Below are 71,493 nucleotides of genomic sequence, written 5' to 3' on the forward strand. Positions count from 1 at the left end.
GGATGGTTGTGCACCTGTCACTGTTCCGGGGATGGTTGTGCCCCTGTCACTGGTCCGGGGATGGTTGCAAATCTGGAGGGATGGGCTTTGCGGTCAAAAACGCTCACAATCTGCTTCCTCCTGGCTAATGTGCCAAATTGACCTATTGGATGAGTGAGGCGTGCTCTTTCACTCGTTTGTGTGTGAGTACGTGAAAAGGGAGGTAAGGTTTGGGGGTATACCTAAATGCACTCCCCTTCCCCACTCCCAGCCCTATGCATGCTGGCTTGGGAATATCACTACTGTAGTGTCAGCTTTTAAGAGAGCTTCACATGCAGAGCCGTTACTAGGGATTTTTGGCACACAAGGCAAGGAACAGAGGCAGCATGTCTGGCTCTTCCCTATTGGAGGGAAGGATCCACCAACGAATTTCTGCAAAAGAGCCGTATGCACCGCCCCTCTCCATTGAAGACGACCAGCGACACTTCGGCAACGAGTACCACAGTCCCTCTCAGAGGGAAGGACTTGCTGCCGAATTGCCGCTGAAGGAGAGACTTTCTGAGCCCCTCACTTTCCGTGCCCGAGGCAAGTGCCTCACTCTCCTTGCCCTCGTTACGGCAATAGTCACATGCACCACTTCTAGTATTACAGTAAGTTAAAACAAGCTACAGTACATTGGGACATTAATGCTCTATTACAGTGTTTGCAGTAGCATATTAAAAGCTATAACACTGAACAGACTAGTTAGGGCCGGCTTTAGGAAGTTTGGGGCCCACCCAATTCAAACATTTTCTGCGGGGCCCCAGCAGGGACGACTTTGAAAAAAAGGTGGGGAAAAAAAGCCTTTCCTTTCTTAGCAACCGGTTCCCTATAAAAAGTTCTGATTTAAGGGATGTGCCAGAATATGTATTTCTGGTACCAATAGGGTTACTATATTTCCAGATTTAAAAATTCCAAAAAGTCTGACATGTCCGGGGAAATATGGCTGTATGTTAACACTACCTACAGTTCTTTTTTAAAAAGATGGGACTGAACTAGAAATGAACTCCGCTTCACATGTGTGGGTCCCCACCACTCCCTGGGAGTGTGCTAGGGTGACCAGATGTCCCGATTTTATAGAGACAGTCCCAATCTTGGGGTCTTTTTCTTATATAGGATCCTATTAACCTCCACCCCATCCTGATTTTTCACACTTGATGTCTGGTCACCCTAGCACAACCATCCCTGAATCAGTGACATGTGCATAGGGAGCCAAGTCATTGGAAATAATCAAGGAGGAAGCCAGTGGAAAAAATGAATGGGGCCACTCTGGTTACCACCTTGGGCTCAGGGGCATCCTCTGTACCCCCAAACCTTACCTCCCTTTTCACTTATTCACACTGTGACGAGGCAGTTCTGGCGGTACCAAAGTGAGAGTGCCAGTTCAAGACAAATTGCTCAAACAGGGCAGTTATAGCCCTCTGCTTGGGGTTTTCCACCTCTAAGGCAACCCAAACCAGCCAGACAAAAAGGACTTTGGTTTCACCGTGTAGCAATAAATGAAGCCAAGTCAGTCAGTCTGTTCCAGTGGAGCGCCCCAAGCGGGGGTTTTCCACGTCCTTTTATTATAATGGTTACATAAATCATTCTATTATGCGCATGTGCAACCTCAATCCAACTACTTCGCCCCCTCCCCTGATTGGTGCTCTATGCACTGCGTGTTCCAGTGGTAAACACCTGGTCAGCGCTTTATCTGTGTGTCTCCTGATCGAGTGTGGGGGGGTGGAAACCACTTCAGCCGCTCTAAATCCGGGTGCGGTTTTCCAATCCCCTTAGTGCTTGAGAAGTGTAACGTTCCTACATCCCCTCCTTTTCTGTTTTGTCGACCCGTGCCTGGTCCGCATGTTTCATGATTTTATATGCATACATGACGGCTTGGGGTGTAGGCAGGGGTTTGCGCCGACAGGGTGCAAAACACATCCTAATTATATTAGGAATACACTGAGCAAAGCAAAAAAAACAATCAAGCAGGCGATAACAATCAAAGCATATTGCAAAACAGTTTGGACCCATTCCATGGATGGCAGCCAGAAAGATGTACTCAGCCCGAGTAAAAGGGCTGACATTGGCATTACATCCTGATCTCATGGGGATTGAGCTTCGCCGGCATCGGGTGCGGGTCTCATTAATTTGGGAGCCAGTCAACATTGACCTTGTGGGGAGTATCAATGTGAGCCTACTTAGGCAACATTGAGCTTTTGAAATATTGGCCGGGATATAATTAAAGGTCCACTGACCACACGTAAAACCAACCCTCTGGTTGTGTCCAACCAACCCGTAATTGCTGGACACATTTTGAAAGCACATACAATTCCATTTTGGAGTACCCACCCGCAAACATCCTTTTGGGGGTCTGTGACGTGTGCAATTAACCATCCGTGCACAGGTCAAATTGGCGTGATTGGCTACCCGTGGGGTAAAGAGGTACAAGGCACTTGCGGGTTTCACATAAGTGGCCTGGCCCCATAGGCTCATAAAAGAATATTGAATCTCGGTGGCATTTATAAAATTAGACATCCCCGTTGCACGTGCAGCACTGCCCGGCGCCTTACATACTGGGACCAGGCAGGTGCCCAACAGGCCATGCATCTAAGGCCTGGTCTACACTAGGACTTTAATTCGAATTTAGCAGCGTTAATTCGAACTAACCACTCAACCGTCCACACCAGGAAGCCATTTAATTCGAACTAGAGGGCTCGTTAGTTCGAATTTGGTACTCCACCCCGACAGGTGGAGTAACGCTAAATTCGACATGGCTAGCTCGAATTAGGCTAGGTGTGGATGCAAATCGAACTTAGTAGCTCCGGGAGCTATCCCACAGTGCACCACTCTGTTGACGCTCTGGACAGCAGTCCGAGCTTGGATTCTCTGACCAGCCACACAGGAAATGACCCGGGAAAATTTGAATTCATTTTCCTGTCTGGGCACTTTGAATCTGACGTCCTGGCTGGACATCGGGGTGAGCTCCGCAGCACCTGCAACGATGCAGAGCTCTCTAGCAGAGGAGTTCATGTTATCTGTGAATAGAAAGAGGGACCCAGCATAGACTGACTGGGAACTCTTCGATCTGATCGGTGTGTGGGGCGAGGAGTCTGTGCTTTCGGAGCTGCGCTCCAAAACAGGGAATGCGAAGACCTACGAGAAGGTCTCCAAAGCCATGAGAGACAGAGGATACAGGCGGGATGCAACGCAGCGCCGTGTGAAAATCAAGGACCCCAGACAAGGCTACCAAAAAATCAAAGCGGCAAACGGACGCTACGGAGCCTGCCACCACTGCCCCACCAGTGACCGTGGACTCTGACGATGGGACAGTGTCGACGGCCAGTTCCTCGGTGATGTTCGCGGACGGGGAAGATGAGGAAGGGTTTGTGGAGGACGAGGCAGGCGAGAGCGCTTACAACGATGGTTTCCCCGACAGCCAGGATCTATTCATCACCGTCACGGAGATCCCCCAACAACCCTCCCCGGCCATTAACCCGGACCCTGAATCAGGGGAAGGAGCAGTCGGTAAGTGCTGTAACCATGTTAACTTTTTTTCTTAATATAACAGGAATCTGAAGTGTGTGAGAAGGAGGTCTCTCTCTATATGGTGATAGAACAGAAATCCTCCTGGGAGATCTCCACGAAGCTCTCCTTCCGTTAATCGATAAGCATCAGCAGGAGGTTCCTGAGGAGAGCTGCCTTATTGGGTGCTCCGTGATAGCACCCTTTTCCGCGCGAGGCTTTCATGCGGTATTCAGGGAGTATTGCCTCCCCTTGCACGGCTGCATTGGGCCCTGGTTCGTGCTAGCTTTCATGCAGCATGCGCTCTCTATCTCCTTCAGTGACCCTCCTCAGGGTGATCTCGCTCGGAGACTCCTGCATCTAATTAGGTTAATTACTGTAATTTTACGCCTGGTCCAAAGTATTTTTAAAAAATCTAAGGACAGACGGCATAGCACAGACTCAGCACGCAGCTGCGTGACGACCGTAACGGAAAGCCAAAGAATATAATGGACGCTCATGGAGGGAGGGGGGAATGAGGACGCAAGGTATCCCACAGTTCCTGCTGTCTCCGAAAAGTATTTGCATTCTTGCATGAGCTCCAAATGCTTCTAGGGTCAAACACAGTGTCTGCGGTGGGTCAGGGCATAGTTCGGCAATTTGCGCACACACCCCACCCACCACCAGAAGTGAAAACAATCCTCTGTTGACTCTTTTACATGTCACCCTATCTTTACTGAATGCTGCAGATAGACGCGATGGTGCAGCACTCAACACCAACATCCTTGCTCCCCCCACGCTATGGATGGCTGATGGTACAATAAGATGGAAATCCATCCTCATCATCAGCCTATTGGCACATGGGGCAGTGCAAAGGGCTGGTAACCATGCCGACTAGTATCAGTAAGGTCGATCAAGGGCGCCTGTCCCTAATTTTTGATGGCTGATGGTACAATATGGCTGGTAACCGTCCTCATCATTGCAACAGGGGGCTGAGCTCCATCAGCCCCCACCCTTCATTGTAAATAAAAGATTCAATTGCCCCTGGACTAGCAGAGGGATGATGGGCTCCTTCATCCACACTCCTTAATGTCCTGCCTGGACTATCATTGCAGCTGGAGGCTTCCTTCCACTCATTTCTCACAAACAAGTCACTGTGTCTTATTCCTGCATTCTTTATTACTTCATCACACAAGTGGGGGGACAATGGTATGGTAGCCCAGGAAGGCTGGGGTAAGAACGGAATGAACAGGTGGTGTTGTTGCAGGAGCACCCCCTGTGAATAGCATACAGCTCATAATTTATGCAGGATCGGACACAGAGCAGCTGTGCTCTCTGGTTCTATGATACAGTGGTTCTCTAGTACACTTGCCCATAATCTAGGCAGGACTGATTCTATTTTTAGGTACCAAAAAGGAGGGATTGACTCAGGGAGTCATTCCCAATTTTGGCTTTTGCGCCCCTGGCTAAGAGCAGCCAGGGGCACTTATGACAGCAGCAAATGGTACAAAAGGACTGGTAGCCATGATCATCTTACTTCCAATTTATGGAAGGGTTTGGATGGTGCAATATGGCTGGTAACCATCTCTGCTGTCATGCAAAAGCAAAAGCATGTAGCGCTGCTGGCCCGCCTCTGTCAGCGGCATCTAGTACACATACGGTGACATACACAAAAGGCAAAACAGTGTCCATGGTTGCCACGCTATGGCGTATGCCAGGGCAATTCTGGGAAAACGGGCTTGAAATGATTGTCTGCCGTTGCTTTCCCGGAGGAAGGAATGACTGGCGGCATTTACCCAGAATCCACCGCGAAAATGATTTCTGCCCCAGCAGGCACAGGGGTCTCAACCCAGAATTCACAGAGACAGCCTAGACTCAGTTAATTGTTCGCAAAAATGTATCTTTGCAAGGAATTCACTCCCTGTTTCCCATCTCACAGCTTCCACTGTCTCCAGACCTGCCACAGCATCCCCCTCGCAGAGGCTGGTGAAGATTAGGCGGCGAAAGAAAAAGACAAGGGACAAGATGTTCGAGGAACGTATGGGCTGCTACCTAGCAGAGGCGGACCAGCAGAGCCAGTGGAGGGAGACCGTCTCTCTGTGCCAGCGCTCACACAGCGAACGGGAGGAGAGGTGGCGTGAGGAAGACAAGCAGGCGACTGAAACAATGCTTGGACTAGTGAGGGAGCAAACGGACACGCTCAGGCGCCTTGTGGATGTTCTGCAGGACCGCAGGAGGACAGAGACACCCTGCAGTGTATCTGCAACCGCACTCCCCCGCCACAAAGTCCCATACCCCCCTCACCGAAAATAATCAGGAGGAGGGGCGGCTGGGGACGTGAATACTGTCACTGCACCACAGCACAGTGCTCAAGTACCCAAAAGCTCTCATACCCTACATTTGCCGAAGTCCTTCACTTCCAGACTCACAGTAGTCCCAATCCCAGTCCCATCCCCTAACTGTCTACTTAATTAATAAAAATGCTTTGCTGTTAATTACTGTTTCCGTTATGTTTTTTCAAAGAAGACTGTGTTTGAATGGGGGGCGTGGGGAAGGGGGTGGTTAATTGCATAGGACAGTCACCTTTCCCAGGGTACAGACACGGGGGCAGGATCAGCAGCGGGTCACACACACGGTGCAGTCAGTAGGCACCCTGGTCGGTTTTTGGAGGTGGTTTCCAGGATCTGTGTGGGCGGGGGAGATGTGACTTTGCAGCGGGGGAGGGCGGTTACAGATCTTATACAGCGGTCCTTGTCCTGGACCGCTGAGTCACGCAGCTGAGGAATCTGTATCCGTCCTCCTCCACCACAAGGTCACATATCCGCCCGCACACAGAATTCCATAAAGAGGGATGGCAGGCTCCCTTGAAAGAAGCCTTCCGGCACTGCGGACCGCTCTAGGAGCAGGAGCCTGTCATTCCTTGAGTTTAGAGGCGGTCTTTACATCACCGCACACCCTACCCAGCACAGCCTGCGTCCCAGTTTCAACCCTTTCACGAAAAGTCATGAATAAAGAAACCTTTGTTAAGTAATAATGGGACATGTATTGTATTTTTACACGTGTGCTGGAAGTGGGGGTAATGGGGTGAACGGGGTATGTAACCGAAGAGGAGAGTCAACAGTCAGTGGGTAAAGAAACAGGGGCAGGTTCAGCTTCTCTGTAAAGAAAATGAACAGTCACAGGTCACGCTGCTCGCTGCTCGCTGGTATTTGAAGAGTTCCTTGTCGCTGTCCCAGGCGCCTGTATAGGGCTTCATGAGCAAGTGCATTAGCGGGCATGCTGGGTCCCCGAGGATGACTATAGGCATCTGCACATCCACAACAGTTATTTCGTGGTCCGGGAAGAAACTACCGTCCTGAAGGCGTCTGAGCAGCCCACAGTTCCTGAAAACACATGCATCATGAACCTTGCCCGGCCACCCGACGTTGATGTTTGTAAAACGTCCCCTATGGTCCCCCAGTGCTTGCAGCACCATTGAAAAGTAGCCCAATTTCTCAGCAGCTGACTGTGGAAGAGGTGGACGATAAAGTGCGAGGAGGAGAAAACGGCGATGATCGCAGCAGGCTCCGTGCTTGCAGTGCTGTGGCGTCCGCGCTGTCACTGACCAGAAAAGTGCACGAACAGATTGCCCGCAGGCGCTTTCCCGGAGGGAGGGAGGGAGGTTGTGATTGACGGTTCAATGACGACACTTACCCAAAACCACCCTCGACACATTTTTTCCCCCAGCAGGCATTGGGGGCTCTACCCAGCATTCCAATGGGCAGCGGGGAGTGCAGGAACTGTGGGATAGCTTCCCACAGTGCACCGCTTCCAAAGTCGACGCTGGCCCCGTGAATGTGGACTCAGAAATTCGAATTAGTGTATTTAGTATGGATACACAAATTCGACTTCATAAGGTCGAATCCACAAATTCGAACTAAGTTGATTCGAAATAGTCTTGTAGTGTAGACAAGGCCTTAGGGGCCTGCTGTAAACAAAAGGAGGATTGATTGGCAAGGATCGCAAGTCGAGCCCATATATTATAACGCATACGGCTATGCAATTCGGATTCGGCCCTAGCCGGTAACACACAAAAACAACACAACAATATGGTAAAAGAATTAGCAATCAAACAAGCAAAGATAGCAGCAGTAAAATTTTTGGGGGTAGGCTCGGCCTTGTTATTCTCCAGCGTTTGCTGAGCCTGCTGCGCCAGCTGCTTCACCTGCCCCCAGGTAACCTTTGGTGCCATCTTTGTGGCTCGGCACGCTGGAAAGGTCTCGGTTAGGTTCAGATTGAAATTGGGTATCGGGTTCTTGAGGCTTTGATGCCACGTCATTGTGCCACGGTCGCACGTTCTTGGCAGGGATCCACAACGGACCTGTGGGAGTAAGCACAGCGGCATGCCCCCGTCCCCAGGTTCTCAATGGAACGGGGCCATACCAATTAGGGTCTGGGCTCTGCCTATATTTGACAGATGGGCGTGGGAGCGGGGTTTCCGTCTTAAAATGTCGTTCAGTGGCTGTAAAATTCTGAAAGGCATTTAAAGTATTTAGGGTAAATAGTACTATCTCTAATTAATTTTGCTTGGCGCTCAGGTTTGGCCCATCATCCCCCACTGTTTTGTTTTGCTTTTTTTTGGTACTCTTTAAGTGTACGATTGGTTCGTTCCACAATGGCTTGACCAGTGGAATTCTACGGAATACCAAAGACGTGGTTAATTTGCCACTGCGTGCAAAAATCTGCAAACCTGTGAGAAATGTAGGCGGGGCCATTATTGGTTTTTATCTGTCGGGGGCGGCCCATAACGGCCACCGCAGCAAGAACATGATTAATCACGTGTTTGGCCTGTTCGCCCCATTGGGGGGTGGCCCAAATATAATGAGAGTAGGTATCAATGGTAACATGTAAATATTTCCAAGGAAAAAAAGGGGGATAAAGCGTGACATCCATTTGCCAAATTTGGTTGGATTAAAGGCCGTGGGGGTTAACACCCAGTTCGGGATAATAAAGACTTGCACAATGATTACATATTTGAACAATACGTTGGGCCTGAATCAGGGGAATCATAAAATGCTTCGCCAAGGATTTAGCATTTTGATGAAAAAATGCATGACTATCAATGGGATCCAAAAAGAACAGAATGAGTTAACTGAAAAAAGCTACAAAGAAAGCACTGGCCACAGTCAAGGACACGGCGCACAGCTAAAACATGGCGGACAGCCAAGAAAAGCTGCTATGAAAACGGCAGGACTCGGCCAGGCAATAACAAAATGTGTTAGCCAAAAGGGGAATGATCATCATCTGGGCCCAGGAGTCCCCTTGGTGCAACTGTTTTGGCATATGAGCCCAGATTTGAACATAAATACTTCCCATATAATCACTATCTATTACCCCGGGGACTATCTAAATGCCATATTTCCCGGCATGGAGACAAGGGAGGATTAACCCCATCGTGCCCGGGTGCAGGGGTCCAAAAATTGGATAAAAACCACCACCACCTCCCCGGGGAAAATAAGCTCCCTATCTTTGAAACAAGGAAAAATTATTAAAAAAACAATCTTTAAAACCTATTATCAGAAGCCAATAATCATATGGGATAAAACTGGGATTTGGGGTTCCACATTGCAGGGGTCCCATGGATTGAATGCAGGCATTAATCGCTCTAAAATCATGGAGCATTTGCCATTTAACAGATTTTTACTTGATAACAAAAACTGGCGAATTCCAGGGGCTAGTGGATTTTGCCACATGGCCCGCCTGGTATTGTTCCTCACATAAGTGATACAATGCAAAAAGCTTTTCCTGGGGCAGTGGCCACTATTCCACCCACACAGGGGTACTGGTTAGCCATACAAGGGGAAGGGCAGTAAACTCAGTCATGAATGGAAAAAGGGAACAAAATGAATTAACTGAAAAAGGCTGAAAATAAAACACTGGCCTCAATCAAAAACACCACTAGCTGCTAAAACTTGGCGAACAGCCAAGAAAAAGGGAGGCCTAACTATACCCAAGCAAAAGCGGCAAAACTTGGCCAGGCACTAACAGCACTGGCCTCAGTCATAAATGGTAAGATGTGATCCAAATTTGCTTATCAAGTCTCTTCCCCATAGGGATACAGCAATATTCATAATATAGGGCTTAAGGAGAATTTCCTTTCCCCCTTTTCGCGGAGTTATAGCAATCCATCGGGTGCTTTGTTGAGCAGCCTGCAATTTGCCCACTCCCCAAATGGCTGGCACTTCGGATTTGTCCCAGGTGGACGGCCACTGCGAAGCGGAGATGACTGTAACGTCAGCTCCAGTAGCCACCAGGCCCTCAAGGGGGATACCGATAAGCGAGTTTCCTCATTAATTCCCACTGGGCTTCAGGATTATTTACCTGCCTCTGAATAGCCTCCTGTAATCTGTTAATAAATTCCACATACGACTCTTGAGGGCCCTGGCGGGTGACAGTAAAGGACCGGGAGGGTTTCCCCATCACTGGTACTTTAAACAGGGCTCTTAAAACACAATGCCCCACAACTTGGAGCGTCACAAGAGGGGTATTCGCAGCCTGCTCTCGTATGCTGGCAAACTGTCCTGCTCCATACAGCTGCTCGGGAGTATAGGCCCCCCCCCGATGCCCGCCCCTGTTGTAATGCTTCCTGTTGAAATTCACTATCCCAAATAACATACTGCACGGGGCTTAAAATCATCCTACAAAAATCCTTCCAATCTTGGGGGAGCATGCTATATCCATTTGCAATCCCTTCTAACATGACTCGGGTAAAGGTGGATTTCAATCCAGACTCAGTAACCGCTCGTCTCGCCTCTCCGAAAACGGAATAGGGGAGGGCTGTGATCTCCACTTCAACCTCCCCCTCTGCGTTGCCAGGGCGACGTGTCACTGGGAACGCAGCCAACAGCTCTCTTATCTCTTCACTGTTCAATCCTCCCTCCTCCTTTTCCCACTGGTTCATTGCCTGAAAAGGGGACAGCCGAGAAGTCGGCTGTGAAGAGCCATCCGTACCCGGACATGCATTATGGCATTCGGGTACCGCCTCAGGCGGCTTAGGGGGCAAGATCCGAGGGTAAGGAGGGGGGGCCCAAGGCGCGGGGGTGAGAAGGATAGCCCTGGATAACGCTCCAACCCTGATTATCTCCAGAGCCTCCGTACATCGCTGCCAAAGCAGGAGCCACTGCACCGCGGCTCGAGGCTCCACGTGCAGCGTCGCCCCTATCTTTATCCAATCATCTACCGACAGTGACCCGTGATCTAGGTACCAGGGACATTGGCGATCGATTTCAACAATTAGCTGTTCTAACTGACCCAGGGAGGGTCATGATAGCCTGCAGCTCTTTCGCATGAACTTTCTGCTGAGCTGACTGTTTCCCCCCCATACTCACGGAATGAAGCTTTTTCAGCGAGATTCGGTGCACCGAGGGCTATTCCAGCCGGTGAGCAGGGGGAATCACGTCGGGGTCACCAGATGTAGCAATAAATGAAGCCAAGTCCGTCAGTCTGTTCCAGTGGAGCGCCCCAAGCGGGGGTTTTCCACGTCCTTTTATTATAATGGTTACATAAATCATTCTATTATGCGCATGTGAAACCTCAATCCAACTACTTCGCCCTCTCCCCTGATTGGTGCTCTATGCACTGCGTGTTCCAGTGGTAAACACCTGGTCAGCGCTTTATCTGTGTGTCTCCTGATCGAGTGTGGGGGGGTGAAAACCACTTCAGCCGCTCTAAATCCGGGTGCGGTTTTCCAACCCCCTTAGTGCTTGAGAAGTGTAACGTTCCTACATCACCGCACTGGGTAACACAAGTCACACAAACAATGTCCTTAGACACTCCAGTCTCCCAGTATCACCACCAGACCCACTCATACTGGGGATGAATGGTTATGAAAACCAACACTCCAATAAAAGAAAACGGTTCTCTTGATCCCAAAGGACCAAGCCCCAGCCCCAGGTCAATATACACATCTGATCTTACCCACAAATCACGCTGTTGCCAATCCTTTAGAATATAAAATCTAAAGGTTTATTCATAAAGGGAAAAAGGTAGAGATGAGAGCTAGAATTGGTTAAATGGAATCAATTACATAGAGTAATGACAAAGTTCTTACTTCAGGCTTGTAACAGTGATGGAGTAAACTGCAGGTTCAAATCAAGTCTCTGGAGAACAACCCCTGCTGGGATGGGTCACTAGTCCCTTGTGTAGAGCTTCATTTCCTAGCAAAATCTCTCCAGAGGTAAGAAGCAGGACTGAAGACAAGATGGAGATGAGGCATTAGCCTTATATAGGCTTTTCCAGGTGTAAGAACCTCTTTGTCCTTACTGTGGAACATTATAGCAAAATGCAGTCTAGAGTCACATGGGCAAGTCCCTGCATACTTTGCTCAGTTACAAGGCGTATCTGCCTTCTCTCCATGGGTCAATTGTGTAGCTGATGGTCCTTAATAGGCCATCAAGCAAACTTATCAGAGCTAACACCAACTTGTCTGCGGTGTCACCCAGAAGCAGAGCACAAATACAAAATACAGACAGTACAGAGCCAATACTTATAACTTCAACTACAAAATGATACAGACAGCATAATCATAACCACCAACCCATAACCTGGTCTTAGCCACCGTATATGACCACCTTTACCTAAGATTTGGTGCCACTACAGGACCTTGGTTGCAAACCATGTTCTACATGGTCCCAGTTTATATCAATAATGTCACACACACACACAAACGAGTGAAAGAGTGTGCCTCACTCATACAATAGGTCAATTTGGCACATTAGCCGGGAGGAAGCAAATTGTGAGCGTTTTCGACCACAAACCCCATCCCTCCAGATTTGCAACCATCCCTGGACCAGTGACAGGGGCATAGGCAGCCAAGTCATTGGAAATAATCAAGGAGGAAGCCAGTGGAGAAAATGAATGGGGCCACTCTGGTTACCACCTTGGGGTCAGGGGAGTGCTCTGTACCCCCAAACCTTACCTCCCCTTTTCACGTATTCACACACAAAAAAGTGAAAGTGCACGCCTCACTCATCCAATAGGTCAATTTGGCACATTAGCCAGGAGGAAGCAAATCGTGAGCGTTTTCGACCACAAACCCCATCCCTCCAGATTTGCAACCATCCCTGGACCAGTGACAGGGGCACAGCCAACCCCGGACCAGTGACAGGTGCGTAGGCAGCCAAGTCATTGGAAATAATCAAGGAGGAAGCCATTGAAAAAAATGAATGGGGCCACTCTGGTTATTACCTTGGGGTTAGGGGACTGCTCTGTAGCCCCAAACCTTACCTCCCTTTTCATATATTCACACCCAAAAAAGTGAAAGAGCATGCCTCAAGCATCCAAAAGATCAGGGTTCGGCAACCTTTCAGAAGAGCTGTGCCAAGTCTTCATTTTGTCTCTCTGATTTAAGGTTTCGCACGCCAGTAATACATTTTAATATTTTTAGAAGGTCTCTTTTTATGGCTATAATATATAACTAAACTATTGTTGTATATAAAGAAAATAAGGTTTTTAAAATGCTTAAGAAGCTTCATTTAAAATTAAATGAAAACGCAGAACCCCCCAGACCCCTGTAATAGGTCAATTTGGCACATTAGCCAGGAGGAAGCAGATCGTGAGCGTTTTCGACCACAAACCCCATCCCTCCAGATTTGCAACAATCCCTGGACCAGTGACAGGTGCACAACCATCCCTGGACCAGTGACACATGCATAACCATCCCTGGACCAGTGACAGGTGCATAGGCAGCCAAGTCACTGGAAATAATCAAGGAGGAAGCCAGTGGAAAAAATGAATGGGGCCACTCTGGTTATCACCTTGGGGTCAGGGGAGTGCTCTGTACCCACAAACCTTACCTCCCCTTTTCACGTATTCACACACAAATGAGTGGAAGCGCGCACCTCAATCATCCAATAGGTCAATTTTGCACATTAGCCAGGAGGAAGCAAATCGTGAGCGTTTTCGACCACAAACACCTTCCCTCCAGATTTGCAACCATCCCTGGACCAGTGACAGGGACATAGGCAGCCAAGTCATTGAAAATAATCAAGGAGGAAGCCAGTGGAGAAAATGAATGGGGCCACTCTGGTTACCACCTTGGGGTCAGGGGAGTGCTCTGTACCCACAAACCTTACCTCCCTATTCACGTATTCACACATAAAAAAGTGAAAGAGCATGCCTCAAGCATCCAAAAGATCAGGGTTCAGCAACCTTTCAGAAGAGCTGTGCCAAGTCTTCATTTTGTCTCTCTGATTTAAGGTTTCGCATGCCAGTAATACATTTTAATATTTGTAGAAGGTCTCTTTTTATGGCTATAATATATAACTAAACTATTGTTGTATATAAAGTATATAAGTTTTTTAACATGCTTAAAACGCTTCATTTAAAATTAAATTAAAATGCAGCAACCCCCAGAACCCTGCAATAGGGCAATTTGGCACATTAGCCAGGAGGAAGCAGAATGTGAGTGTTTTTGACCACAAACCCTGTCCCTCCTGATTTGCAACCCCATGGATCAGGCGGCAGCAAGTCCTGAGCAGGAGCCCAGACGGTTACGTTGTGCAGCAGAAACTGCAACTGGTTGCAAAACGGGAGGGTTTCGAAATGTGGGCTGGACCTCCCGCAGGCATGACTACGGCAGCTCAACCGGAGCCGCCGGTTTCTGTCGTTACACCGGACCAGCGAACTGCCCGACCAGCGGACCCTCCGCAGTCATGCCCGCGGGAGGTCCGCTGCTCCCGCGGCTCAAGGGCGCCTCCCGGGCATGAGTGCTTGGGGCGGCCAAATTTGTAGAGCCGCCCCTGTCTCCCCCCCCCCCTCAGTGTTTTGTCAGGACTCTGTACGGGGGGCGATCGCCCTTTCCATCAGTGCAACGCAAAACTTGGCTGCTGCACCAGGGCAGAGTGTGACCTGCCCCCCTATTGCCCTGCAGAATTAAGCTCCAAGGAGAGCTGTGAACAACCCGAGTCCGGCTTGCCAGTGCGGGGTATTTGGGACGCTCCACTCCCCCGTCAGGGGAGGGCGGGACGGTTTACGTCAGGTGGAAACAAAGGGTGGGGCAGGAGGAAGCGACATTATCCCGTGTGTACAGGCGTCTGTCCCGGCTGTGCTGAGGAGCTGGGATTCAAGGTTCTTGGCAGCTGCTTCTGCTTCTACAAAGGTGGAAGAAGCAGCCCGGACTTCTCTGTTTTGCAGTCGGCTGATCGCTGCTGTTGAGCACATGACAGGAAAGCACGGAGGCTGCGGGGAGAAAGGGCAGAGCAAGTGAAGCAGAGCAGCCGGTAAGCAGCAAGCAAATGGTGCTGGGTGGAGAAGAGTTTTATTAAATACAGCCCTTATTTTACCGAATGGAAAGGGTGAGCCTAGGAGAACCTGCCTATTGGTACCGACGCGGCAGATAAACAAACTGGGCCGGCCGCCAGGGTGCTTACCCTGGCGAGCCGGGAGCTGCAGGTTGCCGACCCCTGGGCTAGTGGTTGCACCAGCCCTGGCTCCTAGTCAAATTGTGTGAAATGAGATACTCTCTGGGCAGTTCTTCCCCTGCCCATATTGACAGGATGTGCTGTGTCCAGCAGTCTCAGCAATCTGGTCTCATGGATATTTTCAAACAAAAATGAAAGAAAACATTCAGCTGCTTTTAACCACCTCATGTGAAGGAAGTTTTAATTAACTTTATGCCCCCAAGCTTGGAAATTCTGGACTGTATAGTTAATAATATTAACTGTCATGTGGGTGAAAAATATGGAGGTTGTTTCTCTGTGTCCTATCTGCTTAGTTAGCTTCAGGAATAAAAGCCCTTTTAGAGTGTGGTGCAGTTCTGTTCATAAGTTGACCGTGCAATTCTATTCAAAAGATGATCCTGCAAGCTCTTTCTCATGCAAGTAGTCCCGTTTACTAGAATAAGGTTTTGTAGAATTATGCCCTTTGGTGTCTGATATTCCAAACTGCAAGCAAAACAACATTGTTGGGATTCCCTCCAAGACCTTTTCCACTTGACTTATCCAGAACACTTCAGTTCTGCGAGAACACTTTTATTCTGTTCTCTGGAATCCAAAAACTCAGTTCAAATCCAGGCTTGTCACTGAGGTTTCTTTATTGGCATTTCAGAAAGCAGCACCTGAGGTGATCAGGTCAGGTGCAGTGGAGTAGATTAGGGTGCACAACTCCAAAGTACATAGTTTTAAATGAGATTATACACAAATTCTAAAAGAGACTAACACCTACACATTACATTCTACATATCACAGGCATTATGACTGGCTTGCTAATTTGGTGAACCAGGCCCTGTATAGATCATCATGAGCTATCCATGTGTTACGAATTGTGCTAGTAAGAAAAGCTGCAGAAAATCTTATCACACATCTTCCATTTCTTTATCTACTAGCTACATATTATTTACAAGGCCCCTTGTGAATGTATGCTTTGTCCATTTGTCCTGTGTTCTCACTTCTAATTTTCATTGTCCTACAAGGCTTGCAAACACGCACACCTGTGATGCTGCATACGTAATTAAAACACCTCACAGAACAGAGAATTGTAAGAAGCAGGGCTGTCTTTTCTTTAAGCTTTGAAAAGTTGTATTTATTTTTTCATAATATGACTTAATACAGAAAAAGATTTTTAAAAGTTCTGATTATAACAAAGTACATATTTGTGTGTATCAAAGGTCTGTTAATGTAAACATATAGAGAATAATGTTTACTGATTTTCTTTTTTTCTAGACAAAATTAAGTGTGTGTACACATGAACCTTAGAGATAGGGCTCAATTTTCATTTACGTTTAGGCCACATTATTCTGCTCTAACAGTTCAAGGCTCTTTCATACTTCCAGGCAGTGTAAAGTGGCCTTAGTGTAACTGAGAAGGAGGCCCATAGTGGCTGGTTTGTTGCAGCTTTAATCTGTACCCTGTAAACTGGGTGTGTATGTTTGACTCCTAAAGACTCTTAGGGTATGATTATGCTGCATTTTAAAACTAGTGCCAGTGAGTCTGAGAACCCAAAGCTCATGCTAAGGTGCTAAAAAGCGCTGTAGACATTGTGTCTCAGGCTCCCAAAATCACCACCTACCTGGATTTCGGAACCCAGGCTCCAGCTCAAGCCCAAACATCTGCACAGCTGATTTTAGTGCCGTAGTATGAGCCTGAAGCACCATTACACAATCCTGAGTCTATAGAACAGGGCTCAGAGACTCGCTGCTGTGGGTTTTAAAATATAGTGTAGATGTATCGAGAGGGCTTACAGATGGAAAAAATGAAGGTTCAGTGATGCTTTAAAAATGCTGCTAAAGAAGCATAAGCTAGGGTTACCATATGTCTGGGTTTCCCCCTGACAGAGTATATTTTCTCTGTCCCAACAGGGTTTACAAATAACAGCAAATGTCCTGGTTTTTGCAGACAAGATGTAGCTCAGAAAGAGCCCCGATGGTCTGCTTCCTGATTGGTCCACTCCCCTGCATCTGTAACTGATTGGTCCATTCCCCTGAAAGCCATAGCAGCTGGATCCCATCCATCCATGCTCCAGCTCTTAGCCCTGGGGAGAGGGTCCCACAGGGAGGCGCTGATTGATGGTTGTTGCTGCGTCCTGGGTTTGTGCCAGTTGCTGTGTCACCGTGAAAGGGAGTGACACTGCACCGTGAAAGGTGACACTGCACTGCCCCAGCTCTCCCTACATCCCCCAGCTTCCCTCCCTTCCCCACTTCCCTGTCCCTCACCCCCACAGTGTCCTCTTTTTGGGAACCTGAATTATAGTAATCCTATTGTAAGCCTCAATTTTTTTTTCTCTTTTTAGCAGTGGCCCTTCATTTATGTCATAGTAGTTGTTTCTGTTCACACCTGGAATATTAACTTTGTTAGAAGTAAAAAAGCATTGGTCATAAAACAATTTTAAGTGTTTTGTGAGGAAGGTGTTGTGGGGGGAAATGGAACTGACAGTATAAGTTGGTGAAGGATTATTTTTAAAATGTGTTGACAATAGCTGGAAGAACTTCTTGAGGAATGATGATTTGTAAAGGGAAGGGAAGACGAAGATAAAAAAAGAATTGATGTACAAGTAACAGAAAGGGAGGTTTCAGAGTGGTAGCTGTGTTAGTCTGTATCAGCAAAAACAACGAGGAGTCCTTGTGGCACCTTAGAAACTAACAAATTTATTTGGGCATAAGCTTTCGTGGGCTAAAACCCACTTCACCAGATGCATGGAGCGGAAAATACAGTAGGAAGATATATAGACATAGTCTATGAAAAGATGGGGGTTGCCTTACCAATTCTAACTAGACAATTCAATTAAAGGGAGGAAAAAACAATAAAGAAAATGACCAAGAAAATGTATTGTATTTTTATATAACTAGGGAACAAAAGGTGAATGTTTTTTTGTGACTGTAACATCCATAGGCATTAATAGTTCTGCAAGCAAGGAAACAGGGAGTCTCTCTGTCTATCTTCTTTTTTATATACCTGTTTGTGACCTGTAAGGCTAATCATCATCCTTGAACAGGTTTTTTTATGTCAGTTGTGAACTGTTGGGAAATATCAGTAGAAACAGTAATAAACTCTAAACAGTAGTGAAACTAGAGAGCTTTCATGAATGGGGAGACCATATATACACACAAAGACAGCCATTTGATACAAGTCTCTTCTGTCTTTTTTATTGCAGATGAGTTTCTGCTCTGTGTAACAGCCGAGGCTCTGTATCTTTATAAGAGACCATTGTGAGGGTGAGAAGCTTCAGAATCCCTCCAAATATTTTGAAGTAGAGAAGAAGAAATGTATCTTGCAAATCATGGTGCAACATCTGGAGACATATTTGACTGGGACTATGTTCTGTGGGAAGTTCGTTTGAAGCTACTAGCAGCTGTTTTTTTAATCTATGTGGGAGTATTTCTTCTAGCTCACTGGCTGTCCTCATGCATCAGTGCTAGTTATCGCACCTTGTCAGGAAAAGAGAAGGTCTCATGGAACACGTCTATCACATCTGGCCTGTTTGGAATTCAGAGTTGTATAGCTGGGTTGTGGGCCTTGCTCATTGATCCAGTTTTTCAAGCTGACAAAGTATATTCACAGCAAAAGTGGAGCTGGTTTCACTGCTTATTAGCCTCTGGCTTCTTCTTGTATGACAGTGTAGTTATTCATGTGTCTAATATTGTTTTCAGAACATTTGATGTGCTCGTGGTAGTTCATCATTTATTTGCCTTTGTTGGGCTTCTTGGTCTGGTAATTAACATAAAATCTGGGCACTATCTCCCCCTGATGGGACTGCTACTTGAGATGTGCACTCCTTTTGGCTGCCTCTCCTATGTGCTTTCAAAGGTAAGAACTTGCTGTATTAATTCTTGGTGATAGAAGTTTCCATTATAAACATCATGTTGCCTCCCCCTCAAAAAAAATTCTGCAAAGAAATATTGGCCTTCAAATTGGGAGATTAGTTCTGGCATCAAGGAAGAATTTTTCCTTCCAAACTTGAAGTGAAATGGCCATGGAATCCTTAATTATAACATCCTAAAAATACTTAAATACTGTCCACAATTTTTTTTTTACCCATTTTGTAGAAAAGAAACAAAATGGAAAGATTTTTAAAAATTACTTTACAGACTCACTAGTTGGGATCTAGTGCACAGGACTAAAGATTATGTTAGTAAACTCTATTTTTAAAATATTTTTTAAAGACTGAAAATAAAATTATGGGAATACCTTATCAGCTCCAACAAACGTAATATAGACTATTCAATTTCTGCTGTAGACTAAAGGCATGTGCATGTGTGCTCCCTCATATGAATGTTTATGTATATTCTGTGGATGGTGACAGAGAGAACAGCTTTGAAGAGATCTACCATCCCCCGCTGTTTTGTTTTGCTTTATCAGGTACTCTTTAAGTGTACTATTGGTCTGTTCCACAATGGCTTGACCAGTGGAATTATACAGAATACCAAAGACGTGGTTAATTTGCCACTGCGTGCAAAAATCCGCAAGCTTGTGGGAAACGTAGGCGGGGCCATTATCAATATTTATCTGTCGGGGGCGGCCCATAACAGCCACCGCAGCAAAAACATAATTAATTACATATTTGGCCTGTTTGCCCCATTGGGGGGTGGCCCAAATATAATGAGAGTAGGTATTAATAATAACATATAATTATTTCCAGGGAAAAAAAAGGGGGATAAAGCATGACATCCATTTACCAAATTTGATTGGATTGAAGGCCGCAGGGGTTAACACCCAAATTGGAATAATAAAAACTGGCACAATAATTACAGGTTTAAACAATATATTGGGCCTGAATTAAAGGGATCATAAAATATTTTACTACAAATTTAACATTTTAATGAAAAAATACATAAGTATTAATGGAATTCCAAAAAAAACAGAATGAGTTAACTTAAATTAACTGAAAAAGGCTAAAAAAAAACACTGACTACAATCAAGGACACCACTTGCAACAAAAACTTGGGAAACAGCCAAGAGAAAGGGGGGGCTTGGCGGACGGCCAAGAAAGCGGGGGGCTTGGCGGACAGTCAAAAAAAGCTGCTATAAAAACGGCAGGACTCGGCCAGGCACTAACAAAATGTGTTAGCCAAAAGGGGAATGGTCACCATCTGGGCCCAGGAGTCCCCTTGGTGCAGCTGTTTTGGCATATGAGCCCAAATCTGAACATAAATACTTCCTATATAAGCACTATTTATTACCCTGGGGACTATCTAAATGCCATATTATCCGGCATGGGAACGAGGGAGGATTAGCCCCATAGTGCCCGGGGGCAGGGGTCCGAAAAATTGGGTAAGAACCACCACCACCTCCCCGGGGAAAGTAAGCTCCCTATCTTTAAGACAAGGAGGGATTATAAAAAAAACAATCTTTAAAATCTATTATCATAAACTGATAATCATATGGGATAAAATTGGGATTTGGGGTTTTACACTGCAGGGGTCCCATGGATTGAATGCAGGCGTTAATCGCTTTAAAATCATGGAGCATTTGCCATCTACCAGATTTTTTTCTTAATAACAAAAACTGGCGAATTCCAGGGGCTGGTGGATTTTTCCACATGGCCCGCCTGGTATTGTTCCTCACTTGAGTGATACAATGCAAAAGGCTTTTCCTGGGGCAGTGGCCACTATTCCACCCACACAGGGGTACTGGTTAGCCATACAAGGGGAAGGGCAGTAAACTCAGTCATGAATGGAAAAATGTGAACAAAATGAATTAGCTGAAAAAGGCTGAAGATAAAACACTGGCCTCAGTCAAAAACACCACTAGCTGCTAAAACTTGGCGAACAGCCAAGAGAAAGGGGGGCCTAACTACACCCAAGCAAAAGCGGCAAAACTTGGCCAGGCACTAACAGCACTGGCCTCAGTCATAAATGGTAAGATGTGATCCAAATTTGCTTATCAAGTCTCTTCCCCATAGGGATACAGCAATATTCATAAAATAGGGCTTAAGGAGAATTTCCTTTCCCCCTTCTCGCGGAGTTATAGCAATCCATCGGGTGCTTTGTTGAGCAGCCTGCAATCCGTCCACTCCCCAAATGGCTGGCACTTTGGATTTGTCCCAGGTGGACGGCCACTGCGAAGCGGAGATGACTGTAACGTCAGCTCCAGTATCTACCAGTCCCTCAAGGGGGATACCGATAAGCGAGTTTCCTCATTAATTCCCACCGGGCTTCAGGATTATCTACCTGCCTCTGAATAGCCTCCTGTAGTCTATTAATAAACTCCACATACGACTCTTGAGGGCCCTGGCGGGTGACGGTAAAGGACCGGGAGGGTTTCCCCGTCACCGGTACTTTAAACAGGGCTCTTAAAACACAACGCCCCACAACTTGGAGCGTCACAAGAGGGATATTCGCAGACTGCTCTCGTATACTGGCAAACTGTCCTGCTCCATACAGCTGCTCGGGAGTATAGGCCCCCCCCCGATGCCCGCCCCTGTTGTAATGCTTCCTGTTGAAATTCACTATCCCAAATAACATACTGCACGGGGCTTAAAAGCATCCTACAAAGATCCTTCCAATCTTGGGGGAGCATGCTATACCCATTTGCAATCCCTTCTAAAATACCTCGGGTGATGGTGGATTTCAATCCCGACTCAGTAACCGCCCGTCTCGCCTCTCGGAGAACGGAATGGGGGGGGGGGGGCTGTGATCTCCACTTCAACCTCCCCCTCTGCGTTGCCAGGGCGATGTGTCACTGGGAACGCAGCCAACAGCTCTCTTATCTCTTCAGTGTTCAATCCTCCCTCCTCCTTTTCCTTCTGTATCATTGCCTGAAAAGGGGACAGCCGAAAATTCGGCCGTGAAGAGCCATCCGCACCCGGACATGCATCATAGCATTCGGGTACCACCTCAGGCGGCTTAGGGGGCAAGATCCGAGGGTAAGGAGGGGGGACCCAAGGCGCGGGGGCGAGAAGGATAGCCCTGGATAACGCTCCAACCCTGATTATCTCCAGAGCCTCCGTACATCGCTGACAAAGCAGGAGCCACTGCACCGCGGCTCGAGGCTCCGCGTGCAGCGTCGCCCCTATCTTTATCCAATCATCTACCGACAGTGACCCGTGATCCGGGTACCAAGGACATTGGCGATCGATTTCAATTAGTAGCTTTTCTAACTGACCCAGGGAGACTGGCCTGCCAGCCTGTTGTATGATATCCTGCAGCTCTTTCGCATGAACTTTCTGCCGAGCTGACAGTTTCCCCCCCATACTCACGAAACGGGGATATTCAGCGAGGGTCGATGCATCGAAGGCTATTCCAGCCGGTGAGCAGGGGGAATCACGTCGGGGTCACCAGATGTAGCAATAAATGAAGCCAAGTCAGTCAGTCTGTTCCCGTGGAGCGCCCCAAGCGGGGGTTTTCCACGTCCTTTTATTATAGTGGTTACATAAATCATTCTATTATGCGCATGTGCAACCTCAATCCAACTACTTCGCCCCCTCCCCTGATTGGTGCTCTATGCACTGCGTGTTCCAGTGGTAAACACCTGGTCAGCGCTTTATCTGTGTGTCTCCTGATCGAGTGTGGGGGGGTGGAAACCACTTCAGCCGCTCTAAATCCGGGGGCGGTTTTCCAACCCCCTTAGTGCTTGAGAAGTGTAACGTTCCTACAGTGGTTTAGAATTCTGCTGGAGAAAAGGTGCTGTATCAGGGGTTCTCAAACTGGGGGTCGTGACCCCTAAGGGGGTCACAAGGTTATCGTGTGGAGGGTCCTGAGCTGTCAGACTCCACCCCCAAACCCCACTTGGCCTACAGCATTTGTAATGTTAAATATAAAAAAGTGTTTTTAATTTATAAAAGGAGTCACACTCAGGTTCGCTGTGTGAAAGGGGCCATGAGTACAAAAGTTTGAGACCCACTGTGCTATATAAATGTGCAATCTCTTAGCACTCAAGAGAAAAATGATTGAGAGAATGTTTGCATGGAACTTTGCACTAAACAATAGGAAAGCTAAATATGTATCTTATTTATAGAAAGCACTGACTGCCTTATCTTGAAGCTGCAATCTCATTTCTCTTTCTTTGTTGTTGTCTCTTCCAGATTGGCTATGGTAATACCCTTTTTTGGAAGGCAAACCAATGGGTAAATATTCATATGCTTCACTGCCGCATGGTCCACATGTAATAAATAAGGTGGGTGTGTATTTCCCATTGGAATGACGTGATGGAAAATCTGGGACTTCCATATTTTATTGTTTTTTTCATGGGGTTAAGTACACTTACATTAATACTTAATCCATACTGGTTATTCAAAACGACTCAGCATCTCTTTGGTCCAGTTGACAGGAAATTTCCAAATACAGCAGTGAAAAATGGATCCTCTGAAAAATTAAATTGTGAAACATTCCAAAAGAAGAAGATATAATTCTGCAACAGCTATGAGAATAACAGTAAAACATGGCCTGAAGAACATGGTGCAGGTTTATTAGTGAGTGCATGAAAATAGAATTGCTTACAAGAAGTCTATGAATATATCAGTCTCTTTGCAGATTGCTATCAGTGTACTATACTCATTTATCAAAAGTGTTTTAAAATTGTTTCCCTTTATAGTTAAAACACACACAGTCTTTGAGTCAGGATTTATGCCAGTAATTTTAGTCTAAGAACATAATGTAGTAAAATCTCTTTCTGGGGGAAGTGGCAAGTAAGGCACAGAAAGGTAAGGGAGGTGTCATTTGATTTATAAAAATCTACAGAACCATAGTTTAAATGGCAGGAGGGATTCACTGCCTCCCCTCCCTTCTGTCTCCCTCAGGTCCTACTGCTGGTGGAAATTTTGATAATACAGCTTCCTCAGAAATGGGTCAAGTTAGGGCTTTGAATAATACCCCTCTTCCATGAACACAATGGCAACAAACGCAAAACAATTATGTAGATATATATGTATTTAAATGTTAACTTTTTTAAATGATACTTTAACACATGAATGTATTGCTTGCATGACAATGACATTGACCTTTGGTAGTCCTAGAGAGTTTAGCCTGGACATGTAGGACTGAAAACATTTATTCATCAAAGTAATCATCAGTGTCATCTTCATCTAGGGCTCCACTGCTAGACACGTTGCACATTGGTCTTCATTGGTGTCCCACTCACACATCTCTGTATAAGGCAAACAGCTGGCCAGACATTTACAGGGTAGTGAGCATCAAGTCTTTGCACATGATTTTTTGATTGCAATCCTAAATCAATCCTCTAGCTATAGGATTTCATGCATAATTGGTGCGATCAGTCCATCCTCCAAAACCCATTTGTGCCCGATAGGAAGGTAGTTTTGGATACACTTGATCATCACAGAGCCATTCCATTGCTTGATAATTTGCCCTCTTGAGAGCAGATATAAATGCATCCCTTCCAAATGGAATTTTTCTCCTTTTGTCTGCTGCTTATGAAACATCTACCAACATAGTTCTGCAAGTGTCAGAATGTTGGTCTTGAAAAGTAAAACTCGGCATATGAACACCTCTACTGCAGTGTTTCCCAAACTTGGGATGCCACTTGTGTAGGGAAAGCCGCTGGTGGGCCGGGCCCGTTTCTTTACCTACCGCGTCTGCAGGTCCGGCTGATCGCGGCTCCCACTGGCCGCGGTTCGCTGGTCCAGGCCAATGGGGGCTGCTGGAAGTGGCGGCCAGCACATCACTCACCCCGCACCACTTCCGGCAGCCCCCATTGGTCTGCAGCAGCAAACCACAGCCAGCAGGAGCCGTGATCGGCGGACCTGAGGATGCGGCAGGTAAACAAACTGACCCGGCCCACCAGCGGCTTTCCCTAAACAAGCGGCGTCCCAAGTTTGGGAAACACTGCTCTGGTGCATTTATGACTTCCCAGTGAGTGTCTCAGCCATTCTGAGCACCTTCAGGGATGGTGTAGCCTTTTCCATCCTGTGCCTGTTCCCACAGACACAGTTGGCTGAGTCCAGTACAAGTCCCATCTTACGCAAAGCTTCCGACCCTGCCTCAGCAAGTTCCTTTCTCCCCTGTTTCCTTTAATCCATCCCTGGGACACCTCCTAGGACTCCCCTAGGTTATAGTATTCCCCTATGTCCCTCCCGTCAGTTGTGGGGAGCGGGGGAGGGGTCCTGACATTGATAACACTACTGTCTCCTAGCAAAATTGTGTGCCTGGCACTGCAGGCAATCCCAATATCCTGGCCTCCGGGCTAACGCCTCTTCCGATCTGGTGATATCCTGGGTAGCCAGTTTAGCTTGAAGTCTCTGTATCTGCTATTCCAGAGGTTCTTGAACTGTGGTCCGCAGACCGTCAGTGATCCCTGAGCTCTGTTCAGGTGGTCCATGGATTGTTCCCTCTAAGGTGTGCGCCTGGGCAGCTGCACACAAGAGAATGAAGGGCCACCCACCTACTTCAAAGTCTTGAAGATTGCCTACTGTTCACCTAAGGATTCTGAACTGTGAAGAGAAGGCCTGGAACTGAATAAAAAACCTTTGGGTCCTGATCCTTTTTATCTCAGATCTGCTTGATGCTTTATGCAGGGGAAGCTTGAGTTGTAAGACTGAGATGTCCAGTCCCATCTGGATCACCTGGGATATGAACATTGGACTATAACTTATGAACTAATTCTGAAAGAGCTCTTTGCAACTACAAAGCACACCATCTCTAGTATGAAACTAATCTCAGAATTGTACTCGTCTGGATGTATACTGATCTTTTAATCAATACTCTCTCTCTTGTCTTTTTAAATAAATTTTAGTTTAGTTAATAAGGATTGGCTGTAAGCATGTATTTGGGTATGTGATAAATAAAAGGTGGGCTAGCTCCCTTTGATGGACACCCAGCCAGCCACTTACCTGTAAAATCCCTCTTGGTAGCTGTTCTTTACTTGCTTTACTTGTAAAGGGTTAAAAAGTCCTCCAGGTAAAGGAAAAAAAGTGAGCACCTGACCAAAAGAGCCAATGGGAAGGTAGAACTTTTTAAAATTGGGAAAGAAACTTTCCCTTTGTCTGATGTTCTCTGGGCTGCAGGGACATAGGCAGTAATGCTGTAACCAGCTTTAAGCCAGGTATGATTATAGATTATCAATTCATACCTTGAACCTACTTATCTGGAGCCTCAGATATGTAAGTAAAATTAGGGAATGTCTTAAAAAAAAACGATTAGGGTTATTTCTTTTTTTTTTCCCATTGGCTTGTGGACTCCTCTATGCTAACCCCAGATGCTTTTATTTGCTTGTCACCTTTAAGCTGAACCCCCAAGAAAGCTATTTTTGGTGCTTGATTTTTTGGAATTGCTCTTTTAAAATCTAGCAAAAGTCTAAGTTCCAGATGTATTTTCTTTCTTTTTGTTTTTAATAAAATTTACCTTTTTTAAGAACAGGATTGGATTGTTGGTGTCCTAAGAGGTTTATGCATGTTGTTTGATTAGCTGGTTGCCACAGCTAATTTCCTTTGTTTTTTTTCTCAGCTTTTCCCGGGGGGGAGGGCGTGAAAGGGCTTGTTGAAGGTACCCCACAGGGAGGAATTCCCAAGTGCTCCTTTCTGGGTTCAAAGGGTTTTTCCCCCCTTCCCATTTGGGTGGTGGCAGCGTTTACCAAGCCAAGGTCAGAGAAAAGCTGTAACCTTGGAAGTTTAATACAAGCCTGAAATGGCAAGTATTGATTTTTTAAATTCTTGCGGTCCCCACCTCTGCACTCAGAGTGACAGTTGGGATTCAGCCTTGACAGGGTAAGATCTAAAATATTTGTTAACTTGGGAGGTAATGTGTCCGATCCTTTGGGATTGGTAGAACTTTCATATATGATGAATAGGATTTTCAGTAATCCTCATCATATTTGACTTGTGTATCTGTGCGGAAGCCCAAGACCGTGTTGCTATAAGGGAACGGTGTTTTGGCTACTGTACAACCAGTAAGGTATTGTACAAGCTATTTTGTGGCTAGCTGGGTGAATATAAGTATTGAAATAACCACCAGCTTTGGGGATTGTTTGCCCTGTTCTTTGCAGTTTGTCCTAATTGAGTAACCTCAATGTGCCCCCCCCCGTTCCCCTGTCACAAATGTCCACTCTCAATTGTGGGTACAGTGTATTCTCAGGGTAGCATGGAGGGAGTACCTCCTTTACTGCCATCAATGGGCAGACTGTCTATTAATACCACACTTACATTGATACAACTTGTCCTCTAAGTCTGCCATCCTTCCCACCAGTTCATCCCTCTCCCATCAAATTGCTTCACAGGATTCTCCATGCAGCATCCCATGTCTTTAGATCTGCTATCTCTACTGCTAATATGGATTTCTCTGTTAAAATCCTTTGTTGGTCCACTATCCCCTCCAAAGCCTGAATATGTTGGAGGAGATCATTTTCCCAGTATGCCATCCCAGGGCACATTCCTTTTTTCCGATATTCCTTTCCCTTGACGTCCCCTAGTACCTCCCCCATCTCCTTTTCAGTCTCATCCCAGATTAGTCTCTGTACCTGGTATGGGCCCTGATTCCAGAGGACATGCTTCCATGCTGATGACGGATTCTGCTCGATAACGATCCAAAGCAGTGCAGACTGACACACGTTCATTTTCATCATCTGAGTCTGATGCCACCAGCAGAAGGTTCATTTTCTTTTTTGGTGGTTCGGGTTCTGTAGTTTCTACATCGAAGTGTTGCTCTTTTAATATTTCTGACAGAATGTTGCACATCTGATCCCACTCAGATATTGGACGGCACTAGATTCTTAAACCTTGGGTCAAGTGCTGTAGCCAGGGCCGGCTCCAGACCCCAGCGCGCCAAGCACGCGCTTGGGGCGGCATTTTGCCGGCAGGGCGGCAGGCGGGTCCGGCGGACCTTCCGCAGTCATGCCTGCGGGAGGTCCACCGGAGCCGCGGGACCAGTGGACCTCCCGCAGGCATGACTGCGGAGGGTCCGCTGGTACCGCGGCTTTGGTGGACCTCCCGCAGGCACCACTGCGGAGGGTCCGCTGGTCCCGCGGCTCGGGTGGACCTCCCGCAGGCATGCCAGCGGATGCTCCACCGGAGCCGCGGGACCAGCGTAACCTCCGCAGGCACGTCTGCAAGAGGTCCCCCAGAGCCGCGGGACCGGCGACCGCCAGAGCACGCCCCGCGGCGCGCCGCCCTGCTTGGGGCGGCGGGATTCCTAGAGCCGTCCCTGGCTGTAGCTATCTTTAGAAATCTCACATTGCTACCTTCTTTGCATTTTGTCAAATCTGCAGTGAAAGTGTTCTTAAAACGAACATGTACTAGGTCATCATCCGAGACTGCTATAACATGAAATATGTGGCAAGACGTGGGTAAAACACCGAGCAAGAGACATACAATTCTCCCCCGAGAAGTTGTCACAAATTTAATTATTGCATTATTTTTTAACGAGCGTCATCAGCATGGAAGCATGTCCTGTGGAATGATGGCCGAAGCATGAAGGGGCGTACAAATGTTTAGCACATCTAGCATGTAAATACCTTGCAACACTGGCTGAAAAAGTGCCATGTGAATGCTTGTTCTCACTTTCAGATGATGTTGTAAATAAGAAGCTGGCAGCATTATCTACCGTACGTAACCCCTCTGCCAGGCTGAAATGATAGCAGCAAGGGCCGGGTTCAATACATAGGGGCCCTTCCCCACAACGTAATGCAAACCAGCTCAAGCCCCCACCCAGTGACCTGGGAAAATCTTACACACACCCCTGGGCGTCTCAAGGAGGCAATACTTCCCCTCTCGCAAGCACAGACTCTTGGTGTAGTAGAAAAGGTTTAATTACATGAGATAAACAACAAGCATTAGATTGGGAAAATACCTCAACGAGAGTTCATAGGTCAAACTGTGAGCAAAGACCCACCCCAGGAAATTGGGCCGTGGCCTTCTCTCTGGGCCCTTAAGTCCAGCAACCTCCAAATCACCCACAGTCCCAAAAGTCCCACAATTCAAAAGTCTCTGTCCCGGGTCAGTGCAGCTCCAGTGTTCAAGAGTCTCTCTGCAGAGGTCCCCCTCCCCAGCCTGGGTAGAAAGGGGCACCTTACGTGGTTTCGGGGCCAACTGCCCTGCCTCTTTGTGGGGTTCTGCTTCCACCAGCCGTCCCCACAAACATCTCAGCTCCGCTTGCTCTGTGGGCTGCTCCGCTCTGCCAGCTGCTCTGGTCCACCAGCTGTCCTGTGATCCACTCCAGCCGTCCTCGCGAGCCGCTTGGCTCCACTCACCCAGTGGCTGCACAAACTGCTCCACTCTGCTCTGCCAGCTGCTCTGCTCCACGGTATTGCTTCAGGCTCCCCCACTCATTAGCACAGTACTCAGTGCTCTCAGCTCAGCAAGTCCAGCTCTTCAGTGATTTCAGCTCTTAATAGGGGAGCCCCAGTGCCAGTGAGTTCAGCTCAACAACCTGTATCTAGATTCTTAAGGAAATCAAAAAATTAACTCTGACATTCCACAGTGGAGAGAGGCATAGGTGGAACTGGTGCTTCTGGCTCACACAAGAATCCTGTGGCACCTTATAGACTAACAGACGTTTTGCAGCATGAGCTTTCGTGGGTGAATACCCACTTCTTCGGATCAGAGCCTGCACCACCAAGTACAGCTATCTGTCCCCAGCCTCTCTCTCTTGACTGGGTTTTGGAACCCATGTCCCTTGTCTAGCAAGTGCTATTTAGCTGATAATGAAACCCTCTATCATAAGACAGTTTTGTAGTTCCTCATTTACTTAATCGGGGTGACAACATTTTATTGCTCCTGCCCCAATAACAATGAAATTGGGGCTCCCATAGCTGTGAAAATAATCATCCCAGGCTGCTGTGCAGTATGCTAAGTGGGGTGGGAGTGCCAATGCAAATAATTGAAATGCTAATACGAATACTTGAAACTTCTTTCTGCACTCCCCATAATTTACCACCAGTTGTCAGGGTAGAGCTCATCCTGACTCTGCTTACACGTATATGTAAACAAACGTGTTTATCTTAGCGATAGGGTGAACGAGAAGTAGGTCTGAGTAGACTTGTAGGCTCAAAAGTTTTACATTGTTTTGTTTCTGAGTGCATTTATGTAACAAAAAAAATCTAAATCTGTAAATTAGCCCTTTCACAATAAAGAGATTGCACTACAGTACTTGTATGAGGTGAATTGAAAAATACTATTTATTTTATCTTTTTTACAGTGCAAATATTTGTACTAAAAAAATAATATACAGTGGGCACTGTACACTTTGTATTCTGTGTTGTAAATGAAATCAATATATTTGAAAATGTAGAAAAACATCCAAAAATATTATTAATAAATTTCAGTTGGTATTCTATTATTGTTTAACAGTGTGATTAAAACTGCGATTAATCGTGATTTTTTTTTTAGTTAATTGCATGAGTTAACTGTGATGAATAGACAGCCCTATTTCTTATCTTTTTGCATGGTACTAAAAACCACATCTTGCTAGGCAGAAGCAACACACAGTGTCTTTGTTTCTTGCTCACATATGTTAATAAGGATACAAGAATATCAAATCAAATGGGCGAACAAAACCCAACATTCTATCTCAGGCAAATAAAATACTATATTACCATCACCACCATGGAGCCAAAGAGGCTACTGTTGGGCTTCATTGGAGCCAGGGCAAAAGGCTATTGCTGTGACCGGAACTAACAGAGCCTGGCATGCAGTGAAGACGGTGTGAGTAACCACCATTTTTTGTTTTGTTTGGGAAACTGCTTTCAGGGCAAGGGGAGTAGTAAAGAGACTTTAAGTGCTTTCCCTGAGTCTGAGAAGAGAAGAAGTGGTCTTATTGTCTAATCAGGATCCAGAGTTAATGATCCCTGTTATAACAACTCACATCTTCACAGGGGTTGTGCAGCCTGGATTGGTGCCAAGTTAGAATCACTCTGATCTTTGTTGACCTCTCTGGACTACTTTGCTTGACCAACAGAGCGCTGTCTCCAGGTTCAGGATCTTTAAGTACACCCACACAAGCATCTAGAACTCTGAAATTAAGAGACGTGTACACTAAGGGTTGGATAACACATGTCTGTGTAAATGTAAGTTCGTTAAGTTTTATTCACTACTGTAAATGTGTGTGTGTGTGTGTACACACGGAGCACAGCCAGGTAGAGATGTCACCAAAATTAATTTCTTATAAATAGAAGAGCTGTTTGTTTGTTTGTTTTTTCTGGGATGCTCTACAAAGCATTGGATTAACCCAATCTGGATGTGCATAACAATAAGTACGTCCTGTTCTTTTGCTGTTGTATCCTGTGGTGGGTTTTGTACCCAATCAACCCCTTTGATTCAAGGGGCGGGGTGAGGTTAACCCCACCTCCCTGCATCTACGTTGGTTTTACTACCTCCCCGGTAGTCAGGGCTGCCGCTTCCCCTGGTAGGATACCGCAGCCTGAGTCCATATAGTGCACTCCTAAAGCAATGGGGCCCAAGGACCAGCTACCCTTCCTTCTGCTGGCAGGGTAGCGCGGCCTAGCGGCTGGAGTCTCTATAGTGTGCTCCTAAAACAGTGTGACCTAATGGCCAGAGTGTCTCTAAATTCTTTTCCCCTCAGGGGATAGCATGACCCGAGTCCGTCTGTCTCCTTTGGGGTGAGAGGGGGGTCAGTGAACTATGTCGTGACAAAGGGGGGGTTAGAGACCCCCAGTAGGGAAGCCCGGGGCCCACCCACCTTCACCAGGCTCCAGCCCAGGGCCCTATCAGTAACTGCGTGATCTGCTACGGGGAATCCTACCGCAACATGCTGCCCTCAGGGTGGTGGTAGATACCACTCCCTTCCCTTCTCTGGGTCACTTCCTACCTGTTCTCCAAACTTATCAGTTCCTGTGGCATCAGGGTCTCCAGGTGCCTCAGCACCCGGCACTCCCTGGGGTTCCAACAGCTGCCAGTCTCTGAGTTCGCTTCCTGGCTCCTCAGCTCCCCCCTGTAAAGGTCGCAACTGCTCCTGGGCTGGAGCTTCCACTGGGCATCCTCCTTCCCCAGCCGCTAGTCCTGACTGAGCAGTTCTGCAGGCTTTTGTGCTTGGCTCCCGGTTGGAGCATGCCCAGCAGAGCCTCAGCGGGGTGGCTTGCTCTGCCAGCAGGGAAGGGTTAACTCTCTCAGTCCCAGGGCCGCCCAGAGGGGGGGGGTCAAGTGGGGCAATTTGCCCCAGGCCCCCACGAGAGTTTTTCAGGGCCCCTGGAATGGGGTCTTTCACTCACTCCGGGGGTCCCGGAAAACTCTTGTGGGGCCCGGGCCCCTGGAGCTTCTTCCGCTCCGGGTCTTTGGGGGCAATTTGGTGGCAGGTGGTCCTTCCGCCCCGGGACCTGCTGCTGAAGTGCTGGGTCTTTGGCAGCAATTTGGCAGTGGGGGCTCCCCGCCACTGAAGACTCCAGGCCTCCAAATCCTCTGGGCAGCCCTGCTCAGCCCCAGTGCAGGGCCAGTCCACCCTGTCACATATCCTCACCCTTTATTTACTGTTATCTCTCAATGTCTTATGTTTTATTTGGACTGTAATATTCTCTCAGGGAGAGACATAACCATGTTATTTGTTGAGAAGGTACTATGTTCACCTGTGGCACTGTCTAGATGTGAGCAGGGTCTGAATAAGCTCTCCCCTAACGTCTAGTGATGAGCTAGGGGAAAAGACTTCAGGAACTGACCTTGTTTGCATAGACCAGGGATTCTTAAATGTCATTGCAGCGTGACCCCCTTCTGACAACAAAAATTACTACACAACCCCAGAATGGGGGACTGAAGACTGAGCCCTGCTGACCTGGCTGGGGGCAAAGCCTGAACCCCACCACCCTGGGTGGTGGCAGGGGTGGGAGGAGGTGGAAGGGTCAAAGCCAAAACCCAAGGGCTTCAGCTCCAGGCAGGAGGCCTGTAGCCTGAGCCCCGAAGCCAGGGGCTGAAGCACTTGGGCTTCAGGTTTGGCCCCGAGTAATGGGGCTCGGGCTTCAGCTTTGACCCTGGGCCCCAGCAAGTCTAAGTCAGCCCTGGCAACTCCATTCAAATGGGGCCATGACCCACTTTTGGGTCCCTAGACACAGTTTAAGACCTGCTGGCATAGTCATGCCCACTCTGTTCATGTGCACAGCATGATGGAGCTGCTTTGCCCAAATGATCACCTTTGACTGGTGCTGGACTGCAAGCCACTTTGATGTTGGGTGCAGGGGTGATGAAAAAATGTTGTGCTTGTGTGAGTGGGTGGTGGCAGAGGTGTGCTTGGCCTGCCCTTGTTGAGGGGGTCATCCTCAACTAAACTGCACTCACTAAGGAGGAGGAAGAGATGCCGAATCCCAGTGAAAGGGGAGAGAGAGTGGGGTGTGTGTGGCTCTGCCCAAGAGTCTTAGACACCTTTCAATCCCCCCTCCCTCCATTATTTAAAGACAGAGCTGATTAAACTCAACTGAGAGTCTTTTATTTTCTTATGGATCACTAGAGTTGAAATCACTGACAATCAGGGCTGTTTTAGGCCTGATGTAGGACATTGTCTCCAGTGAAAGACACTGCCCAGCTGCACTAGCAGTGAGGCTCCCCCATTATCAAGCTGAACTCACTGAGGCCTTGTCTACACTACAAGACTATTTCGAATCAACTTAGTTCGAATTTGTGGATTCGACCTTATGAAGTCGAATTTGTGTATCCATACTAAATACACTAATTCGAATTTCTGAGTCCACATTCACGGGGCCAGCGTCGACTTTGGAAGCGGTGCACTGTGGGAAGCTATCCCACAGTTCCCGCAGTCCCCGCTGCCCATTGGAATGCTGGGTAGAGCTCACAATGCCTGCTGGGGGAAAAATGTGTCGAGGGTGGTTTTGGGTAACTGTCATCATTCAACCGTCACTCACAAACGCCCTCCCTCCCTGAAAGCGCCGGCGGGAAATCTGTTCGCGCACTTTTCTGGTCAGTGACAGCGCGGACGCCACAGCACTGCGAGCATGGAGCCCGCTGCGATCATCGCTGCACTTATGGCCGTTGTCAACTCCTCGCACCTTATCGTCCACCTCTGCAACAGTCAGCTGCTGAGAAATCGGGCGAGGAGGCTCCGGCAGCGCGGTGAGGAGAGTGGCGCAGACCTCTCAGAAAGCAGGGTACGCCGGGCAGTGGAGATCATGGTGGCAATGGGTCACGTTCATGGTGTGGAACGGAGATTCTGGGCCCGGGAAACAAGCACGGACTGGTGGGACCGCATAGTGCTGCAGGTCTGGGATGACACAGAGTGGCTGCGAAACTTCAGGATGCGTAAGGGCACTTTCCTTGAACTGTGTGACTTGCTGTCCCCTGCCCTGAAGCGCCAGGACACCCGGATGCGAGCAGCCCTGAGTGTGCAGAAGCGAGTGGCCATAGCCCTCTGGAAACTTGCCACGCCAGACAGCTACCGGTCAGTAGCGAACCACTTTGGCGTGGGCAAATCTACCGTGGGGGTTGCTGTGATGCAAGTAGCCCACGCAATCGTTGAGCAACTGCTCTCAAAGGTGGTGACCCTGGGAAACGTCCAGGTTGTCATAGACGGCTTCGCCGCGATGGGATTCCCAAACTGCGGTGGGGCTATAGATGGGACTCACATCCCTATCCTGGCACCGGCCCACCAGGCCAGCGATTACATTAACCGAAAGGGCTACTTTTCCATGGTGCTGCAAGGACTGGTGGACCATAGGGGACGTTTTACCAACATCAACGTCGGGTGGGCGGGCAAGGTTCATGACGCGCGTGTGTTCAGGAGCTCTGGTCTCTTTAGACTCCTCCAGGCAGGTACTTTCTTCCCGGACCACAAAATAACGGTTGGGGATGTGCAGATGCCTACAGTGATCCTCGGGGACCCAGCCTACCCGCTAATGCCCTGGCTCATGAAGCCCTATACAGGCGCCCTGGACAGAGAGAAGGAACTCTTCAACTACCGACTGAGCAAGTGCAGAATGGTGGTGGAGTGTGCTTTCGGACGTCTCAAGGGGAGATGGCGGAGCTTACTCACTCGCTCGGACATCAGCGAAAAGAATATCCCCGTAGTTATTGCTGCATGCTGTGTGCTGCACAATCTGTGTGAGAGCAAGGGCGAGGCCTTTTTGTCCGGATGGGAGGTTGAGGCAAATCGCCTGGCTGCAGTTTACGCTCAGCCAGACACCCGTGCCGAGAGAATATCCCAGCGGGAAGCACTCTGTATCCGGGAGGCTTTGAAAGCAAGTTTCCTCGGAGATCAGGGTAACCTATGACTCTCCACTTGCTTTCAAGAGAAACTGACCCTGGGCCTGTGTCAGTTTGTGTCGATTTGGATCTGCAGCTACATGCCGCGTTCTCCAAGTTTCCCCCACTTCCAAAGCACGTTTTTAAGCAAATTAATTGTTACACTCATTATTAATAAATCTTTCTTTTACTTTGCATTTCTGTTCTGGTGTTGAGACATGGACGCATACTGTGCTGGGCACGGTGTGCACTGACGTACAGACCGCTTCCTCCATAGAGGACTGACATCCTCCTGCTCCTACATAGGTCCCTGGGGTGGGGGACGGATGACAGTGGTTCTGCATGAAGGGGAGGGTTTGCAGGAAGGGGCGAGTGGTGCCTTCTTTGCATAGGGGTTTGGATGACGGCAGTGGGCTGCGGGTTTCTGCGTGGGAAGGGGTGATGGGTGTGGGAGAAGGGTGACTATCTGTCCGTGGATGAGGGCTCTTGTTGGGGCTCAGGGCAGCGGATAGGCTCGTGGATCCGTTGCAAGTGCATCGTAAGGGCAGCCTGCCTTCACAGTAATGGCGTGGCAGGCGCTAGGAACCTGGACAAGCATACACATTACGAAATGATCAGGGGCAGCATACACAACACAGAATGACCCTGGTGCCTACTGACTGCAGTGTGTGTGTGCCCCGCAGTTGATCCTTTCCCCAAGTCTGTACCCTGGTACTGTAGGCTATACCGTGCAAGTATGAAACCCCTGTCCACCCCATACACCGAAAAATCCTCTGACAGGAAAGACATGACGGAAACAGTGATTAACAGCAAACATCTTTTATTAATCTAATAAACAGTGGGGGGATGAACCTTGGATTTGGGACTGGCTGAGCCTATAAGGGAAGCACTTCTACAAATTTCTAACGTGAGAAGTGCGGGGTACACGGCCGCTCTGCTCTGGTTCAGTGACAGTTCTCACGGCCTCTACCACCCCTCCGTCTTGTACTTTTGGGTGAGGGGGGGGCCAGGACTTCTTGGCTGGGGAGGGCGATTGCAGAGACACTGCAGGGGGGCCCTGTCCTCCAGCCTGCGGTCCTGCAGGACATCAACAAGGCGACGAAGCGTGTCCGTTTGTTCCTTCATGAGACCAAGCAGCGTTTGGGTGGTCTGCTGGTCTTCCTGCCGCCACCTATCCTCACGTTCCATGAGTGTGCGATGCTGCTCACATAGGGTCTCCCTCCAGTGTTTCTGCTCTGCAGCCTCTGCTCGGGAGCAGGCCATCAGTTCAGCGAACATGTCGTCCCTAGTCTTCTTCTTTCGCCGTCTAATCATTGCCAGTCTCTGCGAGGGGGATGCCGGGGCAGTCCGGGAAGGAGCCGAAGCTGTGTGATGGGGAAAGTTAGTGATTTCCTTGTACAGATACATTTTGGCGAACAGTGAACACCGTCTAGTCAATTTCTATGAAGAAGACCGTACCGGACAACAAGTGTCACGTGGTCTCCAGAGAAGCACAACATTTTGGCCTACGCTCTGATTGGCTGCGCCATTGAACAGGAGAGCGGAGAAGTCGGGAGAGATAGCAGAATCCCTCTAGCAGAGAGTCCTGGTAAGCCTTACAGTACATTATGCTTATCAGTTAACGGATAGCTGTGCCGTCGTGCTAAAGGCAATCTGGAAATCAGATACTATGACCCTTTTGCAGCCACTCCCGACACTGCAGGGGAAAGATCAATGTATGCTTTTCCTGTGTGGCCTACAGCACGTGGCTGCTAAGCGCGGGGCTTTGTTATGCAAAGTATAAGTAAACCATTAAGAACAGTAACTATTCGCTAATTGCCCTAATTAGATGCAGCACTTCAGTAACGAGATTACCCTGAGGCGTGTCTCTCGAGTGCAGAAAGAAAGGATGTTAAGGGAAGCACTTCACCGACCGGGACCCTACGCGGCCATGCTGGTAGAGGCGATGGTTCCCCTGTATCTGAGGATGTCGTGGCGTGGAAGAGTGAGCTTCACCGGAGGACCAAATAAGGCACCTCTTCCTCGAAACCTCCTGCGGATGGTATTTGAGGAACTGTTTGAAGCATTTGTGGAATTGTCCATGGAGGACTATTGTTCCATCCCAATCTGTGTAGACCTACTGTTCGTTTAGTTTCCCTTTAAAAACTTTTAGATATAGTATTTATAGATAGAATTTATATTTTTGGTATACATGTTTTCGAGCAAATAAATATTTTCTTGTTTATACGACTTACCGCCTGATCCTTCCCCTGACTCTGAGTCCGGGTTCACGGCCGGTGAGGGTTGGTAGGGGATCTCTGTGAGGGTGATGAAGAGATCCTGGCTGTCAGGGAAAGCGGCATTGTGTTCGCTGTCGCCTGCGCCTTCCTCCACGGACCCTTCGTCATCTTGCCCATCGGCGAACATCGAGTAGGAACTGTCCTGGCTCACTATGCCATCCACTGAGTCCACGGTCACTGGTGGGACAGTGGTGGCAGACCCACCGAGAATGGCATGCAGTGCCTCGTAGAAGCGGCATGTCTGGGGCTGTGCTCCGGAGCGTCCGTTTGCCGCTCTGACTTTTTGATAGCCTTGCCTCAGGTCCTTGACTTTCACGCAGCACTGCATCGCATCCCGGCTGTATCCTTTCTGTGTCATGGCTTGGGAGACCTTCTCGAAGGTCTTTGCATTACGCTTGTTGGAGCGCAGCTACGACAGCACAGACTCCTCGCCCCACACAGCGATCAGATCCTGGACTTCCCGGTCTGTCCATGCTGGGGATCTCTTTCTATTCTTGCATTGGGCTGACTCCTCTGCTGGAGAGCTCTGCATCGTTGCAGGTGCCGCGGAGCTCGCCCCGATGTCAAAGCAAGAAATGAGATTCTAACTGTCCAGACAGGAAAAGGATTTCAAATTTTCCCGGGTCATTTCCTGTGTGGCTGCTCAGAACATCCAAGCTCGGACTGCTGTCCAGAGCGTCAACAGAGTGGTGCAGTGTGGGATAGCTCCCGGAGCTACTAAGTTCGATTTGCATCCACACCTAGCCTAATTCGAGCTAGCAAGTGCGAATTTAGCGTTACTCCACCTGTCGGGGTGGAGTACCAAATTCGAACTAAGGAGCCCCCTAGTTCGAATTAAATGGCTTCCTGGTGTGGACGGTTGAGCGATTAGTTCGAATTAACGCTGCTAAATTCGATTTAAGATCCTAGTGTAGACCAGGCCTGAGAGCTGTGTTAAGTGGTGGGTAGAGCCCTGCAAATCCACGGATATCCTCTTTATATATGCAGACCATTTTTGCGCATCACAGATCAGATGCCAGTACAAAGTTTGTATCCGCGCTGGGCTCTAGTGGTGGGTGGGACCTCAAGACATCACAGAGGTTGCAGTGGAGAGGACAGCAGCAGAGTGAATGACAACACAGCAGCTGATGGCACAGTGGTGGGGTGAGTGAGTGACGATGGAGTGGCTGACAGTGCAGCAACACAGTGAACAGTGATGCAGTGGCAGAGTGGACGATGGCACAGCGCCCAGTGGCAGAGTGAACAACGGCAGAGCAGCAGGAAGCGACATGAAGCGAACAGCATGGCAGCAGCAGCTGAAGCATTGCTCAATGCCTTGTCTCCACACAACCCCTCCCCAGGATGGGAGGTGAACTCTTGCGAATGCACCTCTAAACTCTGGGTTTTTGCCGACCAAGGACAATTGTGAATGGGGTTCATTGCAGAGAGAGGGGCGAGGTGTGTTAAAGGAACATTTGTTTCTCAGACTTTCACACTGCAAGGTGAGAAGCTGAGGATAAGGATGGTGCCCAACGTACCCTGAGGTTGGGTGTTTCGATCGTGGTCATATGTTTTTGAATCATGCCTGTGGTGTTTTCACAAATTAATGTCGGGTTCCTTACCTCTTTTAACAAAAAGTTTTCTTTTCTATACACAGACTCAGTGTTTGTGAGAGGGGAAGTATTGTCTCTTAGAGATGCCTAGGAGTGGTCTGTAATTTTCTCACTTTACTGGGTGGGCCTCGAGCTATTTTCTTTGTTGTTTTATCAAAAGAACCCCCTAGAACCACATGGTAGATGAGTTTCATAAATAACAACACTTCCAGTCTGTGACCACAAATGATCCCTGTCCTAGATTTGCATCTGGTAGTGGCAACGTGGACACATGGGCATCAATATAGGTCTGGTTTGGGCATAAGAAAATGTGTAGATTCTAGACTGCTCCACTACTCTTGAATGGCTTTCTTACCATGTGCAGATTGCAAATGTATTACACATCTCCTGTGGAACATGAAATCAGTATAAGACTCCATTAAAGGTCTCTTGCAACCTCCAACTACTATGACACTGGATGTCCTTGCAAGAATGTCATAAGACTTGCAAACATTTTATATAGTGAACAAAATCATCTGAATACTGTTTTTAATACAACACTAGGAATAAAAAAATATGCAGCAGAATTTAGCGATCTACTAAAATCTCTAACAGTTTTGTAAAATAAAAACTGTTCATATGCTGAAAAATTACAGAATAATCTACATTTACTCTGGTTAATAGATGGACCCTTTTCTAAATGCTAGATATAAAAGCTGGTTTAAGGTTGATTAATGCCTAAGAACTAATCACTGCTAGCTAGAGCCTTATTTGAACCCCTGTACAAGGTGAATTTCACGCTCTAGCTGTCACCAGAAAGTGTGCTCTTGGGAACTATAGATTAGGGCCATCTCAGTGTCACACACGTTGGTTTCTAAAGTTAATTTCCTAATAATTAAAGGGACAATGTCAGGTTGTTTAAGCCCCAAATTTAGGTTCCGTCGGGTAGAAATGAATGCATAAATATTACGATTTTTTTTTAAAGCAAGAATCCGAACATGGAAGCATTTTGCTAGGGCGTAAGATAAGCAAAGTGAAACTGAAACGAGACTAACCGGGGTTTGCCCCGGTCCCCACGCGGGTTCGCAGCCAGTGTCAGCAGGAAGCAGCTCCAGGCAACAGCGAGAGGAGACTCGGTGAGTAGCAAAGCTGGGGGCTGGGGGAAGGGGCAGGCAGGAAAAGGAGCAGGATAATGGGGCACAAAGCTGGAGTGGGGAAAGCTAATCAGAAGTAATGTAGGCGGGGGAGCCTGCTCCAAACCCTCCTCCCCATGCTCGAGGCTTTAAATGCTTCTAATCACCCTTCCCCATCTGGTCCAGCCAGGCTCCATTACCCGCCTGTCCTCGCCCACCTCCCAGTTAACCTGTTCTCTTCAGCAATCCCCCTCCAAACAACCCCCAGGCATCTTACTCCAGGTGCTCCCCCTGACTCTCCAGTGTCCTAAATCCCCACCGATTTCCCCAGTCCCCTGCCTTCGCCAACCCCCGCTCATCCTCGCCCCAGTCCCGCTTCTACAGGGCACATTGGAGAGGCTCCTGCCCCAGCGGGGCAGCACCCGGAGAGGGAAATCCGTGACTACGGCCGGTGAGAAATGTCCCACGTTAAGCTGCGCAAAACCAAGACGTGGGTCCCTTCGTATACCCAGGGCCGCCCAGAGGATTCCGGGGGCCCGGGGGTCTTCGGCGGCGGGGGGCCCTTCCGTTCCGGGACCCGCCGCCGAAGTGCCCCGAAGACCCGCGGCGGGGGCCCCCCCGCCACCGAATTACCGCCGAAGCGGGACCCGCCGCCAAAGCGCAGCCCAGTCTTCAGCGGTAATTCTGCGGCGGGGGGGGGGGCCGCCGCGGGTCTTCGGGGCACTTTGGCGGCGGGTCCCGGAACAAAAGGGCCCCCCGCCGCCGAATTACCACCGAAGACCGAGCTGAACTTCGGCGGCGGTTCCTGCTCCGTCTTCGGCAGTAATTCGCCAGCGGGGGGTCCTTCTGCCCCGGAGCGGAAGGACCCCCCGCCGGCGAAGACTGGGAGCGGCAGAAGTTCCTGCGCCCGGCCCCGCAAGAGTTTGCCGGGCACCCCGGAGCGAGTGAGGGACCCTGCTCCAGGGGCCCCGAAAAACTCTGGTGGGGGTCCCCGTGGGGCGCGGGGCCTGGGGCAAATTGCCCCTCTTGCCCCCCCCTCGGGGCGGCCCTGCGTATACCACACTCGAGGCGCGATACAGCCAACACACGTGTGAGTTACACACTATTTCTACGCAGGGGACACACACATCCTGCCCCACAGCGGGGTATTGGAGGGATTGGTTCCAGCTCCCAGGTTTCTACCCAGCTCAGTGGTTCTAGCTGGGCTCAGGCTGGCTTTGCACGGGACATGTTTTGCATCCTACCAGCTGCGCTGCCAATGACAACACACTCCCCCGTGCAGTGTTTTGTCAGGACTCTGTACGGGGGGCGATCGCCCTTTCCATCAGTGCAACGCGAAACTTGGCTGCAGCACCAGGGCAGAGTGTGACCTGCCCCCCTCCTGCCCTGCAGAATTAAGCTCCAAGGAGAGCTGTGAACAACCCCAGAGTCCGGCTTGCCAGTGCGGGGTATTTGGACGCTCCACTGCGCCCTCCGGGGAGGGCGGGACGGTTAATGTCAGGCGGAAACAAAGGGTGGGGCAGGAGGAAGCGACGTTATCCCGTGTGTACAGGCGTCTGTCCCGGCTGTGCTGAGGAGCTGGGATTCAAGGCTCTTGCAGCTGCTTCTGCAAAGGTGGAAGAAGCAGCCCGGACTTCTCTGTTTTGCAGTCGGCTGATCGCTGCTGTTGAGCACATCACAGGAAAGCACGGAGGCTGCGGGGAGAAAGGGTAGAGCAAGTGAAGCAGAGCAGCCGGTAAGCAGCAAGCAAATGGTGCTGGATGGAGAAGGGCTTTATTAACTACAGCCCTTATTTTACTGAATGGAAAGGGTGAGCCTAGGAGAACCTGCCTATTGGTATTTCATAGAATCATAGAATCATAGAATCATAGAATCTCAGGGTTGGAAGGGACCTCAGGAGGTCATCTAGTCCAACCCCCTGCTCAAAGCAGGACCAAACCCAACTAAATCATCCCAGCCAGGGCTTTGTCAAGCCTGACCTTAAAAACCTCTAAGGAAGGAGATTCCACTACCTCCCTAGGTAACCCATTCCAGTTCTTCACCACCCTACTAGTGAAAAAGTTTTTCCTAATATCCAACCTAAACCTCCCCCTCTGCAACTTGAGACCATTACTCCTTGTTCTGTCATCTTCTACCACTGAGAACAGTCTAGATCCATCCTCTTTGGAACCCCCTTTCAGGTAGTTGAAAGCAGCTATCAAATCCCCCCTCATTCTTCTCTTCTGCAGACTAAACAATCCCAGTTCCCTCAGCCTCTCCTCATAAGTCATGTGCTCCAGCCCCCTAATCATTTTTGTTGCCCTCCGCTGGACTCTCTCCAATTTATCCACATCCTTCTTGTAGTGTGGGGCCCAAAACTGGACACAGTACTCCAAATGAGGCCTCACCAGTGCTGAGTAGAGGGGGATGATCACATCCCTTGATCTGCTGGAAATGCCCCTACTTATACAACCCAAAATGCCATTAGCCTTCTTGGCAACAAGGGCACACTGTTGACTCATATTCAGCTTTTCGTCCACCGTAACCCCTAGGTCCTTTTCTGCAGAACTGCTACCCAGCCATTCGGTCCCTAGTCTGTAGCAGTGCATGGGATTCTTCCGTCCTAAGTGCAGGACTCTGCACTTGTCCTTGTTGAACCTCATCATATTTCTTTTGGCCCAATCCTCTAATTTGTCTAGGTCCCTCTGTATCCTATCCCTACCCTCCAGCGTATCAACCACTCCTCCCAGTTTAGTGTCATCTGCAAACTTGCTAAGGGTGCAGTCCACACCATCCTCCAGATCGTTAATGAAGATATTGAACAAAACCGGCCCCAGCACCGACCCTTGGGGCACTCCACTTGATACCGGCTGCCATCTAGACATGGAACCATTGATCACTACCCGTTGAGCCCGACCATCTAGCCAGTTTTCTATCCACCTTACCATCCATTCATCCAGCCCAGACTTCTTTAACTTGCTGGCAAGAATACTGTGGGAGACTGTATCAAAAGCTTTGCTAAAATCCAGAAATAGTACATCCACTGCTTTCCCCTCATCCACAGAGCCGGTTATCTCGTCATAGAAGGCAATTAGGTTAGTCAGGCATGACTTGCCCTTGGTGAATCCATGCTGACTGTTCCTGATCACTTTCCCCTCCTTTAAGTGGTTCAGGATTGATTCCTTGAGGACCTGTTCCATGATTTTTCCAGGGACTGAGGTGAGACTGACTGGCCTGTAGTTCCCTGGATCTTCCTTCTTCCCTTTTTTAAAGATGGGCACTACATTAGCTTTTTTCCAGTCATCCGGGACCTCCCCCGATCACCATGATTTTTCAAAGATAATGGCCAATGGCTCTGCAATCTCATCGGCCAACTCCTTTAGCACCCTCGGATGCAGCGCATCCGGCCCCATGGACTTGTGCTCGTCTAGCTTTCCTAAATAGCCCCGAACTACTTCTTTCTCCACAGAGAGCTGGTCACCTCCTCCCCATACCGTGCTGCAGAGTGCAGCTGTCTGGGAGCTGACCTTGTCTGTGAAGACAGAGGCAAAAAAAGCATTGAGTACACTAGCTTTCTCCACATCCTCTGTCACTAGGTTCCCTCCCTCATTCAGCAAGGGGCCCACACTTTCCTTGACTTTCTTCCTGTTGCTAACATACCTAAAGAAACCCTTCTTGTTACTCCTAACATCTCCGGCTAGCTGCAACTCCAAGTGTGATTTGGCCTTCCTGATTTCACACCTGCATGCCTGAACAATACTTTTATACTCCTCCCTGGTTATTTGTCCAATCTTCCACTTCTTGTAAGCTGTTCTTTTGTGTTTAAGACGAGCAAGGATTTCACTGTTAAGCCAAGCTGGTCGCCTGCCATATTTACTTCTCTTCCTACACATCGGGATGGTTTGTTCCTGCAAACTCAATAAGGTTTCTTTGAAATACAGCCAGCTTCCCTCGACTCCTTTCCCCGTCATGTTATTCTCCCAAGGGACCTTGCCCATCAGTTCCCTGAGGGAGTCAAAGTCTGCTTTTCTGAAGTCCAGGGTCTCTGTTCTACTGTTTTCCCCTTTTTCCTTGTGTCAGGATCCTGAACTCGACCATCTCATGGTCACTGCCCCCCAGGTTCCCATCCACTATTGCTTCCTCTACTATTTCTTCCCTGTTTGTGAGCAGCAGGTCAAGAAGAGCTTTTCCCCTAGTTGGTTCCTCCAGCACTTGCACCAGGAAATTGTCCCCTACACTTTCCAGAAACTTCCTAGATTGTCTGTGCACCGCTGTATTGCTCTCCCAGCAGATATCGGGGTGATTAAAGTCACCCATGAGAACCAGGGCCTGTGATCTAGCAACTTCTGTTAGTTGCTGGAAGAAAGCCTCGTCCACCTCATCCCCCTGGTCCGGTGGTCTGTAGCAGACTCCCACCACGACATTACCCTTGTTGTTCATACTTCTAAATTTAATCCAGAGACACTCAGGTTTTTCTGCAGTTTCATACTGGAGCTCTGAGCAGTCATACTGCTCTCTTACGTACAACGCAACTCCCCCACCTTTTCTGCCCTGCCTGTCCTTCCTGAACAGTTTATATCCATCCATGACAGTACTCCAATCATGTGAGTTATCCCACCAAGTCTCTGTTATTCCAATTACATCATAATTCCTTGACTGTGCCAGGACTTCTAGTTCTCCCTGCTTGTTCCCCAGGCTTCTTGCATTAGTGTATAGGCATTTAAGATAACCCGCTGATTGTCCCGCTTTCTTGGTCTGAGACAGGAGTCCTCCCCTCTTGTAATCTCCTGCTTGTGCTTCCTCCCGGTATCCCACATCCCCACTTACCTCGGGGCTTTGGTCTCCTTCCCCCGGTGAACCTAGTTTAAAGCCCTCCTCACTAGGTTAGCCAGCCTGCTTGCAAAGATGCTCTTCCCTCTCTTCGTGAGGTGGAGCCCGTCTCTGCCTAGCAATCCTTCTTCTTGGAAGACCATCCCATTGTCAAAGAATCCAAACCCTTCTCTCCGACACCATCTGCGTAGCCATTCGTTGATTTCCACGATTCGTCGGTCTCTACCCTGGCCTTTTCCTGCCACAGGGAGGATAGACGAGAACACCACTTGCGCCTCAAACTCCTTTATCCTTCTTCCCAGAGCCACGTAGTCTGCAGTGATACGCTCAAGGTCATTCTTGGCAGTATCATTTGTGCCCACGTGGAGAAGCAGGAAGGGGTAGCGATCCGAGGGCTGGATGAGTCTCGGCAGTCTCTCCGTCACATCGTGAATCCTAGCCCCTGGCAAGCAGCACACCTCTCGGTTCTCCCGGTCAGGGCGGCAGATAGATGACTCAGTCCCCCTGAGGAGAGAGTCCCCGACCACCACCACCCTCCTCCTCCTCTTGGGAGTGGTGGTCGTGGAACCCCCATCCCTAGGAAGGTGCATCTCATGCCTTCCAATCAGTGGAGTCTCCTTCTGCTCTGTTCCCTCAGGTGCATCATCCACTCCTCTCTCTGCACTAATACCTGTGGAGAGAACATGAAAACGGTTGCTCACCTGTATCTGTGTTTCTGGTACATGGATGTTTCTGGTACTCTTTCCCCTTCTGGAAGTCACATGCCGCCACTTATCCTCGCTGGCCTTCTGTCCCCGCTGCGTAGCCTGCTCTGAATCTTCAGAACGTTGTGCCCGCTGCAGCTGATCCTGACGTCTATCCAGGAAATCCTCATTTTCTTTTATGGAATGCAGGGTTGTTATTCGTTTCTCCAGACCTTGAATCTTCTCTTCCAAGATGGAGATCAGCTTGCACTTGGTACAGACAAAGTCGCTCCTATCCTGTGGAAGGAAGACGAACATGGCGCATCCTGTGCAGGTCACAACGGCGGATTGCTCAGCATCCATGGTCTCTTCCTTCTAAGAGCTCTCTCCAGGCAACTCCTTCTGTTTGCCTCTCTGCTGTTCGCTGCTCAGCTGGTTCGCAGCTGACTGCCTTTTTATAACAGTCAGGCCCAGCTGGAACAAAGCACTCCCAGATCAAACTGGTCAAACAAGCAATCAAACAATCAAGCACACAGTCAAACTGCCAAACTGCCCCCCCAACAGACACTCAGATACTCACCAGCGCAGTCCCCCTACTGCAGCACTTAGCTTTCGTTGTTGTTGTTTCCCCTTCTTGCAAATATTTTCGGTGTGTTGTACTGTTCCTTCATGTGAGGAGCAGGGAGTGGAGATTAGAGAGCTTTAAGTAACTTGTTTTTGGTTAAATGCTGAGAAAACATCCTATTTCCTGGAAAGAGGCTAGTGCATGAAGTCAGGGGAATTTCACACAGCCTGGAGGTAACTGTGCTTGTGCTGAGGGGAGGCAGAGGTTGGAGGGTGTTTTGTTTTCTCTTTGAGGAATTGAGAAAGGAAAGTTTCTGGGACTTTCTCTTCACACCACTGTAAACTATGCTTACGGTTAATGGCCTGATTCCCCACTTCCTTGTACGTTGTGTAGGCAGGGCCGGCTTTAGGAAGTGCGGGGCCCAATTCGAACAGTTTTGGCGGGGCCCCGGCAGGGATGACTTAAAAAAAAATGTAAAAAAACACGTGAGGCTTGTACTCACTGAGCGGTGCTCCGAGTCTTTGGCGGCACTTCGGCGGCGGGTCCTTCACTTGCTCCAGGTCTTCGGCGGCACTGAAGGACCCACCGCCGAAGTGCCACTGAAGACCCAGAGTGCTTCCAGGTGAGTAAAAATTAAAAAGGCGCCTCTAGCCAGGGAAGGGATTCTCACTGGGCGCGGGGCCCAATTCAGGGGAATTGGTGGAATAGGCCTAAAGCCGGCCCTCAGTGTAGGGTGAGTGTAAAATGCTACCAAATTAGAATTCTTAACTCTCCCACTGGTCCAAGATGCAAGGCAGTGGGAAGGAAAGGCCAGTGGAGTTACTCTGGTGTAAAGGAGAGCAGAATCAGGCCCTCTGAGAATATAAATAAACAATATTCCATTGCTCTGTAGCTATTTGGATGCTTCTGTTATTTATTATATTGGGGAGCAGGATAGGAAGGCATCGCTGTAGAAGCTTTTCGCCTATGCTACTAAGGATCTATATGGCTTCCTCTTCTATCTCCCATCAGCTCTCCCAGTCAAACTGTGTGAAATGAGAGACTCTCTGGGCAGTTCTTCCCCTAGCTATATTGACAGGATGTGCTGTGTCTAGTGGTCATGCCACTCTAGTCTAATGCATCAGCAAAATAGACCTGTGCTCACTGATATTTTAAAAGAAAAATGAAAATGTTCAGCTTCCTTAAACCACATCATATGGGAGAAGTTTTAATTAACTCGAAAATTTTGGCATATACAATTAGTAATAACTGTGATGCTGGGTGTGACAATAAGGAGGTTGTTTCTCTATGTACTACCCACTTAGGTATGTCTACACTTACCATTTAAAGCACAAAAAGTCCCTTTTTTGCGCTAACACCACGGGAACCTCTACACTTGTTAATGACTTTTTGTGGTGAAACTCAGAAGTTTCACCGCAAAAAGAAAACCACCTTTGCAAGAGGCATACAGCTGTTACCGCTGTTCTTTTTGCGCTGCTGTGAAAGTGATGACATGTTCTAGCCGTGTAAACACCTTTTGGCCTCCAGAGGATATGCCACAGTCAGGGCTGGCTCCAGGCACCAGCTCAGCAAGTAGGTGCTTGGGGTGGCCGATGGAGAGGGGCGGCACGTCCGACTCTTTGGCGGCAATTCGGCAGCGGGTCCCTCGGTCCCTCTCAGAATGAAGGACCAGCCGCCGAATTGCAGCCGAAGACTGAAGCGGCGGCTTTAGAGCTGATCGTGACTTTTTTTTTTTTGCTGCTTGGGGTGGTAAAAACTCTGGAGCCGGCCCTGGCCACAGTTCCAAAAAAGGCCACTCTGGCCAGCATCTGCTCTGATGCATGGATGTCCGCCCCTCCCCATGTAAGCCCTGGGAAGTTTGAAGCTCCCTTTCCCTTTGTTTGTAGATGTGGCCAGGAAAGCAGCCAGACAGCAGGAGGTTTAAAAAGAATGCCACGAAAGAAACCAGGAAGTAAAGGGGCTCCTGAGACACGAAGTAGGGCAGCACGGGGCACTGAGCAGGGACCCAGAATGCCTTCGCTCACCACCCCCCTTCCCACAAGACCTGTGGAGAGAGCTGCACTGTGGGATAGCTGCCCTACAATGCTGCTCTCATTGGTGATGGAAGTGCTGGTAGTGTAAACACTCTCTGACACCTGAGGAATTGAGTGAGTACACAGACCAGCACTTTACTTTCACTAGTTTCCTATCACCGGTGAAACCTACAGCGCAAAAACTCTATGAGTGTAGACAAACCCTTAGTTAGCTTCAGGAATAAAAGACCTTTTGGTCTAATTCTGTTCAGATGTTGACAGTGCAATTCTGTTCACACGTTGATCCTGGAAGCCCTTTCTCGTGTAAGTAGTCCCATTTACTAGAATAAGGTTTTGTAGAATGATGCCTTATTTTTTGGTGTCTGATATTCCATGTTGCAAGCAAAGCGACATTGTTGAGATTCCCTCTGAGACCGTTTCCACTTGGCTTATCCAGAACACTTTATCCAACTCTCTGGAATCCACAGTCAGTTCAAATCTGGGCTCATCACTGAGGTTTCATCATTGACATTTCAGAAAGCTGCATCTCAGGTGATCAGGTCAGGAGTAGTGGGGCATTACAGTTCCAAAGTACATAGTTATTGTCACAGAGTGTGAGGGAGTCAGGGCCCTGAACCCCTGGCTTCCTGCAATTCACCATGACTCTCAGCCAGCCAGTAAAGCAGAAGGTTTATTTAGACGACAGGAACACAGTCCAAAACAGGTTTTGCAGGCACAGACAACAGGATCCTCCCTAATTAGGTCCATCTTGGGGTCCCAGGAGCACCACACCCCTCTTGGAGGGTCAGAGCCCTGTCTGTAGTTCCCTCCATTCCTCAGCCAGCTCCTGCAACTCCTCTCCCTCCCCCGCGTCTCCTCCCCCCCAGCCTGTGTTCAGCTTCCCGGGCAGAGGTGTCACCTGGCCCCTAACCTCTTCCTGGGTTCTCATGTTACATGCTCAGGCATCCTCCCTCCATCCAGTCTCCCATCCCCCAATGCAGACTGTCCTCCCAGGCAAACATCCCCCACTCAGCATTCACAGACCACAGTAAGAACAGTCCCAGTTCATCACATCTCTCCCCCCTTTGAGACCGAACTGAGCAGGGTCACTTCAGCCAGTGACCTGGGGAAGTTCGAACCAACCCACGTTCCCAGGGATGCCCCCAACATCCCTCCCATTCCTTGGTGAGAATTACACAAGGCCCTTCCAGTTTCCTACCCCCCTTTAGGTCGAGGTTGCTCAATGGCACTCGTAGTTTGCCTGTGGGAAGGCTTATGCAGCCCATGCCCTTTCCCCACCCAAATACCCCTGGGGTTCAAGCTTGGCTGGGGTCTTCTCCCAGTGTTCCAGTCTGGGGGGGGGCTGTGATTCAGGCTCTCTTGGTTCAGAGCCCCCCTTTTGACCTGGGCCCCCCTCTGGAAAGGCTCCTCTATGATGGACAAGGGTCCTACAGCCATTTTCCACTTGTCCCGGGCCTTCCTCACCCTCTGGCAGGGGTCACATACACTGGGCCACTCTCTACATGTCTCTTCTTTTTTTTAAATTGCAGATGGGTTTCTGCTCCGTGTAACAGCACAGGCTCAGTAGTTTTAACATAGACCAACACGTGGATGAGAACCTTCAGACTCCCTCCAAATATTTTGAATTAGAGAAGAAGAAATGAATCTTGCAAAGGAGAGTGGAACATCCAGAGACATATATGACTGGGACTATGTTCTGTGGGAAGTTCGTTTGAAGTTACTAGCAGCTGGTTTTTTTATCTACCTGGGAGTATTTCTTCTAGCTCACTGGTTGTCGTCATGGATCAGTGCCAGTTATCGCACTTTGTCAGGAATGGAGAAGGCCTTCTGGAATACGCATATGACACGTGGCCTGTTTGCAGTTCAGAGTTGTGGAGCTGGGTTGTGGGCCTTGTTCATAGATCCAGTTTTTCAAGCTGACCAAGTGTATTCACAGCAAAAGTGGAGCTATTTTCATTGCTTAATAGCCGCTGGCTACTTTTTGCTTGACAATGTAGTTCTTCATGTGTCTAATATTGTTTTCGGAATTTTTGATGTGGTCACAGTGCTTCATCATTTATTTGCATTTGGTGGGATTTTTGTTGTGATAGCAAACATAACATCTGGACACTATCTAATCCTGGTGGGACTGCTACTTGAGATGAGTTCTCCTTCAACTTGCCTCTCCCATGTGCTTTTAAAGGTAATAACTTGATGTATTTATTATTGGTGATAGAAGTTTCCATTATAAAGCTCACATTGCCTCCTGCTCAAAAAATATCTGCAAAGAAATATTGGCCTCCAAATTAAGAGATTAGTTCTGGGATCAAGGAAGATTTTTTCCTTCCAAACTTGAAGTGAAATGGCCAGGGGAATCCTTAACTGTAACATGCTAAATACTTAGATATTAAACATTTTTGCCCATTTTGTAGCAAAGAAAGAAAATTGAAAGATTTTTAAAAAATTACTTTACAGACTCTAGTTGGGTTCTAGTGCACAAGACTAAAGATTAGGTGACTAAACTCTGTTTTTAAAGTATTTGTTTGACTGAAAATAGTAACATAAGAATAACTCATCAACTCCAACAAGCTTAATATAGACCACTGAATTTCTGTTGGAGACTAAAGGTGTGTGTGTGTGTGTGTGTGTGTGTACTCTATGGATTTAAAGAGGGAGAACAGCTTTGAAGAGATCTGCGATGCTTGTAGGGAGAGAAGAAATCAGCCCTCTTCTGAAACCACAATCCGTTCCAAGCAGTATGTCTTAGTGGTTTAAGCATAAATTCTAAAATATCTGGACTCTTTAAAACTATATAGCCACAAGCCCTGACAGGTTCACCTCAGCCCTCCTGTGATGCTTTTAATGAGAACTTAAACAGGGCCTGTCCGTGCATGTAGATGCTAGAGCAGCTAGAGTCAAGGTTTGCTTGGGAGGTGTTTGCCATAACTTTCCAGACCCTGCTAGCCCCCCTGCACTTTTGTGAGAGGTGCTTTGTTTTGATTGTCTTCCTCCCGTCAACAGATGGCTGCATCTAAGGGCTTGGCTACACTTACAAATTTGCAGCGCTGCAGCAGGGTGTGAAAACACACCCTCTGCAGCGCTGCAAATTGCGGCGCTACAAAGCGCCAGTGTAGTCAAAGCCCCAGCGCTGGGAGCCGCGCTCCCAGCGCTGTCCGTTATTCCCCACAGGGAAGTGGAGTACGGACAGCGCTGGGAGAGTTTTCTCCCAGCGCTGGCGCTTTGATTACACTTAGCGCTTCAAAGCGCTGCCGCGGCAGCGCTTTGAAATGCAAGTGTAGCCAAAGCCTAAGTGATGTTGTATGCACATAGGTGGCAAAGTGGTTTAGAATTCTGCTGGACAAAAGGTGCTTTATAAATGTGCAATCTTTTAGCACTCAAGAGAAAAAAGATTTAATCTTTGTATGGCAGTTTACACTAAACACTACAGGAAAGCCTAGAAAACGCTGACTGCCTTATCTTGAAAGTACAATCTCATGTCTCTTCCTTATTGTTGTTTCTTCCAGACTGGCTATGCTAACACCTTTTTGTGGAAGGCAAACCAATGGATACTGATCCACATGTTTCACTGCCGCATGGTTCTTTCTTATCACCTGTTGTGGGTGTGTATTTCCAATTGGAATGATGTGGTAGACAATATGGGACTTCCATATTTTATTGTCTTTTTCATGGGGTTAAGTATATTTACATTAAGAATTAATCCATACTGGACATACAAAACAACTGAGAAGTTCTTCCTAGTTGGTGGTGTGAAAGTAGAATGAATTATATTGTAAAAATAAGAATGGATTAAAGAAATGTTGTATGTATCTTTTGTCTGTTACAGCTGTCCCCCTGCTGCATTCCTTTTCCCCCTCTCCTTTCTGTTTGTCCTGTGTGGCCGCCCCTCCTGGCCATTGTGCTAACTAAAGTCACAGCCCTATTCATAGGAATGGCCTGTGCAGACTAACTGGAGCCATTGCTCTGCCTAGGGAGGGGGCTTCTTGCTTCTTTGTTTGGCTCCTTTGTTCAGACCCAGGCTCGGTGTAGGGGGCGCTGCCCAAAAATGCAAAACCTGAAGTGGCCAACTAATTAAGCATATGAGTCATACCTGTGGCTCAGAACATGCCCGGGCATGCCTATGCTTACCTGCAGTTTTTCCCTGCCTTCTCTCCTCCCCTGTATCAAGAGGAGCCAATCAAAAGTACTGGTGGGAAACTGCCCAAGTTTGCCTTTAAAGCCAGACATTTTCTGATCAGACCTCGGAGAAGGTCCTTGCTTTGCCACCTGGTCTGATCAGCTAGGGGTCTTTGGGGGGCCCTCTCCCCGCTCTCGTTTGTTTTTGAGCGTACCCCCGTTTTTAAACTCCCCTCCCACGAACAACGAATTTGTGCCTGGAGATCTCCTGATTATTGTAAGCCATCCTCTGATGCTACTGCTGTTCCTGTCTCTGTGCTTGCTGCTGTCCTGGGGATTGGTAAGAACTCCCTCTTGCAAACTCCCCCGTCCTAGCTGCTGGCCTTGTTTCCCCAGCAGACAGACCCAAGCTAACTCCTTGGTCTGTATCTGTAATCTGTTTCTTGCTCCGCAGCACCTTTGCCTGTGCCGCTGCTAAGCTGTGCCTTCCTGGACTGTATCCTGGGCTGCCGGCTTGCAGCCGCCCCACTGCTGCAGCCACCACTAGTTAACCACCCCACCCCCGCCCCCGGGGCTGTACCCTGGGCACACACCACTCTGCCCTCTGGAACTGCTCCTCCACCCAATCAAAGAATCGACATAGTGTAAGGTGCACCTATTGAAATCAGGTTCTTAGTCTAGATAAGTTGTAATTTCATTTTGCATAGCTGTGGTTAAGTTAGGTTTAGAGAATTGTTTGTATTGTGCTCCGTAAGTTAAGTTTAAAAAATTGTTGCACTGTGTTCTGTTGCTTGCTAATTTGTGTAGTCTTGGTTAAGTTAGATCATAGATAAGATTTTGCTGTGTTCTGTATAATTGTGGTTAAGTCTGTCTTCCCGCTGCCCTAACACCCCGCCCCGAGCTTGCCCGTGTCTCCCCCCAAGCTCCCCAGTCACTCGTTGCAGTCTCTCTGCTGTTTAAACTTGCAGCCTGTCTGCTCTCTGTGTCTCCCTGAGTTTAAATCTCCCTCTGCAGCGCCTCTGCCTTTGGTCTCTGCTCCACCACGTGCCCCTCTTCTCCCATCCCCATTCCTCTACCACTGCTTTTCTCTCTCTCTTTCTCTTTTTTAATCCCTTCCCCCACGTGTTCACCCCGCTCCTACTGCTGCTAAACCTCAATTGTATTGCTGAAATCTAGCATAAAACCCCATTGGTTACCCTTTTCCTCTCTGACACACCTCACATTTTACACTTACACCACTGTAACGCATTTTTACCTAGAGTTGTTGGTTATTTAACACATTTTACCCATAACTGTTAGTTGGTTATATGCTGCTGTGACACACCCTTTACATAGAAATTGTTAGCTACCTGTTACATTTATACTTCAGTGTTAATTGGTTACCAACTGTATTGTACCCCACTACTGAAACCCCCTATACTATTTACTAAAAGAAACCCCTCCCCAATTGTCTACCTTAACAAACCCCATACCCCTCACTATTGAATTTTCCCTGTTTTTGGATTTTCTTAATAAAGTTTATTTTTGCACCCCACCAGTGCAGTAGTTGTCCCCCAGGACCCCCTACCTGCTGGCAGGGTCACCTTTAAGCAGAAATAAGAAATGTTGAAATACAGGTGCCAGGAAAAGAAACATTAGGCATAAACAAGGGTGCTAATGGCGAAACATTAACAGAAGATCGGTAATAGTAAGGAAATAAAATATGCATGTCTAGCCCAGGTAAACTTATCAGATTCTGCTTCCTTTGTTATCTTGTTAAGTGCTAGCCCTTTTATCTATATAAATAAGATAGTTTGTGTCTTGCATGGTGCTCACATTATCTGGGTGTTATTAGCAGAGCGCTGTGCTAATAAAACAGAGTGGTCTGACAAACTGTGAGTCCTGAGTCTAACTTTGACAATGGGAACTCTTCAAATACAGCAGTGAAAAATAAATCTTCTGGTAAATTAAATAGTGAAACACTTCAGAAGAAGATGATATAGTGCTGCAACAGCTGTTGGGTAACTGGAAAATATGTCCGGAAGAATGTAACGCAGGTTTAATTTAGTTTGAGCATAATGTAGTAAAATCTCATTCTGGGGGAAGTGGCAAGTTAGTGATAGAAAGGCAAGGTATGTAAAATCTACAGAATCATAATTTCAGTGGCAAGAGGGACTAACTGCCTACCCTCCCCCTCGCATCCTTCAGCTGCCATCTCTAAGTCCTCCAGCTGGTGGAAATTTTGATAATATAACTTTGTCAAAAATGGGTCAAGTTAGGGCTTTTGAATAATATCCTTCTCCCATGAACATAATGGTGACAAACCTAAAACAATTATGTATATATCTATTTGAGAAAATATTGAAATATCAACTTCTTAAAATTATACTTTAACAGAGGGATGCATTGCTTAGCTGAAAATTACATTGATCTTTGGCAATCCTAGGGAGTTTAGCCTTGACATTTAGGACTGAAAACATTTATTCATCAAAGTCATTATCTGTGTGATCTCCGTTTAGGGCGCCACTGCTAGACATGTTGTCATATTGATCATCATCCACATCACACTCATACATCTCTATTAAGGCAGATGGCTAGCCACACATTTGCAGAGTGGTGTCTTTACATGAGCTTTTGATTAGCTGAAGGAGTGCATGGTATTTTATGCATAATTGTTGTGATCGTTCCATCCTCCAAGACCCATCAGTGCCCGATAGGCGAAGACAGTTTTGAATGTGGTCAATCATTCCAGAGCCATTCTATTGCCTGCTAGTTTGCCCTCTTGATAGTAGATATAAATGCATCCCTTGTCAATGACAATTATTCTCTGTCTGCTGCTTGGAAAACATCCACCAATATAGCTCTGCGAGTGTCATAATGTTGGTCTTCAAATGGTAAACTAGGCATATGAATGCCTTTAGTGCGTATTTATGACCTCATCAGTGACTGTCTCAGCCATTCTGAGCACCTTGAGAGCAATGAGAGAGTCTCCGGAGGCTGAATGAAATGTCTTCCTGTAAGATAATTTGGTCTTTCCAGCCATCCTTCCAGTACTGTCACATTCAGAAAAGGTGTGACAACCTGGCAGTGAGGCTGTTGAACTCGCCTGTAAACACCCATGTCATTTTTATTCAGTTCTGAAGATGTATTCCAGCTGCAAAAGGAATGTTAACTGAACTGAGCAATCCCTGGGTCTAGCATGTATGGCTGGCCAGTGACGCATCAAAAGCCGCTACTAACACATTTCGCTACCAACATCAGTTTCTGGCACATATACTACTGTATCCAAATCTGCTACTTCACCCCTTGATTTTGGCCAGTGATAGTGAATTATGAAGAATTGGGGGGGTCCCTTTGGCGTAATTTGCTACCTCTGATCTTTCATGTCTGGTCAGGGTAGCTAACTGTGATGGGGTGGGGTCATTTGTTACAATTTGCTGCCTCTCACCTTTCACATCATCTGATTTGGGGTACCTTTCACATCCTCTGGTCTGTAGGTAGCAAATTGTAGTGGGGCATCACCATCCATCACAATTAGCTACCCGTGGACAAAGGTGAGAGGTAGCAAGCAATGGTGCGTTTTGATGTCCTGTTACAATTTGCTACCATTTTGCAATTGCCATTGTAAACATAGACACAAATAAAGAGGAATTTTTCAAAATTTAAAAATGTTCTTGTAACCAGGTATATAAACAAGAACTGTTTACTTTCAGTTCCAAATTTTTTTCAAAAACAAGCATCAAAATATATGTATAGATAGTTTTTGATAGATAGATGTATAGACACCTTTTTTCTATACTCAAATGAACAGTAAAATTAAACTTCTCTATTACTTGTTTATATTCCAGCTGTGTTATTCCAAACACCAAAATATTTCTCTTTATATAATTGTTTTGTTAACATCTGAATTATGCATACTTGTTGCACCTGTACTCTTTCTTCTCATCAGTTAGGTTTTCTTTATTAGTTCCCTCTGGAAGGCAAGGCATATGTCCCCTCCTCTTACAAGAGTCACACTGGACCTTTGGTAAGTACTAGATGAGAAAATGAAATTACAGAACTAATAATAATAAACATAATTTCTGTTTACTCATAACATTATAAAAAGATATTCCTTCAATATATAATCATTACTCAAGATATGACTATCAGCAGTGGTGAAAATGTTTGTTACTGGAATTATTACAAGAATCCTGATCCTAGGCTGGTTATTACATTAGGTCCGTATGCAGTTGGCTAGATGTTGGGCCATGGCTTTTGTTCTTGTACTACAAACCACTGTATTCTGCTTACTTACCAGTTCCAACATACAGTATGTGTTTCTCATACAATGTTGTGTTTCTTACCATTGTGCAATCTTCATTTTCTTTTCTGCAAGTGACAAAGTTGCAGTATATGCTGTATTCTATGCACTCTGAAAAATCAATACAATGTACCGTACTCAAATGATGATTACGTTGTGACCAAAACTCTAAATAGAAATCTTGATTTATTCATTTATGCCAATTATTTCAATTTAAATAACTGGGGTTATATTTTAAGGTACACCAGTCTATGTTTCTCAAATTTTTACTTTACCGCTGGTGGATATAATGAAATCCAATTACATTTCACTGCTCTATCAATGGCAACCATTAGACTCTGACATACCCTATGATATACCCCACTGTAGGTGTATTAAGATAACCTGTATGTGACATAATTCCACTCTTCCTGTTATCTTCTGATATACTATGGGCTCAAAAGGTATATGTAACAAAGTTGTTACCTGACTCCTTTATTAAAAGAATTGCTATTTTTCTTTTAAATGTAATCAGAGCCTCTTGTGTGGTTTCTACAGAACTTATGTCTTTACGTTTCTACAAAGTAATAACACTTCTATTTAGAAAACACATCATAATTACACATCATTAACAAATAATAATGAAAATTTGGTATTGAATACCTTTAGGATGAGTGGTCCGCAGTTCTGCCCATAAGTTTGTCTCTTTTGTTTCAATTGTGGATTTTCCAGTTACTTGGTAGATGAAGGATGTGAAATTTTACACTTGCTGACTGTGTAAGGGGGTTTTACTTTTTCTTACAGTTTCTGTACATGTTTTATGATCCTTTATTTAATGAATGGTTGCAACAACTTAGTGCTCATATATATACACTTGGTTTCATATTATTGTATCAGTCTTATGCTATGTATCACTCAGTTTGCTGTGTCACGTGCAGGCTCCATGCTCCATGCGTCAGAGATGGCAGATGGTGAGGAGGGCCATGTGCGTTGTGGGATTTAGGAAAAAAGGTGCAAAAATTATATGTAATTTTACATCTGGGATATGTATAAAATTATGGGATGGGGAACACTTCACTATGTGAAGTTGATCCGTGTGAGACCCATTTTGGCCCCAGCATGCATTGGGGCCAAAATACAGTACAGTCGACAGTGGCGAGTTGCACAGTGGGATACCTTTCCATGATGCGCCACGCTTTTAATCAATGCAAGGATTTCTGGTGAGTCTGCTCAGTGCCGACACAAGGAGTCAAATAGGCATACGCACATGTGACATACTAACGTGGAGATTCTGTGGTGACGTAACTTGAGTTAATGTAAATTTGTAGTGTAGGTATGGCCTTAGGTATATGAAATGTTTGGTAGAGGTAACAGAAAAAGTAGGAGGCAAGGCTAAGATTCATTTAGGTGTTTAGGGTCCTGCTTTTGTGGAACCAGGCCTACTGCATCCTAAAGGCTCAAGAACAAAGAGGCACATATAAAGAACCAATATCATTAATTTCTTGTTTTTTAATGTCCTGACTTGAGGACATTAAACTCATGATTTTGGAATTCTTGTGGTCACAATGCCATCTTGGGGTTGTAGATGTGTTTTCATTGTGCTGTGAAAGCCAAAACTATTAACTGGGTTCAGAAAAGAATTAGAGACGTTCCTCACAATAGGTCCATCAGTGGCTATTAGCCAAGATGATGAGGGATGCAATCCCATGCTCTGAGGCCGGATGTTCCTAAACCTCTGACTGCCAGATGCTGAGAATGGACTTCAGGGGATGGATCACTGAATGACTGCCTGTTCTGTTCATTCCCTCTGAAGCTCTGGCACTGTCCGTTGTTGGAAGACAGGATACTGGGCTAGATGGACCACTGGTCTGACCCTCTGTGGCCATTCTTATGTTCAGCAAAAATTTCAGAAGATTTTTGGATGTAATATGAGATAGTGTACTGCCCTTATTGAATATTTGAGACCAAGTTCTACACAGAAGCAATGACATGAAAAAGCACTAGGGGCTGGATTCAGAGGCAAAATAACAGTTGCAAAAGGCCATCCCCTTTGGTGGATCAAATGCAAATGAAGTTTTGACAACAGGCCAGGACATCAGTCAGATTGGAAGTCACATGATCCAACAGAATAAACTTGTACTATAAAAATAAGAAGAAAAAGTTAGAATTAAAAATTCCAAATTAAAAATCACAGTAAAAAAACATAGCTAGTGTTATACTAGAAATACAGATGTCATTGCTAAAACTTCTAGCAACTATTTACTTATATTTTGATGACTATTTGCTATTAAAATAAAAATTAAATAGCACAATGACATGCATCTGCACAATGATAAAAAAGGTAAATGATGAAGTGGTAAGAGTAATAAAAATAACATTGTAAAAGGAGCAAAGCTATATTCAAAATGGATTACAAGGAAGGGAGCACCGTTGAGGGAATCTCAGCAGCAAAGACAAATTTTTGAACTGTTATGAGACTTCATGTAGACATATAAACTGATAATGGTTTCTTTTTATTTTCAAAATGTGTGACACAGTTTTTGAGGGGCTATATGTAAAATATTTCACTGATTCAAGTCTCCTGTAGCACCTCGGCACGTTATATCAGATAGAGAGGAGCTGTAGTGTCTCGGCATTGGGATACACTGTGCCTTTAAGAACTTAGCCCTGGGAAGCCCGTGCTGAGGCATACTACCCTGTGAGAAGGGAAATAAAAAAGCCCATTTGCCCCCCCCTCCTTATTTTTGCAAACACAGCAAGTAGCTCATCCTATTGGGGTAACTGTTACCCCCCTCTACCCTTCCCTGTGCTAGGGCTTTGCCCTCTGCCATGGTCATGCAGCGCCTCCCCCCTGAGCTGAACTCTGGCTCCTAGCCCCCCATCCCTGATTTTCCTCTTCAGCCCCTCTCCTGCCCCTGCCTCCAGCTGCTTGACTCCACAATCCAGTACATTTCTGCCCCCTGCTCAGACCCTGCCCACCCCCCCACACACTCCGATTTGCCCCCTTCTTATCCCTCGAAAGATCATGCAGCAGAATCTGATTCCAAGTAAGGGCAAAGTGAGGGCAGAGACTTCAGCAGATGTTACTGAGCATATTCAGTTTGTGTGAGCATTCTCAGTACATTGTAAGTAGCAAATTCTGACAAGGAGTCTGGCACCTCCTGTAGTAGCTGCGATTATGGATTCACAGAACCAGCAGACTGTGACTGACCATGCACATTGCTGGCAGGAAATGGCTTGCTTGCAACGGGATCTGCTATTACAACATGAGAATAAAAATCAGATTCATAGACTGCTTGCTGCAGAGCTGTTCCGAAGGCTAGCAGACGCAGACCATGAGGGAAGCGGAACCCACAGCTTTCCCTGCCCTCAAAGAGATAGTATAGGAAAGCCAAGCACCCCGATCTCCCCATGTAAGAAGATCCTGAGTGCTGCAGTCCAGCCTTGCAGATTGCAACTCTTACGATGCTTTGGGAAAGAGAGAGACTTCTGCTCCCAGGAGCAAGGGGAATCTTGTTTTGGAGGCAGAGGCAGCATACAGTGGGCTCCATTTTGTAGGGACTTTTTAAAAAGTGTTGTCTGAGTTCTGGCTAAACAGGACACCAGCCTACTGCTGAAGTCTCCTATTCTGACTTGGGATCTGAGACTGTGGTCCCAGTGGCCTGGTCGTAGGATAGAACTGAGATTGCTTTGCGGAGCTCTGTCCAAGCCACGAACTACTGTTAAGGTGCTGCTAGGAAGCCAGCAGCTGCTGCTGAGGAACTGCTGGGACTTCGGCAAGTGGGGAGCCAAGGAGGCTATTTCTGGGCTTCCTTGGAGCCAGGACAAAAGCCCATTGCTGTGACCGGAACTAACAGAGGCTGGCAGGCAGTGAAGGCTGTGTGAGTAACCACAACGTTGGGCTTTTGGCCGGGGGGTGGGGGGAGAAGGACTGCTTTCAGGGGAAGGGGGATAGTGAAGAGACTTTAAGTGCTTTCCCTGAGTCTGAGGAGAGAAGTGGTCTTATTGGCTAACCAGGATCCAGAGTTATTGGCCCCTGGTTATAACAACTCACCAACAGGGTCACACAGCTTGGATTGATGCCAAGTTAGAATCACTCTGCTCCTTGTTGACTTGTCTGGATTACTTTACCTGACCAAGAGAGCACTGTCTCCAGGTTCAGGGTCTTCACGCGCATCCACGCAAGCGTCTAGAACTCTGAGAGTAAGAGGAGTGCACACTAAAGGGTGGGATAACAGGTGCCGGTGTAAATGTAAGTTCATGAAGGTTTATTCACTACTGTAAACTGCATTTATTAATTGATATAGTGCTGTGTGCCTACTGACTCAAAGGGGTTGTGATAGTTTAATTAATCTCAACCTGTTAAATGATGTTTTTCAGTATTGTTAAGTAAAGGTTTGTTAACTCTAATGTAAGAGTATATGGCTTGTGTAGTGTTACTAACTGGTACATCTGGGCTAAATACATTTTGTAGATTAGCTCAGGTCTATTGCTGGAGTTTCCCAAAGTATGTGTGTGTGGAGATGCCACCAAGACTAATTTCCTTATAAATAGAAGGGATTCTGCAGAGGGGTGGATAGAGATTCCTACCTATGCAACAGTAGGACTGGGATACTCAGGATCTCCTTTATGGTTGACAACAGGCTTTGTGGCACACATCACATGTGAGTAGTCCCTGCTCCCGAATAACCCAGGAAGCAAAGGGGAGTTACATTCCTATATCTCTTTCTCCCACCCTGTGTCTCTCTTTTGTCTTTTTAAATTCCAAGTTCTTCGGCACAAGGATGTTGGGATCCCCTGAGACCCTTTTTCATTCAGTTCCCAAAAACTCTGTTTGAGTCCAGAATTTGTGACTCAGGTATCTTTATTGTACATATAGCAACTCTATGCCCACCCTAGCCAGGCTTAAACATAGGGGGTGGATGCAGGGTTTATTGCAAATCCACAGTTACCCAGCAAAGGTTTTCCTTATATACATCTTTACTGACACTAGCATCCCTGGCTATACATTGCATTACTCATTTCATGATTAGTTCCTAAAAAGTAGCCAAACCAATCCTTGTACAGCACGCTCTGGCTATGTGCTATTCATGTATGATCTCTATATTCCAAGTTTATTCGGTCCATTTTGTCCAGAGTGTTTCTGCTTATCTTAGCTAGACTGACTCCAGCCAAATATTTGTTAAGCCCTGTAACAGGGTCAGACTCCCCCCTGCGGCGCCTCCTGCTGGTCATCCTTGGGAATTAGCTCAGTCCAGCATTCGGAGCGCCCTCTGCAGGCTGGTGATCCACCTGTCTTCTCCTGGCCCCCGTGTCACTCGCAGTACCCCAGTGCCCCTTTAACTGGGTCTCCCCCTCCCAGGGGTACCCCCCACTCTACTATCCCCACTTTGTCTCAGTCATTGTCTAGCCCCACGTCCTGGGGCAGACTGCAGTACAAGCCTGTTCATCATTGTGAAGGAGGGTTTGGACCTGCTGCCTTGGCCTACCCCTGGGCTGCCCCCTGCAACCCCCAGTACCTGTTAGCCCAATGCTAGGCCACAGCCTGGGGCTTTCCAGGCTGGAGCTCCCCAGCCCTGCTCCACTCAGGTATTTGGTCTAGCTCCCTACAGCCAGGCCCATCTCTCTCTACAGCCAGAGAGAGACTGTGTTCCTTCTGGCTTGCCTGGCCTTCTTATAAGGCTCTGCAGCTCTGTTTGGGGCGTGGCCCCAGCTGCAGCCACTCCTCCAAACAGCCCAGCCTAAAGCCCCTCCCAGGGCTGTTTTAAAGCCCCAAAAGGGCAGGAGCGGGTAGCCACCCCGCTACAAGCCTTTATTTACTCAGTCTTCTGTTCACCTTCCAGGACCATTCAGAAATAAGGTCTTACCTATGTCAACTTACTCATGTAAAGTTAGGCCTACAAAGAACTGTCTGTAACGCTGTTTGTACAGCACCTAGTGCTCTAGGGCACTATTCTCCATTGGTCCTTAGGCACTACCATAATAGAAATAATAATAAATAATGAAGGGTAAATAAGTACCTCAGGTGCATAGCAGTGGTGAATCAGGCCCTTGATCTCCATGTTGCAAACCTCAGACCATCTTCTGCACTGACATCCTTCCCTACTGTATGATTAAAACTGGAGTGGTAGTTCAGTCTTGCTGCTCATTAGGAGTCAACACTCAAAACATGAAACTGAGACAACGCAATTAATTACAATCAACTAATTTTAGTGATAAGATCAGAGATTATTTCTGTTAGTAACTTGTTTTTGGCTTTTGCACAGAACACTACGGGTCAGAAGAGTTCAGCGATTACAGTATGTGGTTTCTGATTTGGTGGAGCAGGGGCCCTGGGCCCTGAATATTGCTGGAGCCCGGGCACCACAGGCCCATACAACTCGCCACCCTGATTGCAGGGAGAGGGGCACGGCGTGTTAAGGGAACATTTGTTTCTCAGACTTTCACACTTCAAGGTGAGAAGCTGAGGAAAAGGTCGCTGCCCAATGTACTCTGCGGTGGGTGGTTTTTCTCATGGTCATGTTTTCGAATCATGCTTGTGGTGTTTTCCCAAATTAATGCCAGGTTTCTTTCCTCTTTTTATTAAAAGTTTTCCTGTCTATACACAGACTCAGTGCTTGTGAGAGGGGAAGTATTGCCTCCTAGAAATGCCCAGGAGTGGTGTATAATTTTCCCACTTTACTGCGTGGGCCTCAAGCTAGCTCTGTGTTGTATTTTCAAAAGGAACCCCTAGATGTTGAACCCAAGAAGGGTTTCATAAATAATAACACTTCCAGTCTCTGACCAGAAATGCTCCCTGTCCTATTTGCATCCAGTAGTGGTAACACGGACACATGGGCATTGATATAGGTCTGGTTTGGTCGTAAGTAAATGTGCAGGATTCTAGACTTCCTCACTACTCCTGAATGTTTGTTTACTTACTATAATCTGAATATTGTTTCAATACAACAGTAGGAATAACAAAATACACGCAGCAGAATTTAGCAACCTACTAAAAACTTAGCAGTCTTTTGTGAAATAAAAACTGTTAATGTGCTGAAAAATTACAGAATAAGCTACATTTATGCTGTCTGGTTAACAGATGGACCATATGCTAAATGATATGTATAAAAGCTAGTTTTTATTCGACGGGGCTGAAATTCACTTTACCTACTTAGAGCTTGAGTCCTAATCACTGGTAGCTATGGAGAGCCTTATTTGAAGCCCTGCACCAGGTGAATTTCGCTCTAGCTGTCCCCAGAAAGTGTGCTCTTGGGAACTACTGATCAGGGCCATCTCAGGCCTGGTCTACACTGGGGGGGGTCGATCTAAGGTACGCAACTTCAGCTACGTGAATAGCGTAGCTGAAGTCGAAGTACCTTAGCTCGAATTACTTACCCGTCCTCACGGTGCGGGATCGACGTCCGCGGCTCCCCCGTCGACTCCGCTACCGCCACTCACTCTGGTGGAGTTCCGGAGTCGACGGGAGCGCGTTCGGGGTTCAATATATCGCGTCTAGATGAGACGCGATATATCAAACTCCGAGAAATCGATTGCTACCCGCCGATCCGGCGGGTAGTGAAGACGTACCCTAAGTGTCACACTTGTTGGCATCTAAAATTAATTCTGTAATCATTAAAGGGACAATCTCAGGTTGTTTAAGCCCCAAATTTAGGGTCCGTTAGTAGAAATAAATAAAGACAATCTAATATGAATAGAAATCTTAAGAATTTTTAAAAAAGCAAGAACCCGAACACGGCACCATTTTTTCAGGACATAAGCTATGCAAAGTGAAACTGAAACTGAAACGAGCCTAACCGGGACTCGCCCCGTTCCCCGCGCTGGTTCGCAGCCAGTGTCAGCAGGAAGCAGCAGATGGCAGCGCCGCAGGCAACAGCGAGAGGAGACTCGGTGAGCAGCAAAGCTGGGGGCTGGGGGAAGGGGCAGGCAGGGAAAGGAGCAGGATAATGGGGACAGCTCAAGCGTGGGGGAAGCTAAGTGGAAGCGAAGCAAACTGGGGGAGGCTGCTCTGGAGCCGACCCCTCCCCCCCATGACGCTTGAGCTCCCAATGCTTCCCAACAACCATCCCTCCCCAGGCGCTCCTGCCCTACCCCAGAGTTAACCTGTGCACTTCCGCCCTCCGCCTTCAAACACCTTCCCACTGACTCGCTCCAGAACCCGGATCCCCACTCACCCTGCCTTCTGCAAGCCCTCCCCCTCTCGCAGGGCACCTGGGATAGGCTCCTGCCGCCGGGGGCAGCTGTATGTATTTTGCCACCCCAAGCAGGGCAGTCAGGCGCCTTTCAGCGGGTGTCTGCGGGAGACCGGCTGGTCCCTGGCCTGTGGCTACCCGCTGCCCTATTGCCGCTGAAATCGCGGACCTCCCCCCGCCGGACTGCCGCCCTCAAGCGGGTGCCTGGAGCCGCCCCTGCCTGCCGCATCCCCACCCTGCCCCAGCCGGGGAACACCCAGAGAGGGAAATCCGTGAATGTCACCGCTGAGAAATGCCCCACACCAAGCTGCGCCAAACCCAGCAGCTCTGAATTAAATTAACAAGACGAGGTGCCCTTCATATACCACAGTCCAGGCACGATACAGCCAACACGTGTGTCACACACACACTATTTCTGTATAGGACACACACACACGTCCTGCATAGCAGGATGTTGGAGGGGTTTGTCCCTCGGTTCCAGCTCCCACGCTGCTACACAGCTCAGTGGCTCTAGCTTTGCACGTTACATTTTTTGCATCCTAGCAGCTGCAGCTGCCCTTTTGCTCAGTGCAACGCAAAACTTGGCTGCAGCACCAGCGCAGAGTGTGGCCTGATCCCGCTCCTGCCCTGCAGAATTTAGCTCCAAGGAGAACTGAGTGCCGGCGGGGGGTATTTGGTGCTCCACTTCCACCTCCGGGGAGGGAGCGACGGTTTAGTTCAGGGAGAAACAAAGGGGCAGGAGAAGCGATAAGTAACATTCTCCCGTGTGCGGGTGTCTCTTCTTGCTGTGGTGAGAAGCTGGGGCTCAAGGCTGTTGCAGCTGCTTCTGCAAAGAAGGAAGCAGCAGCCAGGACTTCACTATTTTAAACGCAGTCTGCTGATCGCTGCGGTTGGAAGCACAGAGCAAAGCACAGAGGCTGCGGGGAGAAAGTGCAGAGCCACTGAAGCTGCCCAGCCAGTAAGAAGTAGGAAGCAAAAGGTGCTGTGTGGAGAAGGGCTTTATTAACTACAGCATCCACTTCAGGGTTTAGGGTGGGTGTAGGAGAACCTGCATATGGTTATTTCGTTGTTGTTTCCCCTCCTGTACTGATTCTTTTGCAAATATTTTCTGTATGTTGTACTGGTGCTTCTTGTGAGGAGGAGGAAGTGGGGATTAGACAGCGTTAACTGAGTGCTGGTTTTGGTTCAATGCTGAGAAAACATCCTACTTCCAGGGTAGGGTTGCCAGCTTTCTAATCACAGAAAACCAAACACCCCTGCCCTGCCCCTTCTCCGAGGCCCGGACGTACCCCACTCCCTCCATTCCCCCCTCCCTCCATTGAGCCCTGGCTCTCCCCCACCCTTGCGCACTCAGGGCTGGGGCAGGGGGTTGGGGTGCAGGAGAGGGTGAGGGCTCAGGCTGGGGGGTGGGCTCTGGGGTGGAGCTGGAGATGAGGAGTTTGGGTTGCAGGAAGGGGCTCTGCGCTGGGGAGTGGGGCTGAGGGGTTTGGGAGGGGAGTGAGGGCTCTGGCTGGGGGTGCGGGCTTTGGGATGGGGCTGGGAATGAGGGGTTAGGAGTGTGGGAGGGGACTCCGGGGCTGGAGCCAAGGGGTTTGGAGTGCAGGAGGGGGTGCGGGTGCAAAGTCTGGGCAGTGCTGACCTCAGGCGGCCCAGGCAATTCCCGGCGACAGAGGAAGTCCGCGCGACTCCCGGGAAGCGGCCAGCATGTCCCTCCAGCTCCTATGCAGAAGGAGATGCAGAGCTGGCACTTGGGGTGGCGTTTGCGGGCAGGGGCAGTGCACAGAGTCCCCCTGGCTGCCCCTCCACCTAGGAGCCGGAGGGATATGCCACTGCTTCCCAGGAGCTGCATAGAGCCAGGCATGGAGCCTGCCTGCCCCGCTGTGGCCAACCAGATTTTTAGCAGCTTGGTCAGCTGTGCAATCCGGAGGTGCCAGGCTCCCTTTTCAACCGGGCATTCTGGTTGAAAACCAGACGCCTGGCAACCCTGCTTCCAGGAGAGAGGCTATTTCTTGAAGTCAGGGGAATTTCACACAGCATGGATGTAACTGTGCTGGTGTTGAGGGGAGGGGCTGGGTTGGAGGGTATTTTGCTTCCTCTGTCTTTCTCTGTGGGGAGTTGAGAGAGGAAGGTTTCTGGGACTTTCTGTTAACATCAGTGTAAACTATGATGATGTTAATGGCCTGATTCCCACCTCCTTGTACATTGTGTAGTTGTATACATCTGTGAGTGTAAAATCCTACCAAAATTAGAATTCTTAACTCTCCCACTGGTCCAAGATGCAAGGCAGTGGGAAGGAAGGGCCAGTGGAATTACTGTGTTGTAAAGGAGAGCACAATCAGGCCCTCTGAGAATATAAATAAGCAATATTCCTTTGCTCTCTAGCTATTAGGATGCCATCCTTTTTTTCTGTTTTTTATCCTATTGAGTAGTAGGGAAGGAAGGCAGGCATCTCTGTAGAAGATTTTTACTTATTTTGCTAACAATGGCTTCCTCTTCTATCTCCTAACAGAGTTCCCAGTCAGACTGTGTTAAATTAGTTCTTCCCCTGGTCATAATGACAGGATGTGCTATGTTCAGCAGTCATGGCGATCTAGTCTAATGCATTAGCAAAATGGACCTGTGACATGGATGTTTTAAAACAAAAAAGAAAGAAAACGTTCATCTTCTTTAAACTACCTCTTGTGGAAAAAGTTTTAATTAACCTTGTGCCCCCAAGCTTGAAAATTCTAGGCTATACAATTAATAATAGCTGTGATGCTGAAGAGACAATAGGGAAGTTGTTTCTGCATGTTCTACCCTCTTAGTTAGCTTCAGGAATAATAAACCTTTTAGAAAGGTTCAGAAGTTGACTGTGCAATTCTATTCACAAGATGATCCTTTAAGCCCTTTCTCATGCAAGTAGTCCCATTTTCTAGAATAAGATTTTGTAATATTAGTCCCTATTTTTTTTTTGGTGTCTGATATTCCAATTTGCTAGCAAAACAACATTGTTGAGATTCCATCTGAAATCTTTTCCATTTGGCTTATCCAGAACACTTTGTCCAGTTCTGGGAAAACACTTTATCCAGTTCTCTGGAATCCAAAAACTCAGTTCAAATCTAGGCTTGTCACTGAGGTTTCTTTATTGATATTTCAGAAAGCTGTATCTGAGGTGATCAGGTCAGGTGTAGTAGGGTAGGTTAGGAGCATCACAACTCCAAAGTACATACTGGTAGTTATAAATCAGATTATATACATGTTCTAAAAGAGATTAACATGGCTAGAGGGGTGAAAACATTATCTAAGTTGTATCTGTTCTACACTGTATCATAGGCTTTATGATTGGCTTGCTAATTGTGTGAACCAGGCCCTGTATAGATCATGAGTATAGATACGATTTTGTCATGGTAAAATTAAGCCAAATTCGCATAACAGTCATGGTAAAAATGTACAAAATCAGGTTATGGTCACAGCGGGGCTGAAGCCTGAGCCATACCACACAGGGCTGAGAGCTGGAGCCTGAACCCCGCCACATTGGGGAGGGGAACGCACAGACAGAGCCCTGCCAAAGTCACGGAGATCTGTTAAAATCATGGAATCCGTGACCAAACTGTAGCCTTCATCATGAGCTGTCCATGCACTACAAACAGTGCTAGAAACGAAAGCTGCAGCTGCAAGCTTATCACACTTCACTCATTTTCTGACTATTTCTTCATCTACTTGCTATTTATTATTTACAGGGCACTTGTGAATTCATGCTTTGTCCATTTTCCATTTGTCCTGTTTCCTTATTTCTGTTTTTCTTTGTGCATGCAAGGCATACAAATGTGCTCACCTATGATGCTGCATATATAGTTAAAACACCTCACAGAAGAGAGAACTGTAAGAAGCAGGGCTCTCTTTTTGTACACTTTGAAAAGTTTTCATTTTTCATAATATGACTTAATACAGAAAAAGATTAAAAAGTACTAATTATAACAGACAAAAAGTATGCACTTGTATGTAGCGAAAGTTCTGTTAATATAGACATATAATAAAGAAGAATGTTTACACTATTACTGATTTTCTTTTTATTGGACAAAATAATAGTGTGTGTGTACATGTACTATAGAGATAGGGCTCAATTCTCATTTACATTTAGCCCACATTTTTCTGCTCCAACAGTTCCCGGCTCCTTTATACTTCCAGGCAGTGTAAAGTGGCCTTAGTGTAACTGAGAAGGAGGCCCATAGTGGCTGGTTTGTTGCAGCTTTAATCTGTACCCTATAAACTGGGCGTGTACATTTGTTTCCTAAAGATTCATAGATTCCTAAAAACTCATGTCTATGTTACCTTTTAAAACTAGTGGCAGAGAGACTCAGAGCCCAAAGCTTATGCTATGGCACTAAACCAGTGATGGGCAATCTGTGGCCTACGGGCCACATGCGGCCTGTCAGGGTAATCTGCTGGCAGGCCGTGAGACAATATTTACATTGACCACGGTTCGCCATTCCCGGCCAATGGCTGGTGCGTGGAGCTCTCAAACTCACCCCTTCCATGGATTTCAGAACCCAAGATCCACCTGGAGCCCAAACATCTACACAGCTGTTTTTAGCGCTGTAGCAGGAGCCTGAGTCTGTAGCACAGTAGTGCAAACCTGAGTCTGTACATCATGGCTCAGAAACTCACTGCTGTGGGTTTTAAAATACTGTGTAGACATATCCAGAGGGCTCTACAGGTGAAAAATGAAGCTTCAGTGATGCTTAGACATGCTGTTAAAGAATTGTAAGCCTCAGTTGAGGTTGTGTTTTTCTCCCTTTAACACTAGCCTCCTTCGTTTATGTCCATAGGAATTGTTTTTGTTCACACCTGAAACGTTAACTTTGTTATAAGTAAAAAACATTGGTCATAAAACAAATTTCAAGTGTTCTGTGAGGAAGGTGTGTGAGGGGGAATGATCTTGGCATATAAGCTGGTGAAGGATTGTTTTAAAAATGTGTTGTCAGTAATGTTAGCAAAATATTTCAGCCAGACGGGCTTCTTGAGGAATGATTTATAAAGGCAAATGAAGTCTTGACAAAGATAAAGAATAGTGTATAGTCTACATAAAAACCAGTAAGGAAAATGACAAGGAAAAGGTATTATATTTTTACATAACTAGGGAACAAAAGGTGAATGTTTTGTGACTGTAACATCCATTGCCTTTAATAGTTCTGGAAGTAAGGAAACAGGGAGTCTCTCTCTATAGCTCATCTTCTCTTTTATGTACCTGGTGGAGACCCTGAAGGTCAATTATCAGTAGGGTGACCAAACAGCAAGTGTGAAAAATTAGGACAGGGGGTGGGGGACAATAGGAGCCTATATAAGAAAAAGACCCAAAAATCGGGACTGTCCCTATAAAATCATGACATCTGGTCACCCTAATTATTAGCCTTGACCAGGTTTTTTTATGTCAGTTCTAAACTGTTGGGAAATACTAGTGGAAACAGTAACAAATGCTAAACTGTAATGAAACTAGCGAGCTTTGGTAAATGGGGAGATCACATACACACAACCATTGACTGCAAGGATTTATTTATTTATTTTATTTATTTGCAGATGGGTTTCTGCTCTGTATAACAGCCCAGGCTCAGTAGTCCTATAGTAGACCAACCTGTGAGTAAGAAGCTTCAGACTCCTTCCAGATATTTTGAAGTATAGAAGAAGAAGAAATGAATCTTGCAAATGATGGTGCAACGTTCAGTGCCATTTATGACTGGGACTATGTTCTGTGGGAAGTTCGTTTGAAGTTACTAGCAGCTGGTTTTTTCAGCTACCTGGGAGTATTTCTTCTAGCTCACTGGCTGTCCTCATGGATCAGTGCCAGTTATCGCACTTTGTCAGCAAAGCAGAAGATCTTCTGGAATATGGATATCACGCGTGGCCTGTTTGCAGTTCAGAGTTGTGGAGCTGGGTTGTGGGCCTTGCTTATAGATCCAGTTTTTCAAGCTGACCAAGTGTATGCACAGCAAAAGTGGAGCTGGTTTCATTGCTTAATAGCCGCTGGGTACTTCTTGTTTGAAAATGTAGTTTTTCATGTGTCTAACATTGTTTTCAGGATATTTGATGTGTACAATGTAGTTCATCATTTATTTGCCTTTGGTGGGCTTCTTGGTCTGATAATTAACATAAAGTCTGGACACTATCTACCCCTGATGGGACTGCTACTTGAGATGAACACTCCTTCATACTGCATATCTTCTATTCTTGCAAGGGTAAGAACTTCTGTATTAATTATGAGAGAAAGAAGTTTCCCTGATAATCCTCATATTGCCTGCTCCTCAAAACAAATCAGCAAACAAAGAAATATTGGCCTCTAAAATGGCAGATTAGTTCTGGGGTCAGGAAATACATTTTTCTTCCAAACTTAAAGCGATGTGGCCATTGGAATCCTTAATTATAACACCCTAACAATAATTAACTGTTGTCTAGAAAATCTTTTGACTTTTTTTACCCATTTTGTAGCAAAGAAACAAAAAGAAAGAAATGTTAAGAAATTAGTTTACAGACTCACTAGTTGGGATCTAGTGCACAGGAGCAAAGATTAGGTGATTAAAATCTATTTTTAAAAGATTTTTTATTAAAGACTGAAAATAGTAACATGAGAATGGCTGATCAGCTCCAACAAGCTTAATATAGACCATTACATATCTGCTGGAGATTAAAAATATGTCTGTGTGTGCTTACACACAAATGAGTGTTTATGTATATTCTATGGATGCAGCGGGAGAGAGAATAGCCTAGAAGAGAGCTGCCAGGCTTATAGGGAGAGAAGAAATCAGCCCTGCTTCCCAAACCATAATCT

The 71,493-nt window shown here is 47.3% G+C and overlaps 3 protein-coding genes across 3 annotated transcripts in view; all 3 read left to right on the plus strand.

The window, feature by feature from the left end:
• Positions 1-14,415: 14,415 nt before the first annotated feature.
• On the plus strand, positions 14,416-57,104 carry LOC123365779 (protein CLN8-like). The gene is made up of 4 exons (XM_045008661.1): positions 14,416-14,759; positions 49,655-50,307; positions 51,629-51,862; positions 54,125-57,104. Exons 2-4 carry the CDS (start codon positions 49,765-49,767, stop codon positions 54,218-54,220), a joined length of 873 nt encoding a protein of 290 aa, XP_044864596.1. The 5' UTR covers positions 14,416-14,759; positions 49,655-49,764; the 3' UTR covers positions 54,221-57,104.
• Positions 16,946-23,532, plus strand: LOC123365778 (protein CLN8-like). Its single transcript, XM_045008660.1, is given in 3 exon segments — positions 16,946-17,116; positions 18,127-18,779; positions 22,996-23,532. Coding segments are annotated over 2 exon segments (867 nt in total). The 5' UTR covers positions 16,946-17,116; positions 18,127-18,236; the 3' UTR covers positions 23,320-23,532.
• A 7,210-nt stretch (positions 57,105-64,314) lies between the features above and the next one.
• Positions 64,315-71,493, plus strand: part of LOC123365772 (protein CLN8-like) — an 8,604-nt gene continuing 1,425 nt past the window's right edge. Inside the window, exons 1-2 of the mRNA XM_045008656.1 lie at positions 64,315-64,389; positions 70,248-70,903. Coding sequence (XP_044864591.1) covers positions 70,361-70,903 — 543 coding nt within the window. The 5' untranslated portion in view covers positions 64,315-64,389; positions 70,248-70,360. The remainder of the gene's footprint in view (positions 64,390-70,247; positions 70,904-71,493) is intronic.

The sequence above is a fragment of the Mauremys mutica genome, chromosome 3 (genome assembly GCF_020497125.1).
Source record: "Mauremys mutica isolate MM-2020 ecotype Southern chromosome 3, ASM2049712v1, whole genome shotgun sequence".
Classification (NCBI taxonomy): domain Eukaryota; kingdom Metazoa; phylum Chordata; order Testudines; family Geoemydidae; genus Mauremys; species Mauremys mutica.

Excerpts from the sequence above, each read along its gene's own strand:
- LOC123365779 (XM_045008661.1), top strand. The coding sequence starts at position 49,765 with ATGAATCTTGCAAAGGAGAGTGGAACATCCAGAGACATATATGACTGG. Across the intron at positions 50,308-51,628 it reads TCTCCCATGTGCTTTTAAAG|ACTGGCTATGCTAACACCTT; the intron begins GTAATAACTTGA and ends TGTTTCTTCCAG. Across the intron at positions 51,863-54,124 it reads CAACTGAGAAGTTCTTCCTA|TCTAACTTTGACAATGGGAA; the intron begins GTTGGTGGTGTG and ends GTGAGTCCTGAG.